Below are 72,089 nucleotides of genomic sequence, written 5' to 3' on the forward strand. Positions count from 1 at the left end.
TAAATTTTATATTCAATTTATTAAATTATCTTTAATTTTATTATTTTTTCAAAATTATTGATTTATATTTTTATTATATTCCTTCACTGTATCAAACACTATTATTTTCTCTTATTATTATTTTCTATACACATATCTGTCATTGTCTCATCACCGCAATTGTCATATTGCCATGTTCTCCTTTCTCATTTTTTTCTTCTCACCTTCTCTTTACCCGATCGTAATTAATTATCATTAAGTACTATTATCACAAATTTTAATCTTGTCTATCACTTTGATCTATAATCATCCATTATGTTCGTTTTTATGAGTTGTTAAAGTGTTATTAAAAGAATTCATTTTTGTCTTTTGAATATCTAAATGTATACAAATACATATTAAAATACAAATACACATTGAAAATAAATTAAACCACATAATATGTTGGTAGCTGATTTTAGTGTACAAATAGCATTTTTGATAAGAATAATAATTTTTTCATGTACCTGTTAAGTAATTTTATTGTTCTATTAAAAAAATTAATACATAAAATATTAAAAAATTTTGTTCAAATTATCAAAATTTAATTTTAGTAATCTTAAAAAATAATATCAAAATATATTATTTTTAACTAATATAATAAAAATAGTATATTATTATAAGTTTTTAATTAATAATTATAAATTTAAGTTACAATTTAATATAATATCTTAGAACAGAAAGTTATCATTGTTTTTTATAGGGATAAGTATTGTTTTGGTCCCTAACGTTGAGAACTTGAGGGTCAGAATTGAAACCGTCTCTAACGTAATTTTTTATTTAGAATCATCCTTAACGTTTTTTTTCGAATTAAAATCGTCCTTTTAATTTTTTCCAGACAAAAATATCCTCCACCACTATCGGCACATTTACCTCCACCACCAGCACTAGCACCAGCACCAACACCAACACCAACACCAACACCAGCACCAGCACCTCCACTACAAAAAATAACAACATCAATGAAATCAACACAAATTCACAAACAGAAGCAAAAAGCAGAAAAAATCAACACAAGCAAAAGCAAAAAGCAGAAACCAAAGCAGAAATAGATACATAAGCTCAAGCACAAAGCCAAATCAACACAAGCAGAAGCACAAATTCAACAAAAAACAGAAGCAGAAACTCGAACAGAAACTCATGCAAAAGTAGAAAGGAAAGGCCAAAACAAGGAGTAGAAGCCGAATCAAAAAGAAAAAGCATATGTAGAAGAAGAAGCAGATGTAGAAGTCGAAGCAGAACCAGGACCACCGGTAGCTCGTGGGCGATGGAGCGACGGCGGCTGGGTAGATTGGCGGTGGCAGGAGCATGCATGAACGGCGGCGACATACTCCACGGCTGGATAGATCAGCAGCTCGGACTTCCCTTTCCGGCGATGCACTCCACGGCGGCGGCAGAAGCATGCATGAACGGCGGCGACGTCTTCCTATGTTCGTGGTTTTGGCGGCGGCTCGTGGGCAGACCGACGACGATTCAGGTGTCGGATGGTGGCGGCGGCTATGACAGCGGCCTTCTCCCCTCCACCGGTGCTCCCTCTCTCTTTCTCAGATCTCCTCTCTCGCTGCTCGTGTTCGGTGGCGGCAATGGCAAGAAGCGACGGTGGAGACCCACGATGAAGGCAATGACCTCCTTCCCTCCCTCCTTCGCGTTTCCTCCCCACCCCCCAAAATAAAAACGCGTTTCCTTTCCCCCTTCCCACAAAATGCGTTCTTTTTTTATTTTTTTAAATTTTATATTTTTTATTAAAATAGGCGTAGTTTAGGAATAAAATTAAAAATTTTATTAAAAAGGGCGATTTTAATACGAAAAAAAAAATGTTAAGGATGATTCTAAATCAAAAATTACATTGGGGATGATTTCGATTCTGACCCTCAACGTTAGTGACCAAAACAATACTTATCTCTTTTTTATATTTGACTGTTATTATATAAGTTTCACGTTTGCTTTATGATGCATAATAATTGAACTACACTTTATTATTTCATTTTGTATGTTTTGAAATAATGCAATCGTACGGTAAGGATAACATTAGTTTTTATAACTAACGTGAATTTTCTTACTATTTTATTTGTCATTTAAATACTATCCATAAAAAATAATTACTTAAAGTAAAATATTATATAAATAGAGATAGAAAACTTTTGAATTTATCATTTTGATTTGTTTCTTAATTTTCACTTAATATTACTCAAATTTAATAAGTTGATGGTAGTAATTTTTTTTATTAGTTACAAAATTTCAACTCTATCTCTTTCTCTATCTTAATTTTATTAAATAGTTTTTTTATGTCAAAATATTTTTAACTTTTTCTATAATAAATATTTTTTAAATAATCTAAAACATAAAATGTCACATCTTTTCATTTTATCTTAAAAGTTTCATGCTTTTTTTTTATATCAAAATATTATAATTTATTATATTATTATATATTATTTTTATACCACAAAACAAAAAGTGAAATTTTATATTTTTTTGTTACTTATTTTATTTTGACTATCTAAATTAGCATATATATAATCAATATATTTTTTACTATTTATACAATATTTTTATAATATTTTTTCTAGTTCCAAATAATATTCATTTAAAAAATAATCTTTAAATCTTAAACCATGTAATTTAAAAGTCATTGCATCCAAATTTTCTAAAATTTCAGCAAAATAAAAACTTTTCGTATTATTATAATTAGTTGAATGAACAAATAATAACGATCATCATTTTAATTAATAAAATAAAATAATTTATTAATTTATATTAAATTATTAATTTCAATTACATTTGAAAGTGAATAAGATTTTAAAAATAACTAAAAGAAATTTAAAAGTCTTATGTGAATTAACATGTATATAAAATATTATGTGAATAGAAATATAAATATTAGGATAGTCAATAAGTAATTACAAAAAAATAAAAAAAATAAAAAATAATTATGAATTTTAAAAGTTGAAATAGTAAAAAGAAGGAGGAAAAAAAATTAGATATCCTCTTGAATAGTATAGAATTGAGCAAAAATATAGGAATTGTAATTTAAAAACATATGTAAAGACATTTTTATAACATAATTTGAATACTAAATTGATAGTTTTTGAAGAATCTTCGAATAAATAAATAAATAATATTAAAGATAATTAAATAAAAATTAAAAAGATGAAATGTAAAGTAAATAATCAAAAATCACTCTTTAAAATTGAAGTTATTTATTCATAAGTACGTTATCTTACCGAGAAGAAATGAATTATTATTCTCAAACATATGCTAAATTATAGACATAATAATAAAGTTATAATTTGAATATATAAAGAACCTAAAATAAAAATAATTTTACACATGAATAATGAAGTAATCTGATTTGTTATTTTAAATTTAAAAAATAACAAATTAAGTATTGATAGAAAAACTTTAAAACAATTCTAGTAAAATAATCAAATGTTACAATGTCTTGATTTACAACCTACATAAAACCAATCAATAATAATTTTTTAAAAATAAATATAAATATATCTGCACAGTTTTACTTTATAAATTTTGTGATTTGGTTGTATTTAAAAAAGTGCAAAAGTAGGTTAAAAAACATATGAGTAAAAGCAAATTCTCAGTTGAAATATTAGACTTAGTTACTTATTTAAAAGTTTAAATTAAATTTTTACCGTTTTTAACTGTTATTTATGCAAGAAAAAAGAGACATATTAAAAAAAAGCAAAACTTTAGTTGTAATTACAACTTGATCCTTAATATTGAATTTTTTTACTACAACTCTTTTTCTCTTTCTCTTCGCTACAATTTTATTTTTAAACATTAGTGTTATAATTTCACCACAAAAATTAACTACATATAAGAATTTTTCAAAATATAATAACAATACTTTAGAATAAATAAATAAATCAAATTCGATTAAAAATAAACTAAACAAAAATTATAAATTAAAACAAAATTAAGATTCCTAAACTAACAGTTAAAACAAAATTTAAAAATAATTAATTTATTTGTGTTCAAATAGTAGAATCAAGAATAATATAAAATACAATGTAACCTAATAAAATAAGAGATGTTATGAATAAAAAATTAGTTCATTAATAAAAGGCCGTTATAGTATAATTAGTATTAATGTTAACCAATTAATATTGTATGGGATAATTTTAATTTATCTTTAAATATATGATATATGAAAATTAGCCGTAAAATTAATATATTTATCTAAAAAAATTGCAAAACAAATGATTAATGGTATATACCAATTAAATAATATTATAAATCAGAAATTTAATTTATTATTTTATAATATTATTTTTTAAAAATATATATGTATACAATGAATTCTCTATTTATATTTGTTAAAAGTTAAGGTCAAAGTGCAAATCAGAGTAAAATATATCATAGAATAGATAGTGAATACTAAATCATATAAATTAAGACTTTTTTTGTCTTGTATTCATCCCTTTTAAATCCCACAAGTAATAAAATAATTTACTTTCAGTCAAAGATTCACTAAAATATATTTTCTTCTTTAAAAATTGCTTCATTCTTAATTATTTATGTAAATAATATTATTGTAAAAAATATATATTTTTTGTTGATTAATAATTATTTTTTTGACTTTTTTTTAATGAAAAATATATTAATTACTCTTTATTAATAGAATTAAAATTGGACACTAAATTTCTAATATCCGCTTTATATATTGTTAATGAAAATCACCCATAAATTATTAAACGGTTATAACAACTTTTTTTTATAATTATCATAAAAATGAAATTTTTAATGATAACTTGTAATGGAATTTTTGATATGTTTAATTATGAGTCATTTTTTTGTATTTTTTGGAGAAAAAAATAAAAATATTTTAATATATAATTAATTTAATAAATGAAGAAAAAAGATATAGAGGGATAAAAAAAATTAATAAAAGTAGATGAAGATCTGAAAGAAAAAAATAGAATAAGAAAGAGAACGATGTGAATGAAAGTTATGCGTGGAATGAAAAAATTACTACAATATGAATAAAGAAAAATTAATTAATAATTACTTTTTTTTAAATAAAAATTATATCAATTACTCTTTATTAATAGGATTAAAATAAAAAAATTAAAATTGGACACTAAACTTCTGATATCCGTTTTATATATTTGCATTTCACAAGGTTTTTTTTTTCATTTTGGGCCTCTGATAAATGCATAATACTTGCATCATTTTATTGAGTTTTTTTTTAAGGTGAACCACTCCCTTTTTTGTATTTATGTTGGTCATACCACATACACAATTGGACATTTTTGTATCTTATGTGCTTCCTAGCATTTTCATGAAAAGGCTAACCGCTGAAGGTCCAATTATATTAAATATTGGTTCAACCAAAAGATTTTAATTTTTGGCCTCATAAGGATACCTTTTGATATATTTTAATCCATATAAATAAGTCACATTAAAATTCTAAACGCATTACCTTGATCCAAGAAGAGACTTCCGCAAAATTCATTTAATAACAAAAATAGGACTACAGAAGTGAGCCTATCAAGTCTTTTAAATCTTCTCATGCCTAGAAGGTAATTTAAATGAATTTGATTAAGACCAAAAAAACAAATAAATTTGATTATTCTATTAATAAACCAGTTTAAGCTAGTTTAATGAATACTTTGTATATGAAAATGTAATAATTTGTTAGTAAGCGATAAATTCTTAAATAGAGTTTAAACAATAAATTAATCTTTGATTTACTAAGTTATAAGATATTATAAAAAAATTCTATTAATTTATGTAATTTTATCAAATTTTTAATTATATTTTTACATTTTAAAAATTTATAATTAAATTTTGATATTATATAAAAATTTATAATTAGATCCTTATTAATTATTATCTTTTAGCAAAAAAAATGCAATAACACTAAAATATTTATTTTTAGAATATCTCATAATTTATTTCACATTAAATACAAAATTCTAGTATAGAAGGAGTACATACTCCGTACTCAAAAGAACGAGATAAGAAGAAGAGAGCTAGAGTGAGCGTTTGAGGATGAAACATGGTGAGAAAGATGCCATGTCGGGAGAAGAGACAAGAAGGAGAGCATGGAAAAGTTTGCATCAAGTGTGAAGGAGAGAATCAGGTAAGCACGGTATTAATTTTAGGGTGGCATCTATGATTTTTTGTGTGATAAGGTGATTGATTTTTCGATAACCTAAGGAATAGACCGGGTTGAGACTCTAAATGAGAATTCCAATGACAGTGGTCATCGAAAAACAAAGAGATCATATACCTCAAAGAGTTTACTTCTCCGAAGAGGCTATAAACGTCATTTCTAAACCATACAAGGAGGCAACTATGAGTAATGTTTTTGGAAAAAACCCTAATTACACGGTTCACAAACTGAAAGGGGTATCGAGGATCACCGGCGGATATGAGGTTTTGGACGCCGCTTTTGGGTACTTCCTCGTCAAATTTGATTGCATGGATAATTGAGAGAAGATTTTACTAGGAGGCCATAGATAATCTTCGGTCACTATATTGCGGTTAAGCCGTGGTCACCGGATTTTAAACCTTGTGAAGACACTTTTAGGGAGACTATGGTTTGAATTTGAATTTGAACATATGGTACTACTAGGATAAATCCATGATGAGAATTGCTTCTGTTGGGAAGACCAATTGGATCTGGCTACTAAATTAGCAGGAAAAATTTGCTCGAGCTTGCGTGCAAATTAATCTTAGTTTGCCGATGGTTCGAAGTGTGATTATCAATGAGTTTGAATATAAGGTGGAGTATGAATATTTACACCTTATTTGTGACAAGTACAATTGTTTTGGACATCCAACGACTCCGATATTGTCAAGAGAGGTGGATGGAAAGGGAACCTCAGTGACCGAGATGGCAGTGCGGGTGGTGCAGCCACATGAAGCTTTGAAAGAGAAAATTTTTGAATTTAGATACAATCCCGAAGATTCAGTGATAATTGCGGATATTAGAGAGGAATTGGCTGGTACGTTGCATGGGAAGGAAGTAGGGTCCCAGCATTTGGGAGATGAGGCTGGCTAGACCAAAGTCAGCAGAGGAAAATTGGGTCAATCAAACAAATCCCAACAAATCTCTAAAGTCAAAGTGTCGTTACACTTAAATCAAGCATTGGCCCAGAACCGTGACTTTGCGCCGCGTATGAGAGGAGTCAGATCAGGGGTGAAGACCAGGTCGGTTGGCGGATCTCTTTTTTTTCTCTCAAGCTCACACAGCATCTTCCAAACAGCAAGGGGTGAAGGGCAAAGTTGTCTCCGTTCCGGTGCCAACTTTTACTGGCCTCATCAAAAATGGGCACAAGAGGTTGCGCCCTTCTTCTTTACAAAATTTGCCGTCGACTTTAGACTGCCTTGGTGACGTGAGTAAGCAGCAAATCAGCGAATTGGAAGGGTTGCCTGTGGAGGGATACAGACAAACCGAGCAGCAACTGGGTAAGGACAAACAAGTCTCAGGGGGATATGATGGTGGATTTTCATCATCTCCTTATGGTACTTCGGCTGAGGTTGGTCCTTTTAACAGTACAATTGTTTTATGAATTTTTCATATTTAAGCTGTTTATTCTGGAATATTAGAGAAACTTCTAATAAATTGGCCCAGGTTCATAGTACAGAATTAGTGAATAAATTTCACCATATTTTTTTTATTTTGTTTGAAACCCAAATTCTTTTCAAGAGGATGACATCTTTTTGGAATAATCTAAGTTACCAGAGTGTTAGTGTTGTTGAGGCTAATGGTCATAGTGGGGGTATTTGGATTTTATGTTATAATTCAAATATTTCTGTGAGAGTGTTAGATGTAGTTGATCAATGTACCAGTTTTGAAATCACTATGGACAATACTTCTAGTTACTGCAGTGCGGTGTATGCTAACCGCATATACATCAGTGTAAAGATATGTGGGGTGACTTGACAAAGATTGCTAATATGATCCACAAACTTTGGACCATGTTAGGGGACTTTAATGATGTTCTGTTGTAGAGTGAAGTTAGAGGGGGCAGTTCAGTCTTGCCAGAGCTAAACAATATTAAAAAATATTAGAGGATTGTGGGTTGTTTGATATGGGTTCTATTTGGAGAAGAGTCACTTGGTACAGGAATGTGAGAGGTAAGGTTCAGGTGACTAAGAAGTTTGATAGAGTAATCATCAACGAGAACTAGCAACTAATATTTCTGGAGGCTTATACTAAGGTGCTGGTGTGCATTCACTCTGATCATTGTCCGTTGTTCACTAGGTGTAAGATGGCAGCGAGGGCTACCAAGGGCCATCGTCCGTTCAGATTCCAGGTTGCATAGATGACTCATCCTCTTTTTAGGAATGTTATTCATACAACTTGGAATAAAGGAGCTCTGGATGTGGTCAAATGTTTGTTGGAGGTTTAGAAAGATGCAATTAGCTTCAATAAAAAGATTTTTGGTAACATTTTTGTTAAGAAAAGGGAGCCGAAGAGGCTTTTGAATGACGTTTAGATTACTTTGAAGAGTCGGAAGGATCAACAACTTAGGATCAAAGAGAAAATTTTGCATTAGAAACAGAATTATGTTCGTATTCAAGAAGAGCTCTTATGGTACCAAGAATTTAGAGAACAGTGGGTGAGATATGGAGACAGAAATACAAATTTTTTTCATCTGCAGACAGTTATCAGGCGAAAGAGGAACAAGACTTATGGGTTATTTTTGGAGGATGGGTCTTAGGCCACGGAGACTTCGACTCTAGAAACGTCAGCATATTCTTTCTTTCAAAAACTCTTTTCTATAAGGGTGGATATTGACCTGGATGTCATGGGGCCTTTTTCCTGCATGTCTCTTAGTATTGTGGTTTGTCAAAAGCTAGTGTAATCAATGACGTCTAAATAGGTTATACGAGCTGTGATGACCATGAGTTTGTCCAAAGACCAAATAGATTTCAAGCTATTTTCTACAAAAATTTTGGGACTCTCTTAGCAATGATGTGTGTGAACTGGTCAAACGAGCCTTTGAGAGTGAGCCAATGAATGATACTATTTTTTATACTCTCATTGTTCTAATTCCTAAAGTGGAAGTTCCTTCTTTTTTACGAGAGTTTTGGCCTATTAGCTTATGTAATGTAATTTATAAAATTGTTACAAAGGTTCTAGTTAACAGGTTCAGACCTTTTCTGTCGGAGATCATTGGTCTTTAGCAAGGCGGGTTCATTCCAAAGAGAGGAACCATAGAGAATATTATCATTGCTCAAGAGATTATACACTTCATGAAGAACACAAAGTCTCGAAAAGAGACCATGGCATTTAAGATTGACTTGGAAAAAGATTATGGCAGGGTAGATTGGCATTTTTTGGAGGCTATTTTGGATCGATTTGAATTTTCAAAGGCTACCATTAATCTTATATTAAATTGTGTGACTTTCTCTTCGCTGATAGTTTTGTGAAATGGGAACAGGCTCTAAAACTTCAATCCAAAGAGAAGGTTGGGGCCAGAAGATCCCATGTCTCTATATCTATTTGTACTCTGTATGGAAAAGCTTGCTTGCTTTATCTCTCATAGAGTTTTCCAAGGTTCGTCGAACCCGGTAGCGGTTTCTAGAAATGGACCTCGACTCTTTCATTTGATGTTTACAGATGACCTCTTACTTTTCTGTAGGATATCGAAAGTTCAAGTAATAGAGGTTATGCATTGCCTGGACTTGTTTTCTAGAGAGTTAGGTCTAAAGGTAAATCTTCATAAGTCGAAGGCCAATGTTCCAAGAGGGTGTCGGAGAGGAGGAAAGAGGTTCTCTATGGAGTCTTTAACATCCAATTCTGCAATGATTTGGGTAAATACCTAGAAATTAACATCGGCCATGCCAAAGCTTCCAGGAGGACGACTCAGGAAGTTATTGAAAAAATTTCGAGGAAGCTCTCCAGTTGGCAAAGATGCCTGCTGAATAAGGTAGGGAGGTTTTGTCTTGTTAAATCAGTTATGGCCTTTATCTCAGTTTATAACATGCAAATTTCTCTTCTTCCGAAATATGCATGTAATAAAATTGATTCCTTGATGAGACAGTTCTTGTGGAAAGGCTAAGCGACCAGAAAAGGGTTGCATTTGGTCAAGTGGGAGGTCGCCATAACTCCTAAAAGGGCAGGAGAATTGGGTATTAGGGATACTTCCTGTGCTAACATGGCGCTTCTTGGAAAGTTGGTATGGAATTATCTAAATAATAGCAAAAAGTTGTGGATGCAAGTTTTGAAGCATAAATAACTAAGAAATCAGTCTGATATGAGCAAAAACAGTAAAAACTCTTCATCAGCTACTTGGAAGAACATTGTTAGTGTTTATGAGCATCTCAAGAAAGGGCTTCGTTAGAATGTTGGGGATGTCCACAAATTAGTTTGGTATGATGAGTGGACTCATTTTGGTAAGCTTTGCAACCTTGTTCATTGTATGCATGTTTCTGAATCAGATTTTATAGTGGCTGACTTGTGGACAGGGGTATCTTGGGAGGTTGATAGTCTTACCATGCCTATTCTGCATGAGACTAAGTAGTTTATTCATGGTCTGAGATATCCTAGTTCGAATGAGTTGGAGCCACAGTGGGAGTGGTGGCCTGCAGCAACAAAAAAGTATAGTGCAAGGGAGGGTTATAGATGGTTATTAGAGAAAACCTTGAAATAGAATGCTAACATTTCGGAGAAGATCAAATTCACTATATGGCTTGGGTTACATAATGCTCTACTGACTGAGACTTTTCGATTCAAGCGACATTTAGCTTCTTCAAATATGTGTAAGAGGTGTAACAAGGGCAGAAACCAATGAAGCATTGCCTTAGAGACTGTGAACGATCAAAGGAAATTTGGCATATCTTGGACTCGACGACTGGTACTACTCTTGAAGAGTGGTTTTGAGAGGCCTTGGCTAACAATGAAGTGTCTTTTAGTGCAGGACTTTGGTGGGTATGGAGACATAGGTGCAATGACATATTCAATGCTAACGACCATTGGACAGACCACAAGGTTGTTGCCTTAACCAGAATTACCGTCAAGGTCTTACAGGTTTACAGGAATCAAAACAATGCCTTTAGGTCTCTCCAAAATTACCTGTGTTGGGAACCACTGGCAAGCAACAGTTTTAAAGTTAATTGTGATGCAAGCTTGTATCTGGATTCAAATTTAACAAGGTTCAAGTGTATTATTAGAGATTCTAAGGGAGGTTTGATTTTGGACTGCTCTGGAAGCATTCCCACTAGTTTATTATAAGATGTGAATTATTTGCTGCTTGGAGGGGTTGGTTTTAGCTTGAAATTGCGGTTTGAGAGATATTATATGTGAAACGAATTGCCTTGACATTCTGCTCATTATGCATGATCTTATAAATAGGTATTCATCTGAAGTAACAAATTTAGTTCACAATATTCAAGAGCTTTTATCTTGTCCTTGACTTGTTCACGTTGAATGAGTGTTTCGAGAAACAAATATAGCTATAGATTGGATGGCTAAATATGGTGACAAGAGTAACTCTAATAATGTTATTTGATCTGAACCTTGTCTTGATCTTTAGCAAATTATCCACTCGGATAAAATAGTGTTTGCTTTATTTCTTTGTATGTTTAGACAAAAAAAAATAATTAATCAATAAAAAATTAAATTAATTTGATTGGTTCACTAAATTGTTCAATGTTAACCTATTTGGCTGTAATTAATTTTGTTCGGAACCAAATTGGTGCGATAGTCAATTTCTGTTTGACCTAATTGAACTAACCAATTCAATCTAGTTATCAAAACCATGGAAAAAACAATAGAGCTTAACCAATGTAGTCACTTGTTTGGGCAATAGTATCTCCTACATGCATGTCTGGCTGTATGGTCTATTTTGTTGTGCATTGTTGTAATGTGGTGTTTATTGGCTCTTGTACTCCAAATTATGTTTCAAATATTTGTTCGTATTTAATATATTTTATAAGTATGAAATAATATTTAAATTTCAATATGTTGTTCCTTTAAATATTTTATTAATAAAAATGAATTATTTTATAAGAGAATATTAATTTGTGTTTTGTTTTTGTTTTAAAAATGGGTAAGCTATACAATTTCAGCATGCTGAGGGTATATAAACCCTAGCAGAAGAAGGTAGCCAACCCCAATCTCTGTAAAAATGACACGTGTCAGAAGCCAGAACCTAGCCACTGATTTTCCAATTCCTTTTCTTTTTTTTTAATTCTTATTATCAGAGACAAATAAAATCGAAGCAACAGAGCAACGCAGCACACTCTCTTCTTTTCTCTTTTCTCTCTCTAATCCTCTCTATCTTCCTCCTCAATCCATTCCCATACCTCACTCCTTTGCCGCTACGCTCATAAAAAATCTTTTCTTTTCTAAAACCCCAATGCAAATTTTCACTTACGTCCCCAAACCACGAAACTGAAACAGAGAAAGAAGATAGAGATGGAACAGAGCAATGGTGAAAACGGTTCAGGTGGTCGTGTGAGGTCAACGCAGTTGACCGAAGATGAGAGAGAGGTTTTTGATATCCTTGTGAGATTGCATGACATGGTGTTGGAATTTGAATCAGAGGTACGAATACCGTTCCAATGGGGACGAAAGAAGAAGAGATCTGCAATTCAACCTAGCTTTTTCCGCCGTTTCTCCTCTTCTCCGCCGCCGGTGAGTAACGGTGGTGGTGACGGAGGTGTTGTGGCGGCGGCGGTGGTGAAAGGAGAAGCTCCAAGCCCAGCAACTCCTTTGTCCTTATCGCTAACTGAATCTGACGAAAAGCCCAATAACATATTAAGAGCCAAAGCCTCTCTCAAAAGGGTATATGTTTATCTTCTTCTCTTCTCATTTTTCTTTTCTAATCTTTTTTAATAGTGTTTTTTGACCCCTTTGATGAAGAGCTCTTGTTGGAGTTAAATTGAAATAATAAAAAAATAATTGTTTTAATTTAATATTAGTTATTTCATTTTTCTTCATTCATCAAATTTTGTTAGTTCTTGTTTGATCCATAATGTGTTCTTCTGATCGATTCTGTTAATGTTATATTACTGTTGTAATTTTTACTGGGTCTAAGTTATCTTCCATTTTTTGGCTAATAATGAATTCTTGGTCTGGAATTTTTTTTTAACAAAATTACTGTAGACAAATTTTTAAAAAATACACGTGGTTTATTTATTTATTTTTTTTTCTGGTTTATCTTCCCATCTTCTGATTTCCGGGTTTTGCTGGGTTATTCTATCAAAACTTGTAGAAGAGAGAACATTATCTAAAACTTATAGAAGATTTGACTAAGAGCCAAGCTTCGCTGAATAAGGTAAGATTCTCTATTTACCCTTTTTTTTCGCTCCTCATTAAATGGTTCGTTTTTGGGCATTTGTTGATTTTATATTTCCTTTTTTGTTTTAAAAATCTCTCTCTTCTCACTCATTTTTGGAATTCAAACAGGAGATAGAAAATGTGAAGAATTTCCGTGACCGATTGAGGGCCTTCAATTCGAAGTTGAAAGAAAGAAAACTAGAGGTACTTTTATATTAATCTCGCTTCATCCTTTTTTTTCCCCTCTAAAAAAATTATGTCTATCTATTAAAGAGTTAGAATCCAATGAGTTATACCAGTTGGTTCATACTTCATACTACCATTATTGGGTTTTATAGTAATAGTACCAAGAAAAAAAAAGAGGATTGTAGAATAGTATTAGCATTTAGTTATGACTCTATCTCTTGTCTAATGGTGGGTCCAATCCTTTATTTAGCTTTTGATTGATGGAATTTCTATTTTTTTCCCAATTTACAGCTAAATAATGGCCCCAAAAGTGAATGCAAAAATAGCAGCATGGAAATTGTGTGTGAAATGCAACAAAAATTGGGCCATGATGCACCAAGGAACTCATCAAATTCCATGGGCGAATATCAAGAAAACAATAAGCCTCATGAATTGCATAATCTACAAGCGCCAAACGCACCACATCACATAAGACTGAGGGTCAATAACCATTCTGAGGCACCCCAATTGTGTAGCAGGGAGGGAATTAATCAATTACCAAAAAAATTGATGCCAATGGAAGCACCTTCTTCATCTTCACCAAATTCATCATTGGCTATTGTCAACAATAATGGTAATAGTAACATAGTGCAACCAGTGATTCCTGATCTCAACGCCTTTCCTGAAGATTTCGTTCAGGTGGACTCTTACCAGCCTTTGGATACGACTGCTGCAAACAAGGATTTGAGCAGAGTCATGGCAGCTCAAGCTAGGCAGATGAGGCTTCAGAAAAACAGGCTCAAGAATTCTACAGCCACTAAGTCACGATATTCTTGTAGATGATACTAGTATGCTTCTTTTCTTCTTTATTTCTCTCATCTAAAATCTTATTTTCTTTATAAGTTGAAAGTAATTTTGGTTCGAAAATTATAATAATCAGATAAGCTCATTTTTGAATTGCAATTTCACTATAGCCCCCCTTTTTTTTGACAGATACTATAGAATCTTAAATATGGTAATAGGTTTGTTTCCTTTTTTTGTTAATGTAGCGTTTGCTGGAATGTATATAAGGAACCCTTTGAGTTTTTGGTCGGATTATGGTGAATGGCATAAATTTGGAAACAACATGTGATAATAACGTTGTAGATTCCTAGTTTTTATGGAGATTTCGTATCAGATTTGGAAGCAATCGTTTATGACTTATGATCCCAACATGGTGGGATTATGATCACTTTCCACAAATAAATACGTTTCATTCTTTCTTCATTGGTCAGTTGGGAAATCTCACACTTACATCGCCCCTCCTAAAACTAGCCATTATAGAGGGGAAAAAAAAAAGTGTCCCCGTCCAGAATAAAAAGTAAAGAACTAAAGAGGAACAAAAAAAGGAAACATTTCGAATTTCAAATGTCACGCCACATGCTGCATCCAATTTAAAATAAGTTTGCAAATTCCGTTTAATTTTTTTTCAAATAACATTTCATACATTTATTCAATTTGAAATTTCGAATTAGTTTCTTTTGACATTGTTTCTGGTCAGATTTAGAAATAATTAGTTTTTTTTTAATAGAATTAGTTTTTATTGTCATCTATTTTTTATTTTTAACATATTTTTGGTTTATCAACAGGGCTGAGGCCCAAAGAAAAGGCTACAACTCAATTATTGACTTGGGCTTTTTTACCTGAGAGATTTATTGTCAAATATTTTATTTCAGTTAGCATCCATGCCAATGGGTGGATTGTTAGCTGAAAAAATGGTCTCAGGCACTGGATCCATTGCTCAAGAAGACGGCCCAATATTGAACCCTGTGATTTTTGAACTTTTTGTTCATCTTCCTCATCAAGGAAAGGTCTATCTCCAGTTGACCCAAAGCCGAAATAAAATAAAATGAAAAAGAAACAAACAGCCTCCTTTGTCATTCGTACATTTATAATAGAACACAATATGCAGCAATCAACAAAAATGTTGTCTCAAGGGTAACAATACAAAATTACCAATATCAAGGGCATGGCATACGCTGAAAATAAAGCAGATAGCAAGAAGGAAAAAGTACACATATTGGTCACAAATTACACACATGGCAAATCTGGTAAAACAAACACAAGCAAGTTGCTTACCATTACCAAAGTTGGTTTTTTGGTTTTGGTTCAGCTACTACTGCTCCTCATAAACCTGTTCTTCACCCTCTTCACCATACTCCTCCTCATCCTCCTCCACAGTTGCATCCTGGTATTGCTGGTACTCTGCCACTAAATCGTTCATGTTGCTCTCTGCCTCTGTGAACTCCATCTCGTCCATTCCCTCACCTGTGTACCAGTGCAAGAAAGCTTTTCGGCGGAACATTGCAGTGAACTGCTCGCTCACTCTCCTGAACATCTCTTGAATCGATGTCGAGTTACCGATGAAAGTGCATGCCATCTTCAGATTCTTGGGTGGGATGTCACACACACTGGACTTCACGTTGTTGGGGATCCACTCAACGAAGTATGAGGAGTTCTTATTCTGCACATTGATCATTTGTTCATCCACCTCTTTTGTACTCATCTTTCCCCTGAACATGGCTGATGCGGTGAGGTACCGACCGTGGCGGGGATCAGCGGCGCACATCATATTCTTGGCGTCCCACATTTGCTGTGTGAGTTCTGGGACGGTGAGGGAGACGTACTGCTGAGAGCCGCGAGAGGTGAGAGGTGCAAACCCCACCATGAAGAAGTGGAGACGAGGGAATGGGATAAGGTTCACGGCCAGCTTCCTCAGGTCAGAATTCAGTTGTCCAGGGAACCTCAAGCAACAGGTCACACCGCTCATAGTTGCAGAAATCAGATGGTTCAGATCGCCAACTGAAATTAAACAATTAAGAGTAAATAGACCAGTTAATACTATTGGTTATATTACATGGTGTTATTCTTAGATAGCTATTCTTTTAGTACCATGCAAATTATTGGTGTTTGCCAATTCAGTGCAGCAATAATAGTGTTAAGCAATTAAATTAGCGCCTAAAAAAGTAATACTTAGAGTCTAGATAAAGGGTCGGCTATGGTCTTATACTCACAACTAGGAGTGGTGAGTTTGAGAGTCCTGAAGCAGATGTCATAAAGTGCTTCATTGTCAAGAACCATGCATTCATCTGCGTTCTCCACGAGTTGGTGAACGGATAATGTAGCATTGTATGGCTCTACAACGGTGTCAGATACCTTTGGTGAAGGGAAAACGGAGAACGTGAGCATCATTCTGTCTGGATACTCTTCTCTGATCTTGGATATTAAGAGTGTTCCCATGCCAGAACCCGTGCCTCCTCCAAGTGAGTGACAAACTTGGAAACCTGGCAAAAGATTCACATATAAAATCAGAATAGAGGATGAGTGTAAGATAACTTTTTCATGATCAAGTATCTTTTGAGGAACTCAACAGTTGAAGCAGTTAATATAGTTAGCGAGTCATCAAAATTTTGAAATCATGTATATAAATCACGGCTAAAGTTCTTCACCATTAATAATTCAATTTCTCTCATTCCAGATTCCAAAAATTCTCTCTTCCGTCCGCATCTAACACTATACAGAAAGACATGTTTCCTTCAGCAACTTCAACTTAATTTCATGTAGTTATTACAATTTTGCAACTGCCTTATGGTATATCTACAAATTTGGGAGTGAATAGACACTGTAATTTATTCTATAGTAAATTGCTAAATGTAAAACCACATCGTCGGTGCCTACTTATGAGACACTGTTTCCGCAATCACAATCACAATCTCAATAAGAAACAAAGAAAGATACGATATAGACTTATAGATATTCAATTTAGCCCTGCATTAAAAAGCAAGCCCCGTGTGGGCCCTGCCTGTCTTTGCAGTACGCAACAGGAGACCTGCTACCACAACTCAACATTTGTAATTACTCCAAAATAAGCAATCTGGTAGCCTTGGCTCACACTATAAAATACAAATAAGCAATAATAATTAACAATGATGATAATGAAGCATCAATTATTGCAATGGAAAGTTAACAGGAACGGGTTCCTGAAAACTTGGTTCCAAAATCCAGATCTACTATTGCGATTTCCTTTTCCTAATAGATCTATGAATAAAGACAATAGTAACAAAGAATAGTAAATAAAAAGAACTCCGAAAAGTAGTCAGAACTCAGAACGAAGATACAATCGCAAAATAAAGTTCTTAAAAGTTCCATTAAACAATTGTCAGAAAACCAGTTCATCAGTCAACACTGTAGTAACTCAGCAATTTTCCTTATGAAAGTTCATTTGATATTTCTTTTGTCTGTATCACGATATAAAACTTTTTCAGCACTTTGTTTTCTCAGTCACAGAATTTCAACTTAGAATTTCTAATCATTAGTTGCACTGGTTTTACAATATGGTTCAATTGAACTTAAGGCACAAAATCCCTTGATATGGAAAACATGATTTGATTCATTATTCATATCCATCTTTCCATTATCCAAAACCACTTCCTTCTAATGAATATACTCATGAACGCACAATTCATCGTCCAATTCATTCATCACTAAGCTGTAACAATCACTGGAAATCAAGCAACCAAAACGATGGTATGGCATTCCATCCAAAACTGCTGCTCAAAGAAGTTAATCAAATTGTTTTAGTACAGTTAAGATCAGTTCAGTGTTACAAGTTCGCATGTTAGAACTCACGCAAACACAGAAGCACTACACTACTATCAATCTCAATGTTCTCAACGGAAACTAGATCTCACATTTTTATTCATTTCTCTGAACTTGTTAATACATTCAAATTCAAAGTCGCAATTAAACTAAATCAGAGTTAGTTACACAGCCAGTTTCAGTTCTACATTTCGCATGTGACGATTGTATATCAGTTAAAGAAGCACTGCGATCCCGTCAATGCAATCTACCTTAAACAGATTACAGATCTCACTTTTACTCATTTCTCAAAAGTTGTTATAGTCACATGAAAACCGCAATTCAAAGAATCGAAAGTCAAATTAGAGTAAACGCAATTCAATTGTTGTATATATATACCTTGCAAGCAGTCGCAGTTCTCGGCTTCTTTGCGAACAACATCAAGAACGGAATCGATTAACTCAGCGCCTTCAGTGTAATGACCTTTCGCCCAGTTGTTACCGGCGCCGGACTGTCCGAAAACGAAGTTATCGGGACGGAAGACCTTACCGAATGGACCGGATCTGATGCTGTCCATGGTTCCGGGCTCGAGATCCATGAGAACAGCCCTGGGACAAACCTGCCTCCTGAAGCCTCATTGTAGTAGACGTTGATGCGCTCAAGCTGGAGGTCGGAGATGGCGGCGTCGTTGGCGTCGGCCGGGGCCTGGTGCTTGCCGGTGGGATCGATGCCGTGCTCGTCGCAGATGACTTCCCAGAACTTGGAACCGATCTGGTTCCCGCATTGACCTCCTTGAACGTGAAGAATCTCTCTCATTCTGTTTTTCTCGATAAAGCCAAGGCAAGAAGTAGAAGAAGAGTGTGATGACTGATGAGCGATGAGAGTGTGTGTGGGGCGTAGTGTGATTTATGGAGTGCGGTTTCAGAGGGTAGGATGGTAAATGTAACGTTAATGGCGGGATTTTTCTTAACTGTATCACCCAATAACTGCCCCAAGCCCCCAACTCCCCACTACTACCACCTTTTTTTTTTGTAGTCATTTACTAATATTATGTAATTTTTTAAACTTATTAAAAATATCTTTTGTTTCAATTTACCAAATATAATTATTATGAAATTTGAAAAATTATCTTTAAAAGACTAATTTTACCGAATCACATTCACACCTAAGCTTAACTTTGAGATAGTTGATGAAGAATTAAAGATTCTTTCATTCATGTGTTTCATGATACTAATGCTAATACTAACAATTTGTAAAATTTAGTTGATTTATTGAAACTTGGAATCCAATCTCACGTGGCCACCGATGTTTATCTTAATTTGATGGATTTGGCCCCTGAAGGTATACAGCTTGTACTGTATTTAATTATTTATATTTTTTTGGTGACAATTAATTATATAAACGTGAAAGTATACTACTGCGTAGTAATAATAATAATTTTATCTATGTCCAATGAGCCGCCAATTTAACCTTTTGCTCCTTTAATCATTCTTCTCCCATCTCTTCACCAAACACATTGAAATGATAGTTCAACACAGGAAATTGACCTCCTATCTATTGTTGTGTTAACCTTGATGCGAATAGCATAACACTAAATTAAAAAAAAAAAAAAACCTTCAAAAGTAATTAATACTAGTGGCATAAAAAAGAGAGTACATGGATGGATGGTGCTAATAAAAACCGCGGTTGTCACTCTGTGATTGCCAGGTCTCCATCTATTTAATGTCTATATAAATCCATACCATCATGCCAAGCATAAAGAAGCCAAACGTTACTACTAGAGTACTAGTAGAGTGAAATTAAAGTTAGATTAAAAAAAAAACTATGTCCATTAGTAAATTGATAAATCATAAAATATAATAAATAATAGGCCCCTTTTTGTGAAGAAATACCTTGTCGCCATCAAAAAAGATTTTTTTGGGCCTTATCATATCATGACTTTTATGGTATTGTTTTTACTGAATCTTTACTAAAAATGAAAATGGGAGTAAAAAGCAAGCGTTACATGTGTAAGGTCCCATCTGTTTAGTGTATTGGGTTTAGACTAAACAAATTCATCCATGACAAGAAAAAGACTAATCAAATTCATGGCCTAGCCCAATTGGCGTCTAGTTCTTGATTCGTTGACCACTACCAAGTACTGAGGCCTTATTGACCAAAAACTGAGAGAGAGAGAGAGAGAAAAAAATAGTAATGTGTTGTAAAATAAAAGATATATAAAATAAAAATGTATAAATAGAAGACTCTAGTATTAAAATAATTAGCTCAATAATAATTTATATATATATAATAATATTATATGTTATAATGTATATATATATATACAAAGATAGAAAGGAGTATAAAAAGTAAAAAGAGAGAGAATTGCATAAATATATATATATAAAGATAGAAAGGAGTATAAAAAGTAAAGAGAGAGAATAGCATTTGCTTTTATTATTGCTATGTGTATAAATGGAGAAAGAATAATATACAGTTGTTGTTGTTGTGTAAAATTGACGGAGGCTTAACCTCTTTTTATAGATACATAAGGTCAAATATTCAAAGCTCCATTTATTATCATTTTGGCTTGGGAGCTTCATTTCTCATAGGAAAAATGGGCATCCACGTCCTTTTGGACTTATCACAACACTCCCCCTTGGATGACCATTTTAGGATTATGCCTCATTAAAACCTTACTAAAGAAAACCCAGTGAGAGAAATTTTAGTGAAGGAAAAAGAGTACAAAATCCTTTAGTGATGGGGACTGCTCATTAAAAACCTTGTCAAGAAAAACCCAATGGGAAAAAAACTTGACCAAGGAAAAAAGAGTACAGTCTCCCCCTCTTGCCGACATCATTTAATGTCTCGAAATCGGCGCATCCCAATCTCATGTACCAATCTTTCAAAGGAGGATTTTGGGAGTGACTTTGTAAATAAATCTGTCAGATTGTCACTTGAATAGATCTGTTGGACATCAATTGTCCCTTGATTTTGAAGATCATGAGTGAAGAAGAATTTGGGAGAAATATGCTTTGTTCTATCACCTTTGATGTATCCACCCTTAAGTTGAGCAATGCATGCTGTATTATCTTCAAGCAGGATAGTTGGAGCTATCTTATAATCAATCAGTCCGCATGATGACAGAATATATTGAATCAGACTCCTCAGCCAAAAACACTCGCGACTAGCTTCATGAATTGCCAAGATTTCAGCATGATTAGAGGAGGTTGCTGCTATCGTCTGTTTCGTGGACCTCCATGATATAGCTGTACCACCATATATGAACAGATATCCTGTTTGAGATCTCCCTTTATGTGGATTAGACAAGTATTCGGCATCTGCATAGCCAACTAGGTTTGACTTGGATCCATAGGGATAAAACAATCTCATATCAACCGTTCCATGAAGATATCGAAAAATTTGTTTGATTCCACTCCAATGTCTTCTGGTTGGAGAGGAACTATACCTTGCTAGTAAATTCACCACGAATGATATGTCAGGTCGCGTATTATTAGCAAGATACATTAGCGCTCCAATGGCACTAAGATATGGTACTTCAGGACCAAGGATATCTTCATTTTCTTCTTTAGGACGGAATTGATCCTTTTTCACATCCAAAGATCTTACGATCATTGGAGTACTTAATGGATGTGACTTGTCCATATAAAATCTCTTCAAGATCTTCTCTGTGTATGTTGTTTGATGAATAAAGATCCCATTTTTTATATGCTCGATCTGCAGGCCGAGGCAAAATTTAGTTCTTCCAAGATCTTTCATCTCAAACTCTTCTTTTAGAGTTTTTATAATTGTTGGAATCTCTTCAGGAGTCCCAATGATATTTAAATCATCAACGTACACAATAATTATAACGAACCCAGATGTAGTTTTCTTTATGAAAACACATGGGCAGATATCATCATTCTTAAATCCATTTTTTGGCCAGATACTCAGTAAGACGATTATACCACATTCGTCCAGATTGCTTTAGACCATATAAAGATCTTTGCAATTTGACTGAGTATAACCCTTGCGAATATTCATTGGATGGTTTAGATATCTTCAGTCCTTCAGAAACTTTCATATAGATATCCCGATCTAATGAGCCGTATAAATAGGCTGTTACCACATCCATTAAATGCATATGCAGTTTATGATATGCAGATAAACTGACCAAATAACGCAATGTTATCGCATCCACTACAGGGGAATACGTTTCTTCGTAATCTATACCGGGTCTTTGTGAAAAACCTTGTGCTACAAGTCGAGCTTTGTAGCGCACAACTTCATTTTTCTCATTTCGTTTTCTCACAAATACCCATCGGTATCCAACAGGTTTTACATCTTCTGGTGTACGGACTACAGGTCCAAAGACTTCACGTTTTGCAAGTGAGTCTAACTCAGCCTTCATGGATTCTTTCCATTTTGGCCAATCATTCCTTAGTCGACATTCTTCGACTGATCTTGGCTCAAGATCCTTACTTTCATGCATGATATTTAATGCCACATTATATGCAAATATTTCATTGACAATTGTCTTATTTTGGTCCCATTTTTCTCCTGTAAAGACATAATTTATCGAGATCTCGTCATTTTCACTATTTTCAGGTACTTGAACGTCTTCTGGCGTTATATCAGAATTTTGGACAACTGCAGGTGTCTCTACTATGTCTTTTTCAACAGGAATATTATTTACCGCTTTTCTCTTTCGAGGATTTTTGTCTTTGGAACCGACAGGCCTGCCACGCTTCTGGCGTGAATTTCCTCCCTCTCTACTTGTCCTACTGGGACATCAATTCGAATTGGAGTATTTTCCGCTGGTATATAAGATTTGGTTATCCTCTTTGTATCAGAAAATGCATCAGGCAATTCATTTGCTATTCTTTGCAAATGTATAATCTTTTGAACTTCTAGTTCACATTGCCCTGATCGAGGATCTAAATGCATCAACAATGACACATTCCAATTAAGTTCCTTTTCAGGAAGCTTCTTCTCTCCCCCTAATGTTGGAAATTTTGATTCATCAAAATGACAATCCGCAAACGGGGCTTTAAATACATCTTCAGTTTGTATCTCAAGATACCTCACTATAGAGGGAGAATCATATCCAATATATATTCCCAATTTTCTTTGGAGTCCCATTTTGGTGCGATTAGGTGGTGCAACGGGAACATATATTGCACATCCAAATATTTTTAAATGGGAAACATTTGGCTGCTGGCCAAAAGCTAATTGCATAGGAGAGAACTGATGGTAACTCGTTGGCCTCAAACGAATAAGTGCTGCGGCATGTAAAACAGCATGCCCCCAAACCGAGGTTGGGAGATTTGTTCTCATAAGCAAAGGTCTAGCAATTAATTGGAGGCGCTTAATAAGTGATTCTGCTAATCCATTTTGTGTGTGAACATAAGCTACTGGATGTTCAACACTTATTCCATTAGCCATACAATAAGTATCAAAAGCTTGGGAAGTAAATTCACCAGCATTATCAAGACGAATTGCTTTGATTGGATTTTCTGAAAATTGTGCTTTTAATCGAATAATTTGAGCCAATAATCTCGCAAACGCCAGGTTGCGAGAAGATAATAAGCACACATGTGACCATCTCGAAGATGCGTCTATTAGGACCATAAAGTATCTAAAAGATCCACATGGTGGATGAATAGGTCCACATATATCACCTTGAATCCTTTCTAGGAATTCAGGTGACTCAAATCCAATCTTTATTGGTGATGGCCTTAAAATTAACTTTCCCTGAGAACATGCAGCACAACAAAATTCACTAGTTTTAAGAATCTTCTGGTTCTTTAGTGAATGTCCATGAGAGTTTTCAATAATCCTCCTCATCATGGTTGTTCCCGGATGACCCAACCGGTCGTGCCAAGTTATGAACTCATTTGAACTAGTAAACTTCTAGTTTACAATGGCATGTGATTCAATTGCACTAATCTTGATATAATACAACCCAGATGAAAGTGAGGGTAATTTTTCTAATATAACTTTCTTATTTGAATCATGAGTTGTGATACATAAATACTCATGATTTTCCTCATTCATCGTTTCAACATGATATCCATTTCGGCGAATATCTTTGAAACTCAACAAGTTCCTCAGAGACTTGGTAGATAATAGTGCATTATTTATTATAAATTTTGTTCCTTCAGGAAACAAAATTATAGCTCTTCCGGAGCCTTCTATCACATTGCCTGAGCCAATAATAGTATTAACATATTCCTCTTTTGGCACAAGATGGGTAAACTATATATCACTTTTGAGAATAGTGTGCGAACTTGCACTATCCGCAAGGCATACATCTTCATTACATATCCTTGCCATTCTCTTCAAAAACAAATAATAATAAAATGAGTAGTATGCACAGTTAAATTGAATACTTGATCAGAATTATTTTTCTAAGAAACACTGTACATAAAATAATTTCATATACTAAAATTACATTTAATAATTTCAAAATTCATAAACATTAATATTTCATTATTTATGTACATCACATTTGAAACTTAAATACATAGAAAATAAAACTTAACAATAAGTTCTTTACATTATTTATTTACATAGATACTTCACAATCCCACATATTAAACTATTCCATCATTGATCAAATGACCAATATTTCCTTCAGGATCCTCAAAGAAATCAGATACATCATAATGGGTGGTGGAATTTTCAGCATCATTTGAAACGAAATTCGACTCTTTTCCTTTGTCGTCCTTTTTCAAAGATGCCTGGTAAAGATCGACTAGGTGCCTTGGGGTATGATAGGTACGTGACCAATGGCCCTTTCCACCACAACGAAAACACTTATCCTCTGTTGATTTATTCTGCCCGATATTTCTTTCTTTATCCCACTTCTGGTGAGATCCTCTCTTTTGAACATAATTCTTTTTCCTTCCATAATTTTTCTTATTATTAAAACCTTGCCATTTACCTCTTATGGGGTAATTTGTCACATTTACTTTAGGAAATGGGGCAGCGCCAGCTGGGCGCGCTTCATGATTTTTCAATAACAACTCATTGTTGCATTCAGCAACAAGAAGACAAGAAATTAACTCAGAATATTTTTTAAACCCTTTCTCTCGATACTGCTGCTGCAGGAGCACATTCGAGGCATGGAAGGTTGAGAAAGTTTTTTCTAACATATCATGATCAGTTATTTTTTCCCCACACAATTTCATTCGTGAGGTGATTCGAAACATTGTAGAATTATATTCATTTATAGATTTAAAATCTTGTAAACGCAAATGCGTCCATTCATATCGGGCTTGAGGAAGTATCACCGTTTTCTGATGATTATACCTTTCTTCAAGGTCTTTCCAAAGATCTGCAGGATCTTTTAATGTGAGATATTCATTTTTCAACCCTTCGTCAAGATGACGACGAAGGAAAATCATGGCTTTGGCTTTATCCTTCTGGGATGTATTATTTTCAACCTTAATGGTATCTCCAAAATCCATTGAATCAAGATGAATTTCAGCATCTAGTATCCATGATAAATAATTGTTTCCAGATATATCAAGAGTATTGAATTCAAGATGAGAGAGCTTTGACATAATGAAAATTTGTTATCTGAGTCTTTCTAAAAATTTGATCAGAGTCTCGTGCTGATAACGTGTTGTAAAATAAAAGATATATAAAATAAAGATGTATAAATAGAAGACTCTAGTATTAAAATAATTAGCTCAATAATAATTTATATATATAATAATATTATATGTTATAATGTATATATATATATATATATATTATATATATATATATATATATATATATATATAAAGATAGAAAGAAATATAAAAAGTAAAGAGAGAGAGAATTGCATAAATATATATATAAAAATAGAAAGGAGTATAAAAAGTAAAGAGAGAGAATAGCATTTGCTTTTATTATTGCTATGTGTATAAAGAGAGAGAGAATAATATTCAGTTGTTGTTGTTGTGTAAAATTGACGGAGGTTTAACCTCATTTTATAGATACATAATGTCAAATATTCAAAACTCCATTTATTATCATTTTGACTTAAGAGCTTCATTTCTTATAGGAAAAATGGACATCCACGTCCTTTTGGACTTATCACAACATAATGAGGTTAGTCTTCATTGTTGTAGGCATAGTTAATAACTTAATATGTTCTTTAGTTTTTACTTTGGACGTGTTAACGATAAATGTCAAGTCAATGAAGACTAATTAATCACATTTTACAATAGGATTAATTCTTATGGACATCATTAACTGCTTTACTGGAAAGTTAAGCATAATACTAATGTTCCACTTGAGATTGGGCTTGCTGTTAAATGGTTACTAATCTTCTTGGTGAACCTGAAATTAATTATTAAGACATGTTCATTTGATAGAAACGAAAGTTAACCGATACTCCTATAAATTAACATATAGTATAGTTTTTCATTTATTTATTGGTTAGGTTTGGCATGACACAAATTTAGCTTTTTCTTAATGTGGTTTTTCTTCTTTTTCTTTTGATGACGCGTATAATGTTAAATGTTTACTAGACATTCGGTATTACACTACCAGTCAAGTATAGATACCAAGGTAAAGAATTGAATTTCAATGTTCAACTCATTATTTAGGTTGGTCATCACCCCCAACAATGTTTCTTTACCTATTTATAAACTTTGCTGATACGACTTTAGATATTATACTATTTCTGCTGCCATTTGTCACATGCTACCTTTTATATATACAAGAATACTTTGTCACAAATTTGATTGTCTCAGTAGGTATCATCTTTGTAATCTATCATGTAAACGTAGTCGACGTATGATTTATGAGTGATTTAAGTTGTTGCTTGATTCCATTGGCCATTATATACTGTAGATAAGATAGTATAATATATAATAAGATTAATTCGTTTAACATTTTAGTCAACAATTCATGCATCAACATGTTGGTATAGGATCCATTCAGAATTATTCTTCTTCCCGTGATGGGAAATTATTAGTAGCAATATTGTTAGAAGGTGATCCATGTGGTATTTTAAAGGAAGATGACTGTGTACGTTAATTGACAATTTGCATGGCTAATTAGTTCAAACTTCAAACTTTTTAACATGACTTTTCATTGACCTACCTAAGCTTTAAGGAAATTTCTTCAAAATTCTCTTTTATGTGAATTTTCTTCTACTCAGTTTTAAAAACGTACAAAATAATACTACTATTAATAAGCTTTTTCAAAACTTGGTATGCAATTTGAAAAAAATCTTCATATATTTCAATAAAAATTGTACATATGGGCTTTATATATATTTGTTTATCAGAAATCACACATTACGAAATAATATGATAAAATGCATATTAATCAAAATTCTCGAATTCGAATTTGTTTTGGAACATAACATACATATTCAATTGGAGAAATAATAATGGGAGTATTATATAATGAATGTATTATTAATGATACATTAGTCAAAATGACTTATAACTTTGTTCGATTGAGCATTTATTTAAGATAGGTTATAACTTGGTTTGAATGTGTATTTATTTTAAATTTATAACCAACGATTTTAATAGTCATTATTATTGTATCAACTATCAAATATTTATATATCTCATCATTTACTTCTCAACAAATGACATATATTTTAAGATCACTTCTGTTTTGTTTGATTTCAACACAGATGTCGATTAAATTTATATCGATAATCTCAATTTAAAAAGTACATGTGACTCCTCTCAAAATAAGGAGTTCGACTCAAAACTTGTCAATTTTAAAATCAAAATAAACTTTATAAGTAATAAAAAAAAACACTGAAATTCTTAGATTAATGATAATAAAATATATAAACAAATATTTAACATGAACAAAGACTAGAATAAAATCAATGAAGAATAATAAATTAAGAAGCCAAAGAGAAAAAAATTGCTCAAACAAGTAAAATGAATAACAAAGCTAAAAATTGAATCAACATAACTAAACTAAAAAAAGAAATACTTCGACAAATGAAATAAACAAAATAATGAATTGTCTACTCACATTCACATATATTTACACTTCATAATCTTTTGTTGTCTTAATGTGATTGAAAATTTATAGAACTTGAGTGTAATTTTGTGATGTTGAATGAAAGTCTTTTTTTCATTCCTTTGATTCTCATATTTACAAGAAGAGAACTTTAAACTGAGATTTTTTTATGGTTATTTTTACCCATATTTTCTCTATTACTTATTTCTCATAAACAAGCTAAGCACCTACTACGTTTTCGCTGCAGCTTGATGGTCAAGTAATACTCCCACATTCGTGGTAATTAGATAAGATTGTATTTACATAGATGTTTATATCTCACTTAATCGAATGTCTTCAAACTTTATCAACAAAATTAATATCGAAACTCACCATTGAGGTCGACATTTCTGTTTTTAGTCGAGTTCAAAGATTCTAGTTGCTTTTATGCTACTCCATAATTTCTAATACTACTCTCCTATTATTTCATAATGATAAATGGAAGATTTTTCGATAAAAGACTGTCCAATAAAGTTATAGTTCGAAACTACTACTAATTTTTTCGACATTTAAATGATTGGTTTTCAAGTTTTGGATAAAGAATAAATTTTGTATTTAATAAAACTGATGTTGATGAATGACATAATAAATGTTATTTTCAAGAAAGAACATTCAAGGATACGTTACGCAAGAAACACATGAAAGGGTGGCCTAAAACAAATGAAGAAGGACAAGAAAGGGAAGGAGTGGGGACTGTGGGCGGTTCCTTCCATACGTATTAGTCCATGACTTTGACACCCCAATTAATATCAACGATGACTTAGTCCTACCTTCTTTTTTTTATTCAATTTCTTTCCCCCTTCTTTAAACCCTTATTTTATTAGGACCTCTCTTCATAATTTCAGATGTAAGCTAACCCTTTGTTTCTTTGTTGATATATAGACATTAATTATTAAACACGGTGATATGGTGATATATGTCTGTTATTTATTAGCTTACACATAAATTTAGATAGACACCATGATACATAGATATATATAAAATACATGTATTTAATATTTTTTTTAAAAGTTGAGACAAAATATAGGACACAATTTAATTTTTTTTATCTCTAATTATTTTTTAAATTATCAATACATAAAACACAATACATAAGACACAAAAAATAAAATTGACATTTAGTTTATATATATATATATATCTTGTATATTATTACTAAACACATTATATGTAAAATTTATGTATTTTTATATTTATGTATTTTTGTGTATTTATGTATGTGTTTATGTATCTCAAAGATACTAACTAAACCAGCCTAAGTGATATTAATATGTAAATTCATTGTCATAGTTGTATTATCATTTTCTTTTACAAAAGAAATAATAACATGTCATCATGTGAAGATCAAGCTTATGCTCATTTGTACACATATTTTAAAATAAAAAATATTAGAAAAACACTAAATTTTGTGATTTATAGTTATTACTTAGTTATTATTAATATTTTTAATAGTATTAAATTATATCTATGTAAAATTATTCCTTTTTTTACTAATTAAATTTTAAATTTTAATAAAAGTGTCGGCTCTATAAACTTTTTCTTTTAGAATCTAACATCACCTATTCATGCCTCCCTAAAATTCATACAAGATATAACAATGTTATTTATTATTATAGTATATATAGGAGCAAATTAAAGCACATGCATGAGGTAAATAAAGGAGCTTTGTCTGTACATATCTCTCGTCAATTATATCACACTCACACTTGATGCCACGAAATTTCCTAATCCCAATTCTTGCAAGTCCACAAACGCGTCTTTCTTAAAAAAAAAGAAAAAAAAAACTTTTTGGTATATAATTCCTTATATTAAATTCAAACATAAAGATATGAATATGATTAACGTACCCATCATTCCAATTTGATATTTCAGTCAAAGGCACACACAATAGTCGTACTTTCCCAGCTACTTCATTACAAATTCTACTTCTCAGCTTCCATTTTGGAATTGCCTATTCTCTTAATCTCTTGTAGGTATTGGCCTTCCATTCACCACACTTTATGTATTCCACCTACCGTACGGTTTGCTGTCATTATTATTGTATACTAACTTTGTTCTAATTACATTAACTCCTCAACATATATTACACATGCACGTTTACTACAATAATATTTTTTTCATTAAGAGGTAATGATATAATATTAAAAAGAATAGAGAAAGTCAAAGTTTAGAGGAACAAATGGCATTTAAAATAAATCGATATAATATTGTCTAATTTCATGAATTTCTGTGTAGTTTACCCTTCTTTCCTTGTAAACATGTTACAATAAATAAAATCTTGTCAATATGACATTGCTTAGACAAGGACAAATTTCAGTTAGATAGAGAATCTTTTTTTCTTTTATATTTGTGTTTACTTTCCTAAGTCATTGCTCAAATTTGCAGTTGTTGAACGTTTCTTCATATCAGAACTAACAATAATGGGGTCGGTTTGTTCATCGGGCATGGCTGAGGAGAAGAAGAAGAAGAAGAAGAATGCAGAGGTTGTTAATGGAGAGAAGACTATAAGGTGTGCTTGGAAGCTTCGGAATAAAAACAAGATCGTTGCTAACAGGAATAATGTATATTCTCCTTATTCAAATTCAAGGACTATTAATGGTGTTACAAAACAAAAGAACAAAGAGACTCGGTTTTCAACTGAGTTCAAGAAATTGAATAATCCTACTGCATCACGTGCAAAACAGGTATGTTTATTTGCATCAACAATTCGTTGCTTCTTAAGATTTTGAGACATTTAGGAACATAAGATGTTATATCAAATTCAAGTTGAAAACTCAGCAATCACGTATTTTTTTCATTGTTGGTTTTGACTCAAAGTTATGTCACCCAAATTTTTCATGATTTCTTTTCTGCTTAATCATTGATGTTAATAAGTAATAATAACACCATCAATAAGTATCCTTCAATCACCATTTCTTCTTCTTCTTCTTCTAAAAGCTTAATTAAAGTTTTATACCAAACAAATATCCTCACTGCAGAGTTGTTTGTCCAATCCTCCTAACTAGTTTATGGTAGAATGAAAATATGTATGAAGTTGTGTCTGATTTTGGCAGGGCTCTCAACGTGGCTCCTTGCTGGGCCGAGCCGGGGAGAGGGCGGTGGAAGTTCTGGACACACTTGGAAGCAGCATACCAAAGCTGAGCACAAGTGATGGATTTATCTCTGGCATGAATCTTAATAGAGGGCACAAAATATGTATATTGGCCTTTGAAGTAGCCAACACAATAAACAAAGGAGCAATTCTGTTTCATTCACTCTCTGAAGAAAACATTCAGTTCCTTAAAAAAGAGATCTTTCAATCAGAAGGAGTTCAAAAATTGGTTTCTACTGATACAACAGAGTTACTAAGTCTTGTTGAGGCTGACAAAAGGTTCTTGCATTTTGCTTTTTTCCCTCCTCCTAATGTTCTTTGTATCTGAATCCTTTTGTGCCGAATTTGTAGGGAAGAATTCAATGCCTTCTCCAAGGAAGTAGTTAGATTTGGAAATATGTGCAAGGAACATCAGTGGCATAACCTTGATAGATTTTTCTCAAGGTGAGTTTATTTTCTCGCTTTTATGTGTCAAGATTATGCTAACTCAATCTTAGATGACTACAAAGAAATTCAGCTTGAACTTTAGTTACTATTTTCATGTTATGAAATAACTTCAGATTAGGTGTGGATGTCTTGAGCAATAAAGACCTTAAGCTAGAGGCAGAAAAGACAATGCAGGAGTTGATCACACTAGGTCACAATACTGCTGTAAGAAAATTCTAATTTTGTTTTGTTTCAATGAATAAAGCACATGCATCCATTCATTTTATTGTATGTGGTTCTTACTTGAAATAACAATATGTTCTTCTTTCGGTGCAGGAATTGTACCATGAGTTAAGTGCTTATGACCGTTTTAAACAAGATTATCAAGAAAAGGTTAAGGAGATGGAGTCCTTAAATCTTCCTTTAAAAGGTTAGAAACTTTTTGCTGTGATTTTACCTTCAATGATTTTACTTTAGTGTATATTTATCAAGTAGCAATATATATATCTCAGTTGAAATAATCAAATCGTTGTTTGTAGTTTCATAATTAACTATTTTTGGACCACAATTATAGGGGAGAGTCTCACAATTATTCAGAGTGAGCTAAAGCATCAAAGAAAGATTGTGAAGAACTTGCAAAGGAAATCTCTCTGGTCCAGAAATTTGGAGGAGGTAAATTATTATTATTATTATGAATTCAATATTATACAGAATTTGAAGAATGTGTCATTGTGGAGTTCACCATCGTTTCCCTTATGCAAATTCTGTTTGGGCTTGTGCATTTGCAGGTAGTTGAAAAGCTTGTGGATATTATTACCTATATGCATCGATCAATTTCTAAGTTCCTTGGAAATGATGGTATGGGATCTTCACATGAACTCATAAAATACTTTGATACCATATTGAGAATGATGATAGTCAGAAAATAAAATAGTCTTAGAAAGAAGTATAAAATTAAAATCTTACCAAATGATAAAAAACATGTAAATAAATCTGACATAGGCTTACAAAGACAACTAATATGCAATAACCTTTAAACTATCTAATGATAATATCTTTAGAACGGCAACCAAAGAAAATTTAGGTTCTAATTCTAATGCAGTAATACCATGTTAATGATTATAGTATAAACTGAGCTAAGAGAAAAGTTTAAAAACTAATTTTGAATTTATAGCAGGTGCAACTGTTGTCAAGTTTACCAGCAATGGTTCTCAAAGACTAGGTGAAGCTGGTCTTGCATTGCACTATGCTAACATTATCAATCAGATAAATATGATTGTAAGTTTGTATCATATGCTAATTAATATATCTTATTATTAACCACTTTGGCTTATAAAATTACATTTGTGTTAGGCATCTCGCCCATCAGCACTTCCTCCAAATATGAGGGACACATTATATCATGGATTGCCCAATAGTATTAAGAGTATCCTTCAATCTAGGTTGCAAAATATGGATATCACTAAAGAGGTATGATATTCAATGAAGACTGGAATATTATTTTTTCCTAATGGAATATGCTAAGTGAAAATTTTTGTGTAGCTTTCCATGACTCAGGTCAAAGCTGAGATGGACAAGACTCTCCAATGGCTAACCCCAATTGCTACAAATACGACCAAGTAAGACACAGAGAATGCTATGCTTCAAATAACTAATATCCCTGCTTAAAATAATTATGTCATATTCATGTATCTGGCAGAGCACACCAAGGGTTTGGATGGGTTGGTGAATGGGCAAATGGAGGGTTAGTTACAAACATGATGAACCTTCCCTCTTTATATACATTCTATGATAATAAATTAAAATTTTATTTTTATTTATTTATTTAGGAATAATAATGAGTTTGGTGACAGCACAGGCAAGGAGAGTAATCTAATTCGCCTCCAAACACTATATTATGCTGAGAGGAATAAGATAGATTCTTACATAATTGAATTGTTGACATGTCTCAACCATTTGGTTACATTTGCAAGATATAGACATCATAGTGGTAGTAATAATGGCATTAAGGCAAAGCAAGGCAAAAGTAACAGTCCTCAGAAGGGTCTTGACTTTCAGTCAAAGATGTTGCAATTCATAACAACCTTGGAGCGGGATAGGAACAACATATCACAAGAAGATAAGAGTTTGTTGGAAGAGGTAATTGCAAGGACAAGGATCCCTGGAGTTAGCAAGAGTGAGAACCTTGCCTTGACCAACAAGAAGGAATATGCAAACAGTGGTTTCTTGCATTATAGCAAGAGTGTTGGGAGTTCACCTCTTAATAAGGGCTTATTTGGATTTCACCACCACAATTCACATGTTTTGGACCTCATAGATGGTTTAAGACATTGAATTTCTTCTTCTATATAATACTAGGTTTATAGTGATCTTATTAATTAATTTCTTGTATGCTTTCTAAGTTATTTTTTGTAGAGAAATTGAAGCTAGCTAGGTGGAATACATATATACGTTTGATGTTCTTGAAGGAGATTAAATCCTTGACACAAATTTGATCCACATATGTAAAGGTCCTACCAAAAATATGTAAAGTAATTTTTCATTGTGCCTAAGCCTAATTGTCTATACTGAAAATATTGACATCGTTTGGCTAGAAAATCCCATGTATGTGCAGTCTTACATTTGGCATTTGTTAGGTCTTAAATCTTAATTGATGATGGCAGTGTCAAATCTCAAGACTACTTCCATTTCGAGTTTAGCCTGCTAGCTAACTTTGAAATTTCAGTCAAGTGCCCCTCTTTAATTAAACTGTTTAGGCCATGTTTACATTGATGGATGTTTGATGAGATATATATGTACCTGGCTAAGCAAGAATAAAATGATTTGGAATGTAATCTTAGCTTGTTCATTATATATACTATTTTTAGTCGGTGTAGAAAAAACGCTTACCTTATATTATGTGTCATTCCAATCCACTTCATAGTTCGTACTTATTAAAAATTAGTTTCTTATGCTTATTCCAAATATTATTAGAGCAAGTATGAGGAACTAATGGAATATCAGTATAATGTGAACAATAAAGGTTTATGAAATATTAGAAATATAATTATTAGTGTTACTTTTTTCCACTAGCTAAAATTTTTGAGATGAATGATATCATGACATGGTACTAGAGCGCTAAATCCAAAATCAGTTTAATTTTTTGGAAAGATATTTATTATCCCTAGTACTCGAATAGTTATTCTAAATAGTATGAAAGATATTCATTTTATAACTCAATAACTTATTACATTGTCTTTCTAGCAGAATCCTTATTCTACTGATATATACGTCATGGACATGGTTGCATTTTTCATGCCATCTAATTTAGCCGGTTATAATATTGCAAGGGAGGCAGGGAGCAGATAAGGTTTGCAAGATACATGTACTTGAATAGTGGATATGGATCTTAACTAAATTGGGCCTTCTATCTCTTTTTGCAATAAAGTTGATCCGATCCAATCATTTTAGGTCCTTCAAGTAATTAGTTTATTAGTTTAAACGTTAAAAATTTGAATCTCATTTTATATATATAATAATTTATTAGTTAATAATAAATATTTAAATATAATTCTAATTTATTATAAATTAATCATTGACCTATTATTTTTGTAGCATGTACCACCAACCAGAAAAAATTAATGTGATCCAATAAATAAGGGATTTGGAATTCAAATTTCATTGGCAAATCATTACTTTACTCCTTTAGCTAATTCTCTCTTTTTACATTTTTCTGGAATCTGTAAATTACTTTTTTCTAAGACTTTAATTATTTTATTGATCTCTATAATTTTATTAAATTTTTATAAATTTTTATATATTTTTTAATTAGATCTATATACCATATCAGATTTTATAGTTAAATTTTTACTGTAATAAAAAAATATTAAAATATTCTATTAAATTATACAGAATATTTAGTTAAATATTAAGTGTATTCATTTTATTTAATAAAATATTTTGTTAATTTTAATATTTTTGTAACAGCAAAAATTTAATTATAAAATTTGATATAATATAAAAATTTAATTAAAAAATATATATATATAAAGACCTAACTAAAAATTTAATAAAATATAAAAACTAATAAAATAATTAAACTTTCCTTTAATTTGTTAGATACAATGAATCTCGACAACTCTCTCAAATTTACAATAAGATTTTATGTGAACCTTTTTTAAAAAAATTATATATTCTAAATCAATGTATCTGAGTTCAAAATGAATCTAGATATAGACATATATATAGTATTGATTAATAATTAACAAATAATTTACTTTCTAATGTTTTATTGATTAGTATATTGATGGGAATGAACTAATACAATTTTTCTATATCCTTTATTCAGTTTGGGACTATGTCTGACTAAGTGACTATAGCTTCCATCTTGGCCTCACCAAGCGAAGTACATTATGTGTACGATGTGAAGGGAAGGGAAGTATTATTGTACTTCAAACTCATTAAGTAGATAGGTGCATGAACTGAATTAATATTCATTTCTTTTGATAGATCGAAGGGATCGAATTATTAATCATAGCAATAAAATGACGATGCATGCAAGAATTGTTAGAAATATGGATTAATCAATAATCGTGCTTTTAATAAAGGATATCAACTACTGTCAATTACCATATTTAATTGCAACTAATTTGTCTGTGCATTAATCTCTAGGGGAAAAAAACAGAAGAATAATTTGAGCCGAAATGAATAATGTTACATATTCAAATCTTTTTATGAATTAAATTTAACTAAGTTAAATAATAATATAAAATTTAAAATAATATTAATCATAACTAATTTTGTTATCTAAGAACAACTTAATTAACAAAAAAACTTAAATATATAATATTATTTCGCTGGAATATATATATGATTTCAGAGAGTATAATCTTATTAAATATAGTATCTTAGTATTGTCTCTAAAATTCCATCAGGTGATGAAACAAGTCAACTTAATCCTACGAGCCTGTGATTATAGGCTGCAATTTATTTGACAAACAAAATTTGAATACATACATTATATATAATTAAAGCTAAGTATATATATATAATCTTCAATTCTGGTTTGATGAAAACAAATTAAATTTAGAGAGACTAAATTATTTTGTCCAAATTATGTATGTGTGAGAAATGAAAGTTACATTTGATTTGTCAGAAAGTGTGATTTTATATGATTACAAAAAGTATAAATCAAACTTTCCGATAAATTAAATGCTACTGACAGTAATAGCCGTTTGAAATTAAATTAAAAGACAAAAGAAGAAGTCCTATTACTCGTTTGCATGCTAAATACGACATTATCATTTTCCTTATGATGTCAATTCTAGTTTCCTGTGAATAGAGAAATGAAGACAGCTGTTCTCATAACGTCACTTAGCTTGTATGAATTTTCTTTATATGATTTAGTTAAAAATCAAGAGCACTTTAATTATGAAATTTCTATATGACTTCATCCTTGATTAATTATTTAATTTCGTCACTTTTCTTTATATATGATTCCTTTTCCATGTCGTTCATTACCAAAGGTTTAGGCTTATACATATGTAACGTATTGAAAGTTTCTCCATTACCGCTACAGAATTTGTATGGAATTTAAAATGAAACTACTAAAATAAATTAAGTAGAAACTTAGCTTCGAAGCAAAGTCACTATCATCTCTCGTTCAGAGTTCCATGCATGTCCAAACAAATTTAAGGAAAAGATGAAGAACACTTGCACACTATTTTGTATATTGTTGTTATGTATACCTGGGAAATAACAATATTAATAACAATTCAATATACGTGACAAAATTATACTGACAATAACGTTATCGATTTTGTCACTTTTTTTTAATAAATAAAAAATATCATTTACACTAAAATACAAATATTTACTATTTTACGCAGTATTTTTTAATTTTACAAGCATTCAATTTTGAACTGAATGTCGTAAAATAGAAAACTTTTTTTTTTTTATTTTGCAGATATTAATTGCAAAATTGTATGTCTGTGAAATTGTAAAATACTACACAAAACGATTGATTGTATATTAAAAATATAAAATTTTTTTGTACATAATTAATTTTTATAATGACCTACAAACATGGTCAAAAAAGAGTTAAGTTCCTCCTAAAGGTATTGGACTAAAAGGAGGATGGAACCTAAAAGAACACCTTAAGGAGTTGAATTTCTTTTTAGTGAGAACTATATTGGTGGAAGTGGATAGGTTGGATTTGGAGTGTAAAGGTGTCATCTAGTTAAAAGAAAACCAAACTAGATGTCCCTTCACTAATGTCACATGTCAGGAGCTTTAGTTTAACGTGCGGGAATCAACTTCCTACCTTTTCAGTTGACAAGACTTGAGGTGACACGAATACCTAAAGATATCTTGGAAAAAGCAGTAAACCAAATATCAGACTAAAACCATTGGACAATAGATTTCATTTTCATCATGGTTTTACACTATAAGGACCTCAAGCCACCTCTGTAAAGCACTCTCATTTTTCACTTTCACCTGGATCTTCTTCTTCTTCACAGACCTTCAACCAGACTTTCACCTTCACTTTCACTACTTTTCACTTTCACCTTCACCTTCTTCTAGACCTTTCTGACTTCTGAAGTTAAGAAGCTAAAAAATCTATCTTTTCTTCTACCCAAATTTTCTTTCATTGTTCTTCATTTCATTCACCACCTTCACGAGTAAAAATTGGCGTTCTGATGTTCCACCAAAATGCTCAACAACCATTAACTAACCCCTGTCCATTTTAAACAAAGCTCATTCATCCTCTTGTGACATTAGTGGAGGTCTCAACACTTGTTCTTCACCTCTATTTCTCATCATTAGTTCTCGTATTGCTTATTTGTCATTAATAGAAGTGTTTTTTCTCACAAGTTTACTTACCCCAAATCTCTCATCTTAACTATTTTTTCACTTAATCTATTTTTCACGAAATCCACCCAAACCATCTGGAGACTCCACTGGGGAGGAACACTTCGACGTAATGGCTGAGTCTAGCAATACTCATCTAGGACATAATCGACCACCTAGGCGACGTTCAATAACTCCTCGGAACCTCAACCTCAACTTGGGATCACCTCAAGATGAGGGCGAGCACAACCATGAAGAAGAACACATGGAGCAGCAGAATCTGGGTACTGCAGGAGAAGGAGCTCATTTCTTCACACCCCATGCTGGAGGTACCACTGGCATGCACACTCATGTAATCATTCCTGCTCATGTGTACAACTATATGATAGACAACCAAACAAAGATGCAAGCTTTGATCACGAAAATGATGGCTAGAGATCAAATGAGGTATAGAACTCCCTCACCGCCTCCATTCGCGAACCAGGAGAATATAGAGGAAGACGAGAACACCCCAGTCACTCGTAGGGAGTTGGCGCGTATTCTAAAGGGCAAAGGAGAAGCAAGTGAACCCACTTGTGAGATAAGTCCACCATTCGGGCATCACATTTTGGCAAAACCCTATCCTAAGGGGTACCAACCGCCAACCTTTCACAAATTTGATGGTACCGGAAGTGCCAAAGAACATATACTGTCATTCTTGGACGATCTCAGGGTGTTCAGGAACCACCAGGAGCTCAAGATCAAGGATTTCTAAAAATCACTTACAGGAAGGGCGTTCACTTAGTATTGCAAGTTGAAAGCCAATAGCATCAACACCTAGGAGCAATTAGTAACGGAGTTCTGCAATAAGTTCCTAGAAGAGGAATCCTCCATACACATCATGGACTTGGGGAGAGTGAAACAGAGACAAGGAGAAGGATTGGTAGCATTCGCCAAGAGGTACAGAGATCAAGCTTTACTTTGTATAGACACTCTCCCAGAGCCACAATTGGTGTACGTGTGTATTAGAAATGTGGAAGATGGATCCCAAATTTATCTTTCTATGAGCAACATAAATATTTTTTCTAGGCTCTTAAAGAGAGCATCTGACATAACCGAGGCGATGAAGCGCAATGGAAGGATATCTAAAGAAGTTTTCCCTCTGGAGGTGTGTGCCGCTGAGGGCAGAGGCAGAAGGAGTTCCTATTCTAGGGGTGCTAAGAGAAATAGTCCTCCACCCCCGCTACCTCTCTCCAGAGCTCAGGACATGGTTATTGTAAATGGATGGTTTGAGGATGGAACATTAAATCCCAGAACAGATAGAGAGCCACCAACACTTGAAGACCTGAGAGATCCAAGATATTGCATGGTGCACCGAAATAAGATCCATGGGTTGACTAATTGTTATGTGGTGAGGACAATGTTTTGTAAGCAAGTGAAGGAAGGGAAGATACTCCTAAATGGAGAACAAAACCAAGAAGGTGTAAGAAGCACTCCTTTTTCTCAACATGATATTGGAATGATAGGCGTTGAAGGAGAGGTAATGTTGACAGAGATTGTAGGTGAAGCAGAAGAGATAGTCACTATGGAGGAGTCCCTATATGAAGACACATTGACAAGAGGTCTTTTGAAGTCTCGAAGTTGTAGAATCATGTTCAACCAGCTTAGCTTGGAACCCTACATTCAGAAAGAGGTGGCCAGAGCTCTAATAGGAGTCATTCAGAAGCATGCAAAAAGTTTTGGAGGCGTCAACGCTCCGCTCACAAGATTAGCAAAGGCCCATGCAAACGCCCTGGTGTTTCGGGACCCTGACTCATTCAATGGGAAGTTCTACCATAATAAACCATTGTACATGGAAGTAGTGGTAGAAGACATGAAGGTCAGAAGGGCCTTGGGGGTAAATATCATACCCACTCATATATTCCTAGAAATGGGAGGTTCTGCTGATCAGATAAGGCCTACTCAAGTAGGGCTCAATGCTTTTAATGGAGTGGGTGTGAAATCTAGAGGGTGTATTAATGCCGTCTTGGAAGTTGGCCCCATAAAGACCAATAATAAGTTTCATGTGGTAGATGGAAGCTCTAGCTACCATATCCTACTAGGACGTCCATGGATTCATTTACATCGGTGCGTTCCTTCAAGTTAGCATCAATGCATAAAGTTTAGCTGGAGAGGGAAGGATATTAGCATCTCAGCCACTGTAACACCCTTTGATGAGGGAGAAGCATGATGAGTGGATAATTTATACGCTTTTTGACATTATTTTTAGGTAGTTTTTAGTAGGTTCTAGCTACTTTTTAGTATGTTTTTATTAGTTTTCATGCAAAATTCATATTTCTGGACTTTACTATGAGTTTGTGTGTTTTTCTGTGATTTCAGATATTTTTTGGCTGAAAATGAGGGATCTGAGCAAAAATCTGATTCAGGTTGAAAAAGGACTGCTGATGTTGTTGGATTCTGATATCCTTGTACTCGAAATAGATTTTCTGGAGCTATAGGAGTCCAATTGGCGCACTCTCAATTGCGTTGGAAAGTAGACATCCAGGACTTTCCAGAAATATATAATAGTCCATACTTTGTTTGAAGATAAACAATGTAAATTGGTGTTTAACGCCAGTTTCATGTTCCATTCTGGCGTTAAATGCCATAAACAGGTTACAAGTTGGAGTTAAACGCCCAAAACAGGTTACAACCTGGCGTTTAACTCTAGAAATAGCCCAGGCACGTGAAAAGCTCAAGTCTCAGCCCTAACACACACCAAGTGGGCCACGAAAGTGGATTTCTGCACTATCTATCTTAGTTTACTCATTTTCTGTAAACCTAGGTTACTAGTTTAGTATTTAAACAACTTTTAGAGATTTATTCTGTACCTCATGACATTTTTATATCTGAACTTTGTACTCTTTGACGGCATGAGTCTCTAAACTCCATTGTTGGAGGTGAGGAGCTCTGCTGTGTCTCGATGGATTAATGCAATTATTTCTGTTTTCTATTCAAACACGCTTGTTTCTATCTAAGATATTCATTCGCACTTCAATATGATGAATGTGATGATCCGTGACACTCATCACCATTCTCAATCTATGAATGCGTGCCTGAAAATCACCTCCGTTCTACCTTAGATTGAATGAGTATCTCTTGTATTCCTTAATCAGAGTCTTTGTGGTATAAGCTAGAATCCATTGGCATCATTCTTGAGAATCCGGAAAGTCTAAACCTTGTCTGTGGTATTCCGAGTAGGATTCAGGGATTGAATGACTGTGACGAGCTTCAAACTCACAAGGGTTGGGCGTAGTGACAGACGCAAAAGGATCAATAGATCCTATTCCAGCATGAGTGAAAACCGACAGATGATTAGTCGTACGGTGACAGTGTACCTGGACCATTTTCACTGAGAGGACGGATGGTAGCCATTGACAACGGTGATCCACCAACACACAACTTGCCATAGGGGGAACCTTGCGTGCGTGAAGATGAAGACATGGGGAAAGCAGAGATTCAGAAGACAAAGCATCTCCAAAACTCCAACGTATTCTCCATTATTGCATAACAAGTATTATTTAATCCATGATTTTTATTTACTATCAATCGAAACTGAGAATTATTATTATCCTGACTAAGAGTTACAAGATAACCATAGCTTGCTTCAAGCCAACAATCTCCGTGGGATTCGACCTTTACTCACGTAAGGTATTACTTGGACGACCTAGTGCACTTGCTGGTTAGTGGTACGAGTTGTGAAAAGTGTGAGTTACAATTTTGTGCACCATAGCACATTTAGTGGATGCGAGTTTTTATGAAGAGCTTGCTTTACCAGGGGTCAACAAAATAAGCCTTGTGTGGGAATGCGCCATCGGAACACCCAGACAAAAAGCAGCACGAAAGAACACCCTGATGGAGGAAACACCAAAAGAAAACACCAAAAAATAAGCAACAGCAGTCGAAGACCTAGGACTTCGTAGGGAAATTCTCCTAGATAGAGGATATAAGTGGTGTATCTTATAGGAACTCGGGGGTCCAGTGGAGGAAAATTACCAGAACTCCTCTAGCCCCGACATCCTATGTGTACAAGAGGAAGAACATCTGCAAAGCAACATAGGAAATGCCCCTCTCCAACTCCAAGATGAAGCAAAGCAGAAGGAGGAAGAATTGGAAGAGATTTAGGGAATGAAGAACACCCGAGGCCTTTGTTCGTGTGCAAAGCTCTAGGGGAGAAGGAGAAACGAGATTTGATAGCGCTATTAACAGAGTTCAGAGATGTGTTCACTTGGAACTATGATGAAATGCCAAGATTAGACCCAAACCTGGTAACCCACAATTTAGCTATGAGGAAAGGAGCAACTCCTGTCAAGCAAGCTCCTAGAAAATTCTCCAATGAAATAGAAGCTCAAGTAAAGAAAGTAATAAAAAAGTTACTCGCAGCCAAATTCGTCAAACCAATATAACACCCCTCTTGGTTAGTCAAGATAGTACCAGTGAAAAAGAAAAATGGGCAGATCCGATGTTGCGTGGATTTTAGAGATCTTAATAAAGCTTTCCCTAAGGATGATTTTCCTCTGCCAGATGTCGATAGAATGGTGGATGCTACAGCCAGATTTGAAAGGTTCTCCTTCATGGATGGATTTAGCGGGTACAACCAAATCAGAATGGCTCCGGAAGATGAAGAAAAGACAGCATTTTGAACATCCGTAGGTAATTTTTACTATACTGTCATGCCTTTTGGCCTAAAGAATGCTGGAGCAACCTACCAAAGAGCCATGACTGCTATATTCCACGACATAATGCATGACTTTGTGGAAGACTATGTAGACGATTTGATTGTCAAATCAACATTCGAGAAGCAACACACAGAACACCTCAGAGCTGTGTTCACTAGTTGCAGAAAGTATAAACTCAAGATGAACCCCATGAAATGTGCCTTCGGGGTGTCATCTGAAAAGTTCTTGGGATTCAGAGTCCACAAAGGAGGCATTTCAGCTGACGAGAATAAGATCAAAGCTGTCTAAGACATGAAACGCCCGAAAGACATCAATGGACTTCAGAAGTTCATAGGTAAGCTGGGGTACATTCGAAGGTTCATACCAGCATTAGGGGAGCTCTTAGGACCCCTAAGACCTTTGTTGAAAGAGAAGAGCACCTTAAGTGGGAACAACGCCACCAAGCTGTAATGAACAAGATCAAGGACGTTCTCACATCCATTCACACCATGACTTCCCCTCAACCTGGTGCCCATTGAAGGTATACTTAGCGGTAGGAGAAGAAGTAGTTAGTGGGTTAATTGCACAATAGGGTGAAGACAAAGAGAAACACATCGCCTATGTCAGCAGAGCCATGAAAGGGTCAGAACAAAGATATTCCTTACCAGAGAAACATTGTCTTGCTCTGGTGTACATCTCACAAAGATACCAACACTACTTTCAAGCACACCAAGTAGAAATCGTATCAAAAAATGAAGGTCTCAAATTTTTAATCGAAAAGTCAATGTTGACTGGAAGAATGAGTTGTTGGGCACTCCTAATAAGCGAATATGATGTGAAATTGGTGACACCTACCACCACTAAGAGCCAACCTTTGGCTGACCTCTTCTCAATTTGTCCCGAAAAAGTAATGATCGAAGAGTTGTCGGATCAGATTCCAGGAACAATAGAGACTGTTTATGCTTGCAATGAAGAGGAAACATGGACCCTCATGTTTGATGGAACACCCTCGAATCCTCAAGGAGGGGGCAGGAGTCATCCTTACAGATTCCCATAGAAGAAATCTGTCCTTCATATTTCGATTGGATTTCTCTTGCACCAACAATGAAGCGGAGTATGAAGCACTAATGCTCGGTCTAAAGATGGCTCAAGAAGTTGGTATCAAGAAACTCCATGTCAAAGGAGACTCCAACCTAATAATACAACAGATCCAAGGAGGGGACGTCGCGAAGGAAAGAAGTCTGGCCTTATGCAGAGAACAAGTGTGGCGCATGATGAAGGTATTTGATAAGATCTCATTTGAACATGTACCCTGAACAGAAAACAAGCATGCAGATGCTTTAGCAACATTGGGGAGTAGAGTCACTATTCAAAATGGACAACATGCTTTGGAACACTGGGTAGCTGAAGGTTCTGCCAGAGAAGAAAGGATGTCCGTGGAAGAAAAAACTAATGATTGGCGAATGCCTATACATGAACAGCTCAGAACGCTCAACATCACCAAAGAAACAAGAGGATTTTGTCTTTTCAATGGGCAAATGTTCAAAAAGAGCAATGATGGACTCCTCATAAAATGTGTAGGAGAAGAGGAAGGAAAAGAAAAAGCAAAACAATTGCATGAAGCCACTTGCGGAGAAAAGGGCCCTGATTTGTACCGAAGGCTCCAGAGGTGGGGTATTTATTGGCCGAAAATGAAGTCTCATTGTGATGAATTACAAGCTTCCTGCAAGGCTTGTCAAGAAATAAAAGAGAGTACGCAGATATGTGATGTTCACAATTGGTAACAACCCATCGTAGAGTACCTCGATGCTGGAGTTTTGCCTTCAGAAAAAATAGAAGCTAAGAGATTGAAGAAGAGATCAGAACGCTACTTCTTGTAGAAAGGTGAGTTGTTCAAAAAGACTTTTACTGGAGAGATGCTGAAATGCGTTCGAGATGAAGAAAAAGATAAAGTCTTGAAAGAAGTCCATCAAGGAGTATGTGGAAGATACCAAGGAGGAAGGGCCTTGTGGTATGAACTAATCAGGATTGGCTATTACTAGCCAAAAATGAAGGATGATGCAATCAATTGGGCCAGGAGGTGTCCACAGTGCCAAAAACATGCAAATTTGATACATGCGCCAAGCGTGCAGAAGAACAGCCTCAAAACATCATACCCATTCCATACCTAGGCAGTAGATTTTGTGGGACCGATCAACCTCCCATCAATGGGGAAGAAATGGATTCTAGTTGCAACAGAAAGCTTCACCAAGTAGGTGGAGGCTATAGCTATCAGGGAAGCAAATGCTGAAGCAGTAGTAAGATTTATCAAAGAAAATATAATATGCAGGTTCGGGCTGCCAAGTGTTCTAATGTCCGACAATAGAACCCACTTTGTTAACCAAAGAGTGTGGGGGTGTTCTTGAACAGTACCAGATCAAACATCACAAGTCTTCCCCTACTACCCGCAAGGCAATGGCCAGGCAGAGGCTACTAACAAGAGTCTTTTGAAAATACTCGCAAAGATGGTGACCGACGCCCAAAAGGATTGGAGTGAATACCTACCACTTGCTCTTTGGACTTACAGAACAACCAGACATGGAACAACCGGAGTAACACCCTTCTCGTTAGTTTATGGGGTTGAAGCTGTACTGCCAACAGAGATTGAAGTACCCACCGCCAGGATGTTGTTAGGTGAAGCAAAGGATCGTGAAGCTGAGTTGCAAGAGTTGGAAGGAAAAAGAGAAGTTGTGGAAAGCAAGATGGAAGAATATCACCGGAGGCTAGCATTAGCTTATGACAAGCACGTTCGGCCCAGGGTGTTCCTAGAAGGAGATCTGGTACTAAAATCAGTAGACGCAGTAATGAAAAATATGTCTTTGCCAAAATGGGCTCCCAAATAGGAAGGTCCTTACATTGTTTCTGAAGTACACCCCAACAGACACTGCATCCTGCTGGACCTGGATCATGGAATAACCACCGGCCCATCAATTTTAAGTATGTTAAAAAATACTATGCCTAATTTCAGTTTTAGGAGTTAGAATTTCAATTCCAAAAGGCTTCCTTATCAAGAGTCAATGTTTATGTTATATTATTCTGCAAGCATCCTGCAATGCATGAAAAAAAATTGCATTAGCAATCATACACTCAAAAGTTGTGAATGATGCATCTTAAAAAATTTGCAATACAAAATATTTCTAAAAAGTGACGTGTCCACCCTCCAAGCTCCTAAAAAAATAAGAGAGAGCATAAATAAGGTAAGAAAGTTCTGGGTACCTTCATTTTTTGGCCTAAAAAAGGGAGGCAGAAGAAAGATAGCGGTAGTTAATCCTGCTTTTCTTAAAATCACACCCTCCTCTTGCACACACAAAAAAAAAAATAGTAATAATTAAATTAAATTATTTTTATATCTATTTATGGTTACAGATGAACATTACTCATGATGTTTAACTCAATTTCTTTTATTTTGTGATGCCATTGAAAACATATACAAATGAGAACATGTACAAATGAGGATATAACATCCAAGTTGTAAGGTGAAAGATCGTTATAAAAAAATTCCTATAGCTAATTCCAAAATTAGCAACCCAATATATATGGGGGCTGAGAGGGGTTAAGACAAAAACAAGGAAAGAAGAAAAAGGGTCTTACCAAGTAAGAAGATAGAGTAAAAAGAACAGAGCGAAGTTGAATGTGGAAGTGTCCTTTGCCCTAAGAAAAACTCCCAATTGATAAAGAAGACAGAGGATTTGGATGGTGGTGGTGATAGTAGTAATAATATTGCGCGGTGTAAAAAATGCCCTAGTAGAGATGATAAGAAATACTCTCTCCTCTACTCTTCCAGGTGTTCTTCCTTCTTATGTGTCTCTCCAAATCCAAGTATTCATATGTAAAACGCGTCCAATTAAAAGGGTAAGAGTTTCTCCCCTTCTTATTTTCTTATATATTAAATTATTATATTAAATCAAATCATCCCTTATATATATATATATATATATATATATATATATATAATATTATGTACACACATACACTACTTTTAAGAATAAATACATACATATATACAAATAAATTATGAATATATTTATTTATTAATCTTATTTATCTATTTATTTATTTTATTAATATTTAAAATATTTGTACAAAAACATTCTTTTATTATTTTTTATGAGTACATAATTATATTAATATTATATAGAAATATTTATATTTGAATATCATAATATTTACAAATACATATCTCATTATGACAAAAAAATAAATAAAAGAGGGAAGATTTGATTCTTTAGAGTTATGATATGTTAACCAAAAAATAAATAAATAAATTATTCTTGTTCTGTTGAGTACAAAAAAGTTCAATGCAGCTTGAGGGAATACTTTGTACTTTCAAAGACTGCATGGGGACTTATGATTGTGTACTAAAAATATAAACATTTTTTGTGCATAATTAATTTTTATAATGACCTATAAACATGGTCAAAAAAGAGTTAAGTTCCTCCTAAAGGTATTTGGCTAAAAGAATGGAACCCAAAAGAACACCTTCAGGAGTTAAATTTTTTTTCCGTGAGAACTATATTGGTGGAAGTGGATTGGTTGGATTTGGAGTGTAAATGTGTCATCTAATTAAAAGAAAACCAAACTAGATGTCCCCTCACTAATGTCACATGTCAGAGCTTTAGTTTAACACGCGAGAATCAACTTTCTACCTTTTTAGTTGACAAGACTTGAGGTGACACGAATACCTAAAGATATTTTGAAAAAAGCAGTAAATCAAATATCAGACTAAAACCATTGGACAATAGATTTCCTTTTCATCATGGTTTTATACTATAAAAAGGATATCAAGCAACCTCTGTAAAGCATTCTCATTTTTCACTTTCACCTTGATCATTTTCTTCTTCACAGACCTTCAACCAGACTTTCACCTTTACTTTCACTACTTTTCACTTTTACCTTCACCTTCTTCTAGACCTTTCTGACTTCTGAAGCTAAGAAGTTAAAAAATCCATCTTTTCTTCTACCCAAATCTCCTTTCATTGTTCTTCATTTCATTCACCACCTTCACAAGTAAAAACTGCCGTTCTAGTATTCCACCAAAACGCTCAACAACCATTAACCAACTCCTGTCCACTTTAAACAAAGCTCATTCATCCTCTTGTGACATTAGTGGAGGTCTCAACACTTGTTCTCTACCTCTATTTCTCATAATTAATTCTTGTATTACTTATTTGTTATTAATAGAAATATTTTTCCTCACAAATTTATTTATCCCAAATCTCTCATTTTAACTATTATTTTTTATTTAATCTATTTTTTACGAAACACACCCAAATCAACGATAAATATATTTTTCTAATTTGTTAAAAAAAAAGCCGTTTTGTCACTTATGGAGAAGTACGTAGATATTTTCAATTCATAGATTTGCTTAGAAATTTAGAATTCCCACGCACTTTACTTGTTACTAGTTTGTAGATCCAATAATCTAATTTACCTATTGCTAACGTCATTGCTTCTAACATCTATAGCACCGAAAGGGAACAGAATAACAGATACAAACAAGCCTTCACCAAAACATTAAAGATCAGAGATGAACTTACAAATTAAAATAAAAAGCATATAACTTCTAACAAAAATACTATTTGTACACTTAAATTAATTACGAATATATTTATATATAAAAATATATATAATTTAATTTATTTTTAATATGTATTATTAATGACTCACTTTGATAAACATTGAGAATAAACATTTAATCAATTATTAAAAAAATATTGGAAACAAAGGAGTCACTACAACAAAACAATATTTTTGCAACCGTAATAAAATTGTTGCTAATAATTTAAGTGCAGTGACGATTTTAGACAACCCTTGCATAAGGGTCGCAAAATATTATAATATTATTATTCAATAAAGAAGCTTAAAATTCAAGGTTATAAGTGGAGTCTAATTTGAGGTGGTGGATTATTTAAAATTTAAAAACAGTAAAATACTGATTCTTAATATTTTTGTGAAAAATTCAAATTGTCTCCGTTCTTTTTTTACTGTAAAAAATATCCAAAATGTTATAAATTTTGATGATAAAAACGGTACTACTTATCCATTTATAAATGATAACTATACCGATTAATCTTTTACAATTGCAAAAAATGGACATATTAATTTTCTTATTATATATGACGTCAGAAATGACTACTTTTGTCATTGATGTATTAAAACTTGTTTGTGTTCCTAGCATGAATCTCCGTCGCTACCTAAATACATGGGTACGTTTTTCCATTTAAAACAGGGCGAGTGACACTTGCCCAATAGAACTTTATTTGGTAGAACATGTCACAAAATATCTATTTAGTTTAGTTTCTAACTTTCTAATAATCTCAACTCTATATATCAACATGCACACTCTTATTCAATAACATGAACTTACGTCCTTAACTGCCCAAACCCAATACTGTGTAGATAGCTACTTAAATGTGTTAATTAAGAACCTATGAATTTGTCATAGTTCAAATGCCACTGTTATTATTTAATTTCATACTAAATTGAATTGATTTTTCAGCCCCTATATCAGTATCAAAACCCAGATATTTTAATTTAGGGTATGCTTTTTCTGACTTTTGGATATTTTTAAGAGAATTTAATGTGAATTAGATGTTTGAATACGTGACTTGATGAGTGGTTGTTTTCTGGTGAAACTAATATTCAGGACAATTACCTAATAATTAAGCCTAAATACATAATGATTATATAGCCAAGTACTGAAGTAGTTCAACAATGGCAAGAATTTTTACAATGATAGGAAAATTGGAAAGTTGAAGCTTAACTTCAACAAGAAGACTCATCAATTCAACTGATTAATTTAATTGCTAATATATAATCGAAAAAAATTTAGTATTTCAATTAAAATTTGGTCAGTATTTAATTAATAAAAAAATAAATAATTTTATATTTAATATAATTTTACATTATTAAAAATATTAATAATAATTAATTAATTACTACAAATCATAAAATCTGACCATCCATTAAGAATAAAATGGCGCGTGAAATTAAAAGATCAAAATAGGTTAAGAAAATAATTTATTAATTTTTAGATGATGTAAAACGTGTCAAAATTGAAAAGGTTGCCAAATAAGACTAAATAACCTTTTTATCCATTTGGTTAGCAATTAGCAAGGGGCTGCTCACAAGTTAGAATGAAGTCACACTTGACCAAAATTTCAATACAAATTCAAAACCCTTTTCCTATTTTCCTTCGCATATTTACATATGAGTGGTACGGTGGGTTCCTTTGGCTTTCCACCGTAACATCAAACCCAATAGTTGTTTAGCTGCAGTCACACCTTACGTCTCAAAATAAAGTAATCATTAAATCTAAATTTGGATAATGAAACAAAATTTCGTTTATACCTGCTATTGATAGAATTCAAAGACAAAATAAACATATAGAATTAACAACATGTCAATGATATAATTATTATTTGCTGAACAAATTCAAAAAAAAACAATACATTAATTAGCTACTCTAGTAGTATTTATAATTAGTGATACTTTAATAAAAGAATTTTAAGTTACTAATAAATTACGATTATTAAATTAATTTGTTTAGTATAATGAGTTTAGGACCAGGTGTGCATGGGGTAAGATATTGAGATAGCAGGACTTTAAGGAAAACAGCCGTTACGTTAATTTTCATATAACGACAAGAATGTTCAGCTGTAATTTCAGTTGTTGTGTCAATAATCAAATAGATTATTATTGAAAATAAAACAAAAGCAATGACCCACCACGTATTATTAATATCTAGGAACATGCGTGCATGTGATCATAGTAAATCAATTGCAACATATCTTATTATGTTCAATTCAGCTAAGAGACAAGGAAAAAACCCATGAAATTAACATTGAATCTGTTTGGCTACAATGGGTTTTCGTCAGGTAGAAATTACATATCAAATGAGATACACATGTATACTATGATTCATTGAATGCAATGAGATTCTGTTCTTTGAAAATTTCTTTTGCACATATATATATATATATATATATATATATATATATAGGACAATAGAATGCCATATGATGCTTTTAATTGAGAAAGGGAAAAAAGTATAGCCCATTTTGTGTATATGTTAAACTATGATTATTACTTTGAAGCTAACTATAATAAAAGTATATTATATCTGGTTTGTCTTATTTATATCATTGCAACAATAAAAAAGAAAAAGTCAAATGGTATTGAATAAAAGGAAGACATTTTTTCTGAGCATATCAATACAACAAGCCTCCAAAAGTGCCACTCCGTTCCCCCTTTCTTTTTTTTTTCTTCTTTTCCTTTATGTCACAAATTTAATAGGTCAGGCACAAATTCACTAATTAGTTTTATTGGTATGTCAAATTTGTTTGGATATGTTAAAATATAATTAAATATACAAATAATTATTTATTATTAATAAAATTATAAAATATTTTAAATTTATTATATTTTATTATAAATATTTTTATATATTTTAAATATGTTAAAAGTTTAAAATTTTTTCTAAATATTAAATATATAACATATTATATATAGATATTTTTATTAAAAAAATAATTTTTTTAAATAATATTTTTATTTTTATAAAAAAAATTATCAAATTTTTTAACAGATATTTTATGTCAGGTCAGACCAAATAACAGATCAAGTTCAGACCAATTAATTATATGACTGGTCAGTTTTATTAAGAGTAAAATTTAATCGAATCTGTTTTATTTTTACCTTTAATTCTATGAGAACTCTACATAAGTTATATAATAAAATAGGCAAGAACGAAAAAGAATAGAGTAATATAAAAAGTAAAAACTCTTTGTTATTGCTAATACGAAGACAAGTACATAGTGAAAAAAAAAGTTTTATCTAAATTAAGCAGAGTAATTACTAGTTAACTAGTATGTAGCTAGTTCTTAATTATGGAGTGAGATAGAAGAATGTTTTCCGTTTAATGATGAGAAATAAAAAGAAGTGAAGGAAAGAAAGAACGTTACTTTGGTCAGCTGGTGGAGGGACCCACAAAGGGAAAAGGTAAAAATAAAGTAAGATACTAATGAATTACATTGTAATCCCTTTTGAATAAACTAACTCTAACATCTATAAATAAGTAATGTTTGGATATCATACCATTCTTCTCTCATCTCATCAACTTGAAGAAGCAGCAACAACTTGCTTCATCACCTTCTTCTCCCGAAACCCCCACCCACCTGACCCTAGCTTCCTTGTATTATGGATCATCGTCAAGTCTCAGTATTCATTTCCTTGTTATTAACACTTCATCTCTCATTATCAGGTAATTAAATCACACCAACCATGCACATCTCACCTCCATGCTCCCATCCATCCTTTATTAATCATTTCATATATTTATTTTACGACTTTAAGACTAACATGTTAATAATAATAATGAAGTACATGAATGACCATTGAATCCGTAAAATAATTTGACATTACAACTAAAGTTGGTAGGCAATTTCATTAGGATCAAATAATCACTTTTGAATAATCGAATATTGATTATGCAGGGGTAATGGCAACCACATTCACATTGGTTAACAAATGTGACTACACAGTATGGCCGGGAATTCTATCTAACGCCGGAGTCTCCCCTCTCTCCACCACCGGCTTCGTCCTCCAACCCGGCCAGTCCACTCCAGTCACCGCCGCAGCTGGCTGGGGCGGCCGCTTCTGGGGCCGAACCCTCTGCTCCCAAGACTCCACAGGAAAATTCTCCTGCGTCACTGGCGACTGCGGCTCAGGAAAGCTTGAGTGCTCCGGCAACGGCGCCACGCCACCGGCCACGCTGGCCGAGTTCACACTTGACGGCTCTGGCGGCCTCGATTTTTTCGACGTCAGCCTCGTCGACGGCTACAACGTCCCTATGCTGGTGGCACCCAGCGGCGGATCCGGCGCCGGAAACTGCACCGCCACGGGATGCGTCGGAGATTTGAACGGCGCGTGTCCTTCGGAGCTGAGGGTTATGAGTGAGGATGGAAAACAAGGAGTCGCGTGTAAAAGCGCGTGTGAAGCGTTCGGTTCGCCTCAATATTGCTGCAGCGGCGCGTATGGGACGCCGGATACTTGCAAGCCATCGAGTTACTCGCAAATATTCAAGAGCGCCTGCCCACGCGCCTATAGCTACGCGTACGATGACAAGACCAGCACGTTTACTTGCGCCAATGCCGATTACACAATTACCTTTTGCCCTGCCCCTAGTACAAGGTTAGTAATCAGCAAAACTCCTTAAAGCTTAATGGTTTTAAAGGGTAGTTTAGTCCTTTTTATGTTTACATGCAACTTGCAATTTGTGAAGATGAACGTTGGGTTTGGAGTTTGGACACTTGCAATTTGCAAGTACAGTTACCGTTCTGTTGTTTTCTAACGTCTTCGTTTTCACTTGGTTGGTCGAGTAATAACTGACATACGAGTGGGGCTTTTTTGTAAAATCACGCAACTTCACATAAATGAGTTGTATCTGCCGATAGTATATTTTTCAAGTGCACACTTAGCTGTATATAAATATTATTTTAGTGTATTATGATCACATAATAAGGTGTTAACATGCACATAATTTGATTGATTATATGAGTCAAAGTTGTCATCTATCCATTGAAAATTATAGCACACCATACTGGTACTACCGGCATTAAAGTAAGTGCCCAGTTGATAATAGTAGTAATAATTATGGAGCTCATGACAGTTACACGTTACTGCTTCCATTTGAAGAAGTGATAAATTGTTTGTTTTGTTTTCTGATTTGCAGTCAGAAAGCGTCAAATGAAGGTGGTTCTTCTGCATCATCTTTACTGGACAATGGCACAATGGTGTACCAAGGCTTCGGTCAGAGCGAGATCTCATGGGCCACGTGCACCCATGTGTTCCAATCTCGAGCAATCGCCGCCGTTGTTGGTGTCACCATGGCAGTTTGGCGCTTCTCCCAGCTCATCTAACTACTAGTACCGAGGCCCATCACCTTGTAAGATACACACATGCTTCCATGTTCTTTGGCCCAAAATGAATGGTAAGACCAGCATGGGCCATGTGAGCTGGCTAGGGCCCACATTCGTTAGGCCGTGATGACGAGGACATGACTCATTTGGAGAGAAAGGCGAAAGTCTCACCCTATCGGCCTATCCTACCACACTTAATTATTTATTTCCCTCCAAATCCCACTCTAGATTATTATTAATTACTCCATGTGTATTCATATACCAATATAGGTAAAGTAGTTGAGAGAAGTTTGTTGAGGTTTTTTTTTTTGTTACTATTATTATTATTTTCCCTAGGTTAGATCAATTGGTAATTTGGTATACTAATATTGGATTCATTTTATTGTGGGCAATGTCATTCATTTATTGGTTGGGGAACATTAATACACTATGTAATGTGAGAGGCTATGGTATTTGAGAACATATATAAGGAAATTAGATGGATTGATATATTATTACTTTCTTCAATTTGTTGCCGTGTGAGACTTATTCAATATATAATACCAACCTTGTCGTGTCAAAAAAGTGCCAAAATAATAAGAATGGATAACATAAATTATGTTTAAGCTAGGTCTCACAAAGAAATGATGACACCAATGAACAATTATAAGAATGACTAGCGACTGAAAAAGAAATTTTGGGTCTTTTCAATAGCTTGCTCTTTTTGGAGTTTATGCAAAAGAATAACTTATAAGTTTTTCATTCATATAAAATATTCATTTTTAGTTTTAGTTTTTATTAAAAATAGTTTTATTCTTAATAATTGTTGTTAGTTTATTCCAACACATGTTGATATAGAAGGTTAAATGCTAATATATTTTGCATATCTAAATTTATGGCCTTTTTATATGAATAATCAACATCTACTAATGGGACCATTCCAATTGCAATTATTATGAACATACATAAGAGTGGTGTGCCCCTTGCCACAGATGGATTAATTTGTATTATTATAATAAGAGTGAGTGGTGTAATGCAGCAATAATCTCCAACCAAGCGTTTTTTTAGTCCTTTTATTTCCCCTTCACATTATTATATTATCATTCATGTCTATTTATTTAGTTTTCTCAGCAACCATATTTCATGCCTTGTTGGTGGGTCGCGTCTATATCTTATTCTCCATCCACGACAACATCATGTTATAGCTAGCTTGGATTGAAATTCGCTCTTCATTATTATTACTTTCTAATTACGGTTCATTCAATTGAAATATTTTCAATAGGAAAAAGTATATCTTTTAAGTTTCTACAATAACCAATTTAACGTAACGATCTTTTCTTTTTACAAGTTCTCTATCTTTGTTTGGCTTCTTAAAAAAACCTCATAATAATTATTTATTATGCTATGAATAATCCAGTATCGAATACTGGTAATAATATCAGCAAAAGAATGTTCTCCAGTGCTTCTAGACATGTTGAGCTCCACATATTTTTGTACAGTCAAAGGAAAATCGGAATATCACCAAGATTTTCATCTTTTTACCGTTGGGGGTGGAATTATTTTGATGGTTTGTACAAGTATTTTTGTTTCACTAATATATATTTTAATTAAAATTTTTTTTATCTTGTTTTTAGTTGATATGGAGTCATTGATATATATTTAAGTAATCTAATAAGATTAATATGATGCCTCAAGAGAGGTCGGGATAGCTCAGCTTGATATATTATTTCGGTGAAACAACATACATCATCCTATTTTATATATAATATAATCATATTCGAGTTAGCGATAACGTAACATCACACTTAACAAATAATTGAGAGAAAAAAAATTAGAGAATTGATTCACATATAGCAGGCTAGGCAGCATGGTTCTGTAACTATTCAAAAATACACCAATCCTTAACTTGCTGATACGTGGTGTTTGAATTCAACGGAATTGGAAGCACGATTATAATCCAGATTCGGCCGCCGGCACAATTCTAAAAGTCAAACTCACCAGGTTGTTGAGTTAACATTTAATTATGCTTATGCATGAAGAAAACTAAATGATAATTTGACTAATCTTTCTTAATGTTCCAATTTATTTGAGTGAGGCTAATCGTATAGCAAACTTAAGTATGTAGCAGTCCTTGTATTGAGTAGTTCAACTTTTAATTTATGGGCATCATATTTTAGATAACCTACTTTAGTAGTATTATGTGAATGAAGTGATATAAATGTCAAAATGGTAGATGCCTGGCTTTATGGATAACATGATACTTTGACAGTTTGACTTTGTAAACATGAATCACCGATGGAGTGGTTGAAGTTTAGATGAATATTGATGCTACCTAGTCTCACCTCATAATATAACTTAATAAGGTGACAATTATATCTTCAAGAATTTTGGTTTTACTAATTAATTTTTTTTAAAAAAATATTAATTAAATATTTTACAATAATAAATAATAGACATATGTGTTACTTTTTTAATAGATAACGTAAAACAAAATGAAATTATCAATGTGTGTTACGATGTTGTATTGTCACATAAACATAAAAATGATGCTATAATTTTAAATTATAAAATATTTATTATTTTTTGAATTTTTATATAATTTTTAACAACGGTTCTTTATTTACCACGAATCCTACCAAATATAAGTGAAGTTTTACTCAAAAAATTGTTATTTATTATACGACAATTTTTTATAAATAGATATAATGGTTAACCATACATATAAGTATTATTATTAAGTTTTATATAATGAATTGATAAAAGAATATAATGTATCCATCTATTACTATTTTAGAAAATTAAATTAGTATTTTTTTTCAAAGATTAATTAGGGTGAAGTCAAAATTTTCAAATATATAAATATCATTTTACTCGGTTATAATCCATGCTTGATTTATTGCTCATTCATGACACCGGTGTATACAGTGGTGGAGCTTAGTTTAGACAAGGGGGGCTATGGCCCCCCAAACTTTTTATAAAAAAAATTAGTAATACTTTACTATGACTTAAAGTAACCAATAAGTTCAATAAGCAACACTCTCTCTACCTTTAAGTTCAAATATAAAAAATTAGATATTTTTATTTATTAATTTAATATTATTTATATTTTACTATTTATTTAATTTAATTTTTTATATGATAAAAAATAATAGAATATTCAATGAGTATTAATATTATTGTATTTGTATAAATTAATAAAAAAATTCAATAAATATTATAAATTTTAATATTTATTCTTTTAGCTTCTTCTTTACATATTTTATACGATATATATTTTAATTTTTATATAAAATAATAATAAAAAATAAAAGAATTGATGTATTTTTTAAGAGGAAGGCTAATATTTAAGAATGAGAACATATAACTTTTACAATATCAACACCTGTAGATAGTTTTTCTACTTTAATGAATCACGAAAAAAGTAAGATACAACCTTCAAAAGTTTAAAAGTTACATCTGATGAGTTTGACCTTAATTTTTTGAAACGAGACCTTGAAAAACGGTTTTAAATTTGGCAATATCATCCAAATCAGAGAGATGAAATTAGACGAACTTATTTTAAATGGAGTTCATATCAAAAACTTTTTGACAATTATTTTCTATCATAGCCCCCCAAAATTTTGTTTCAAGTTCCGCCACTGGATGTATAGGCCTTTCTTAAGCGTGACCAGGAGCAGGGAACTCTATCATTGTGTGTCGTTATTCATCAAGCAAAACCTAAATAATATCAATTTTCTTGTGTTCTCTCTAAGCTCCAACAAATGAGTAATGTTAGATGCATGATTATGTTTACACTTTGGTGAAAATTTTGGGAAATTCGACTTCACGTGAAGTTGATATTTGAGAGTCGCTAGATAAAAATTTAGTTAAATGAGTCAAATTATCTAACGACTCTCAGATATCAACTTTACATGAAGTCGACTGCACTTGAGTTTTCACCTTATATTTTTCTTATGCATCTTTAATTTTGGGTATTAAGAGTAATTGATAAAAAATGAGAAAAAATAAAATATTTTTTATGTAATAAAAAATTATACACAAAAGAGATGTATAGAAAAAAAATAAAACAAACATCATTATTTTTTAACAATAATTTTATATAAATTTTATCTATGTGTTTATTATTTGTTCTTTCTAACAAAATTCATATTTACTTTAGGTTACATCCACTCAATTTTAATATGATATTAGAATATATCTATTTATATCGAGGCCTAAAAAGATAATAGTTAAACCCAAAAAAAATAAAAGTTCACCCAATAAAAGTGGTCTCATCCACTTCTACCTGATTTTATAGAGGTCGGGCGCGACAACGGCAGTTCAATTTTACTTATTTGAATAAGTAACTAACTCTTAACATATCTCTCACTTAAAAGGAAACGGTCATCCACTATTAGAGGTGAAAATATTCTAAAATTTTATCATCTTTTATTCTACTATAAATATACCAACACCCTTAGGTATATTCAAAATTCAATTTATTTAAAAATTTGCTTAAAACCCTTATTAATTTAAACATCTCTACTCCCACTTTCTCAAAAAAAAATTCAGACGGTCACATTTTGGTATCAATATAAGTCGAACATTGTCTCAAAAAAAATCTAGATTGTACGTCTAGACCCAAATACCACTTAGTCTTAAGTAACCTGAAAAACAATATAATATCTATGCAATGATTTATTAAACTATTTTTCTTTCATTTTTTAATCTAATATCTTTTTGTTGTGCATTACTTTCCTTTTTCCTCCACACGTTGATCAAGAGTATGAGATTAAGTATAAAAGCTACGCAGATCAGTAGCTAGTAATAAACATTAACATTATTGTTGGGAAATGTTTCATGTAAAAATTGTTTCTGTCTATTCATGGGTTACTCACTTAATAATGAGTCAATGAATAGTTGAATACAAACAAATTAATTAGCGTCACATTTCAGGCTTGATTCCTACGCATCCATACACAAAATAAAAGAAGCTATATAAGATATGTTAATGTAATGATGGGATGTGTGAATAGCGTATTCTGACCCGCTGCTTCATTCCGATCCCCTCTTGTGTTCCTACGTGAATCTCAATCTCAAATGTTTATTTGTGCTTCACGAAATCCATTTATTATATTGATTATGTTCATTTTGTCAAACCAATGAACCAAATTTGTAAGTGGTTTCACATTCAATTCCCACATAAAACACAAATTAAAGCACTCATCACGTTCATAATAGTTGCACACTTGCACTAATATACAGTATATTGATTAAAAATTTATAATTGAGGATTCCATATATACGTTTCTATCCACAAGGTTAAGATGAGTTGCTTTAATTAGAAGTGAAAAAGCATTGTAAGTGTGTACGTCCCTCTTTTATTTTTTATTTTTTTTTTCTTTTATTCGAATCAATTAGAGAACATCCGACCGGTTATGGCACCGGTTCACCGGTTTTCCGGTCCGACCGGCCGGGTCGGTCCGGTTCTGACAATACTGGCATAGACACATCAAATTTTTTTTTTTTGCACAACAGACATGTGCTAGCCAGTAGTGGACCACAGCTGAGAATATCATCTGTGAAAGAGGCCCTTAATCGTTGTTGGGCCTAAACAACCTTAGTAGATTTTTAAGAAAGGCAGCCCATTTTTTGGAATAAACTAGAACTTCTATTCTAGCGGAAAAAAATATTATTTTAAGAAAGGCCCTATCAATAGTGTGAGCAAAATCCAAAAAATGTTGAGCAACGCACAAAGACAGATTACGTTGCTGTAACTCTTGCAAAAGAACATCTATTAGTGGCGATGGTGATGGTCAATGCATAGCAACAAATGTAATTTGATTCAAACTTCAAATCACTATAAGCATTTATGTATATCCATGTAGCATTCAATATCTGAAAAGAACTACTCAAATCTCCAATAATTTTAGGTAGGTACACGACATATAAACTAATTAAACTGGAAAGCTAGCTACTTTACTTAAGCTGCATGTGTGCTTAAAACTTAAAAAGAGTCTACTAAGGTTGGCTTGAATGGTCAACCTCACTTTGTTCTATTTTGAGTATTTTGCCTTGTTGGAACCAACGTCATCAAAGAGATTAACATGTATTAAGAAATAGACTTTAGTAACCCTCTTTAATAGCCTTTGATAAAATAATATAAGACAGTCACATATTAGTCATAGCAAACTACAGATCATATAAGTCACCAAAAAAAACTACAGATCATATAATATAGCAGTAACCGAAAACTTTTGTAATAAGAACAGAGGCGACAAAATGTCAGAAGTGGGATTTGAACCCACGCCCTCGTTAGAGGACCAGAACTTGAGTCTGGCGCCTTAGACCACTCGGCCATCCTGACTTCTTGTAAGAATTGTTTCACACAGGGAGTTATGATTCTAATTTATATATATATATAAATACGCACATGTAGATGACCGAGAAATTTGATTGACACTAGAAAGAACATATATATATCATATATGCTGTAGAATTTTATAAGGGAGAGATTGTTAATTAAAAATGTCGTTCCGAGCATATTAGGCAAAATTGAGAGCTAAGTACAACCGCCGTAAGATGATTTGTATTGGTTTTTGAAATTCCAAAGGTGGAAAATTTAACTGAAGATTATTTATTTCATGTACTTTATTCTCTCATATCTCATATTCTTTTAAATTTTCCACTGAAGATAAAGAATAATGGTTTGAAACATTTCATTGTAGACAACACTGTTTATCAAAATTCGAATATATAGTATCATTTGTGATCTTTGCATGGAGCAAAATTTAATCGCTTAAACCCTTTCAATTGGTAGAAAACACATGGGACTGTCAAATGTCAATAATTCATTTCGTTTATTAAGAGTTTCAAAAGTGTTTTTTACATAGCACAGGTTTCAAAAGAAAACTTGTATACTCTGAATTTCTTGCAATAAAAACAAAGGAAGAGAGAGAAAGAATCGAATATAATCGATTACTACTACAAAAAGTTGGGCCTCCAAAATCTGCAATCACTTTTCCAAGATGAAGAATAATGTTGGTGAATGGTGAGGAGATATGTGATTTTCCCCTAGCGTTACAGGTTTTGGTTGTTGAAGAATGTAGAATGAGGCAGCAAAGTTATAGTGGGTCTTACTCAAAGTAATATTCCGATCCATTTGTAAATATGTATCTATTCACACTTTGTAATCTTAGTTCCCAACTTTCTTCCTCTCATTTGCACTCCATCTATCACACTCTCGACAAGTTCAAATAACATCAAATCTAAAACTTTATATCCACAAGTTAGTTGTTACATTTTATGCATGGGCAGTGGAGCCCAAACAGTGTCACAAGTCACAAGTCACAACCTCCATTCTTCTCTTACCAATGGGTTCCTTATTGTTTTCCTATTACTGTTTCTCTACACAGATTGCATTCATCTTGTTTCTATTTTGCTTGGGTAGGTTCTCTGTTTCCTTTCTTTTCTACTTGATCTTATATATTCATCAAATAAAATGGTCAATATTTATTTATTTGGGATATAGATAAAGGAGCATTAGGGGCCAAGTTTACAATAATTAACAAGTGTGATTACACGGTGTGGCCTGGGATTCTTGCCAATGCTGGCAGCTCCGCATTGGATACCACCGGCTTCCACCTCCCATCCGGCGGATCGAGGAGCTTTCAAGCCCCACCCAATTGGTCAGGCAGGTTTTGGGGCCGGACCGGCTGCAATTTTGACCCCAATACCCAACAGGGCACCTGCACCACAGGGGATTGTGGCTCCAACCAACTTGAATGCAATGGTGCCGGGGCAGACCCACCCGTAACACTAGCCGAGTTCACAATCGGGTCGGGTTCCCAAGCCCAGGTATGTGTCTTTAGAATTTCCTATGATGTAAATTGATATTCTATGACTAACCTTTAATTGATTAGGATTATTACGACGTCAGCCTGGTTGACGGATACAATCTACCTATGATGGTGGATGCGGGTGGCGGATCGGGTGAATGTGGGTCAACGGGTTGCGCAGCTGACCTGAACCGGCAATGCCCGAATGAGTTGAGGGTTAGTAACCGAGTGGCATGCAAGAGCGCGTGTGAAGCGTTTCAGAGGGCGGAATACTGCTGCAGCGGCACCTACGCTTCACCTGCCACATGCAAGCCTTCGGTTTACTCCACGATGTTCAAGAGCGCGTGCCCCAAATCGTATAGCTACGCATACGACGACCCTACGAGTACGTTTACGTGTACGGGAGCTGATTATACCATCACATTCTGCCCTTCAACCACAAGGTAACTAACAACAATAAAGTAGATTCTCATTATTATTTAATTTCTTTGCCACTTTGTCACTTATCCTATCTGTACTACATGCATGCATGTTATTATTTAGTTTACTTTGATTAGCACTTTCGGTTATAAATGGAATTAGAATATCCACAAGTTGTAAATTAAATTTATTGCAGCCAAAAATCAGCAAGAGTGTCACCACCAGCGCCACCTGAAACAGGAACAGGGGAGATGCCTATGATAGTGAACAGTTCATGGTTCTCTGATATTTTTTATGGACTCTCGCCCAAGTCCTACTCTTGCCCAACCTTACTCATTGCCACTCTCACTATCCTAATTTTCCTCAATTTGCAATCCTCATAGTGCATGCATTTTAAGGTTACTTTTTTTTTTCCATGAATGTATTATATTTAAGAATAACAGATAATTATTGTCTTTCATATATTAATTTGGAGGACAATTATTGCATTGAAAATCTCATGCACCACTCAGAAAAAAAGAAACTGTTTTTAGTGAGGGATTATAATTATTGAATTGGAGAGAGGGGTTTGATCTAGGAGCACTATATATAAAAAGAAGTGATTATGCGTGGCTTGGCTTAGAATTGGAGCAATATGGTTGGTAATTGTGGTGGCCACTACTGTCTCTAGCTATGTTAACTAGGCAGCCAAAGTAACACAACTTTGCGGGAATTTGAAGTTTGGTACCAACTCATTTTGGGTTATGTCTAATTTTGATCTGCGACACCGTTAATCTAGCATTGCCTATGATTTTGATAACCATAGATTATGTGAATATCTTTTGAAATAAACTCAGAATAAGTATGCATGGTAGCATACTAGTTTTATTTAATATATTTTTGCAACATTGTTAAAAAAGAACACTGAAAAATGATTTGTGTTTTCCATATAATCCAACCTTGTCTAGGTTTAAGAGATAGATAAGTTACTATAATTGTTCCTGCCTGTGGTTGCATCGATACCATGCCTTCTATTAATGATAACCGTTTCCTCCATTAACATGAATTGTTGTCTCCCACGATCTACTGAGCCTTCGCTCCTGCTCCATAGTTGCTACAATGTGCACCAATCTATTGCCTTCTTCCAATCAAGCACGTCACTTAAGATGGGCTCAACCTCTCCAATCAAACGAGCTTGAACTATCAGTAAATTATCAGATTCAATTACAATTTTTTCAAAACCCAACTTTCTCTAAGATAACAGCATTACAATCTTATCTGCTGCACCAATTAACAACTTTCCTCTATTGTCCCTTACTATAACTGCAATTGCACCTTCCTCTAAGTCCTTCCCGTGGTGGCTTCCAGGTAATAGCTCTGACTATTCTTCTTCAGTTGCTGTTGATTTTTCTCTGCTCATTCTCTAATGATAGTGAATTTGAGGTTGATTTTTCTAGATTTCCAAATTTTCTAGTATAAGAAAGCAATTCCACTTATCAATTCATCTTGATCAGCTCAGGCACTTATTCTGATCTTCCACACATTGCTTAGGAACCAATCTCCAAAAGTAGATGTTGTTTATGCAGTTGGACACAACTGACTTTACGCCCCAAGTAAGATATTATGTTAGTGAACAATACATATATTAATTATAATCACAAATTATGTTATTTTAAATTAAATGACTTATATAGATCTCATTTATTGTTATAAATGTTAAATTGGATAATCATAATTATTTTTTATTTAGAATTAAATGAGAATAAAATTAGATATTATCTTTTGGACTTTAAATATATTATCTTTTGGACTTTAGATACTGTTCTTGTGTGAGTAGCCGACTCTCAGGCATAGTTTGTCCTGCTCAATGTTTGAACTCGCCTCTCCTTAGATTGGGTGAGAGTTGGCTCTTCTAAGAACGGTTGCGGTGGACACCTGCAAAAGCACTTTAACACTCAAGTTAGTAAAAGTAGAAGATACATGAAGTTATTTAGAATGAATAATGTACCTCTCTCGTGTCAAGAGTGGATGCATTTATAGAGTTGTTGTGCTACAGGAGGTTACTTAGCGGGTCTAATATTGTGGAGCTGCTGAGAATGTAAGCCTAATTATGTGATAACTGCTTTTTACTGATGTTTGACTTCTTAAGATAAGCACGTACGTACTCCACGTATTCCTAAGGTAGCACGTGTTTATTTATTTAGTTTTAAGAAGATTCTGATTTATATAGTTTTACCCGAGTCAGGTTATAGCCAACGGAACCGATACTATTTTTATTTGGGTTTTATGGTTTAATAGGTTTCATGCTCAAATATAAATAGTGTCTTTTGAGTAGAGATAGGAATGGGATCTGAATAGGAACCTTGCGGGAACTGTCCCGAATAGGATCTGACTGTGGGAAAATTTTCTCACAGGGATAGGAATAGGGGACAAAATTTTCCGAGGCAGGCGCAGGGATCCGAGTGGAGATCCCTGCACTATCTCCGCTAATCTCTGAAATTCATAAATTTACTTAATTGTCCTTAATAGTTTATTTCTCATATATATTTTTTAATCATTTCACACACAGAAGCCCAAGACTCCTAATCCTCATTTGTATAACCCTTCTTCAATTTAGAAATTCCTAACGCTGTCCATATACTCCATATAACCTCTCTACAGCCACCCCCTCTCTACTCTCCATTTTCACCGCATCGTCATACCTCACCGTGCCATCATCCTCACTGCGTCATGTTCTCTATTTGCGGCGTTCCTTTCTGTAACTCTATCGTCGTATCCATTCTCCTCTCTGTTGCAGGCTTGCAGCATCTCCCACCTCGTCCATTGCTCTATCCTCACTGCTCTATCCTCTGACTCGCCGATGCGTCTTCTCACTGTGTCATTTCGAAAGAAGTCACCATCTTATTGTTTAGACTTTTTGTATGAAATCTTGTTATTTTTATATAGAATGGATACTTACAGCTCTATTCATATGGAAATTAATAATTAGTTAGAACTATTAGATAGATGGAAAATGGAGTCCTCACAGGGAATGGGACCCTGTGAAAAATGGGAATGGGGAGCAATATTCTCCCACAGTAGAAAACGGAAACGAGGACAAAGAACAAATCTGGGGCGGGGATGGGGAGCAGGGAGGCATCCCCCGCTCCCGCTCTGTCCCGTTGACATCTTCCACTCCCGCTTTACTCTGTTGATGTCCCTATTTCAGGGTTTCAATTTTTAATATACTAAAGCCGTCTCAGTAACTCTTTTCCCATTAGAAAAATTACAATTCAACCGCTTAAGAATATAAAAGATTTTAGTTGAAGAAGATCGAAAAAATTATAAGATTCAAACTCTTCTAATCATAATTCATGTTTATGAATTCGGATACACTAACACATTCAAGTATTTTATTTTTTAATAATTTAATATAAATAATCTTTGAATTAAAAAATTTTGAAAAAATTCCAACAGTTGATGTATAGAGTGATAATGTTTAGTAATCTCTCTTTTTAAATTGCATATTTGTCAAGTAGGATAGTAGCCATTTTTCTCTTGTAGAGATTATTCACACGCAAACCTTGTGTGCAACTAGATCTTCTTTTTTTTTTTGTTCAGGGCCGAACGGGTCAGGATGCAACTAGATCTATATCCAGAATCACAAATCGCAGTGTTTTGTTTTGGATCAACAAGCACAAAACCGTACAAAGAGGTTGGGTTTATTTGGACTTTTAACTCTTATTTGGACTTTTAACTCTTAATAGGAAGAAACAAAACAAAAGAAAAACTTATAGCGTACCTCAAATCTATTCTGTTATATAAAAATCGAATTTCTACACTTAATGATAAAGCTGACGTGGCATATTTAGGAGAGTATTTTTCGATTTAATTATTTTAATTCATTCAATACAATTTATTACCATGATTTAATTATAGACAATACATATATTAATTATAATCGCAAATTATGATCAATTAGATCAATTAGCATTATTTAACATATCTGAATATTTATTATAGAATATTACGTCTTTATTATTTCGATTCTCTTAGTACCTATAAATACCCTTCTTTATTGTATCATTTTACACAACTTGAATACATACAAACTTTTTTTCTACTGCTCTCTCTTATCCTTTTTAATAATAATAAATATAATTTAATTTAGTTAGAAGTTTATTATTTTATAGTCTTCTATAAAATACTTTTTATCACTTTGGATATTTTAACTCTTTTATCTTTTTTTTTTCTCTTTACATGTAATTTTGTTGTGCGTTAACTTTGTTTATTTAATGATGAAATATACTCATGTTAATTCTATCATATAATAGTTTATTTTTTTCCTATGTATTTTGATTTGTATAGTTACTATTGATCTTACTGTTTTTATTTTCTTAAATTATTTTTTATTTTTTTAAGTGACTTGATAATTTTAAAAAAAAAGCAAAAAAAAAAAAGAAAAAGAGATGACCAAAGACGAATGTTAGAAGTCTAAAACAACATCATTCCTCAACATTATTATTATTATTATTATTAATATGAATTTTTTTTCTAACATTCATTAATACAAGCTTCGTTTCTTTTTCTTAACTATTATTAATACTTTTATTCTTTTCTTCTCTAATTATAAATCTCCTTATAATAATTTTTTGATAGGATATTTTTTTGGTCTAATAAATTTTTTCTCTATTTTTTATACAAAATAATTTATATTAAAAAAACAAAAAGATACAAATTAAATTTTAAAATTCAAATTTTAATAAGATGTGCAAAGGATAACTATTGAATTCATTTGGTCGATTTAAATACTTTGTATTGTCATCATTGAAAATTTCAAATACTATTATAAAATTCTAGATATTTTTATTTTATTGTTCTTAAACTATATATTATACCGTGTATTTGAAGAGTTTCATCTTTTTTAAAATAAGTGTGACATTATATATCTTTTTAGATACAATAAATGAATAATAAAGTTAAAATGAGTAACAAAATTGATTATATAATAAGATACAAATTTTTAGAATTTCTAGCACAATTAACAAATTTTTAGTTTCAAAATAAATGTTTATTCTATTTTTTATCTTTTATTTGATTTTTTATAATCTTTTCCTAATTTTTTTAATTAATTATGATTGTAATAATTCATCATAAATTTGTATTTTCTAGAAAAAATTTATCAATCATAAAATACAGAAGACTTAACCAAAAACTTTAAAAAATGTTGATTAATCACAAAATAAAAAATTATGAATTGTGCTTTAATTATGTTGTAAAATACAAGTTGGGACTATTTAAAATTAATTTTTTATCATTAATGTTAACTTCAATCATAATAAGGTAAAAAGTAAAAATTATATATAATAATTTAATTTTATTATTTATACTACCAAAATTATTCTTTAATGTATTATATCCTATTTATTTTTATTCATTGATGATCTTTAATTGTCTATTTTCAATAAAAATTTGAATTGATTAAATTAATTTTTTTTTCAATTAATAATATAATTATTGTGACATTTATTTTGTTCAGTAATATTTTTTAATTTATTTAACCTGATTAATCATCTCTTTCTTATTTTATGCTAATTTAACTAATTAAAGTTAATAAATTTCAGTTATTTTAATTCTTGAAACTTTTTATTATAATAATGTATTTCTATTAATGTATTAATATAATTTTAATATCTATATGTCATTAATAATAATAACTCATTTTAAAGTGATATTTTATTTCCTATATATATAAAATATGTCTAATTGTAGAAAATCTACTATTTTTTTATACGATAAAATTAGACATATTTATATTCAATTTATTTGATTATTTAATTAAAATTAATTATATTAAAAGATTAGATTAAGATTATAATAGACTAATTATATTGTTATTAATTAATTATGTAAAAAGATTAAGATTATGATAGATCATCATTATTTTATTATTTTTTATTTTTCGATATTAATTCAGATGTTTAGCTTCTTTTTATTATTATTTTTTATTCTCTTATTCTATATATTTATTCCCATAAATCTTGCTAAATTAAAGAAAGTACTGTATATTTTCTTTTTATTCTTCTTTTATATACACATAAAATTTATTAAATTATTTCTCTTCTGTCTAATAATTTTGTTTCTCTTCTATTTATATTTCTTTCCTTCAATATTTTATTGGTTCTTATTTTTCTAAATTTTACTTTAATTTATGTATTTATTCTTACTATACCTAATTTTTTTTATTTATGTATAATATACATTCTTATATATGTTATAGAAATATTATTTGATTCCATTAACTTGCCAAATTTTTTAAAAAAATCTAAAGCTAAAGCACAAAAATATATTTATGGATATTTTACTTTAATTTTTTAACTAAAAAATATAATATTTTTTGTCATATTTGTTGAAATTCTAAGTTAAATATGAATATTAATTTTTGAAATAAAATAAATATATTTTAAATTTTTTGTATCTAAAAATAATATTCTATCAAGGTTAGAATTATTTAGATGGATAAGTAATAGTGAATATAGAATTATTTAGGATGGATAGAATTAAGTATATCTTTTTATTGAAAATACGAATATAAAAATATTATATTCAATTCTCAATAGTCAACCTCTCATTAAAACATTGTATTTTCAAAAGATTTTTGAAAAAATAAAATAGTTTTAGATGTATAATTTTTGTAAAAATTTAACTAATTTAAGATATTTATTATCGTTGATTAAAAAAATAAATTGAAATGACAATTTAATAATTTTATACTCTTAAAATATTATTTATTTATTTTTTAGCATTCTTTATCATCCAATAATCACATTAATATAATTTAATTCAATAAAATTATTTATTATCATTTGATTGAATAAAACTTCTATTTTAGCTGAAAATTTTAGAATTTCTCAACCTCAAGATCATCCATGTTAAATCATTAAAAAATATAACTACGAGCACGAAAGTGTCTCTTCATTCGAGAGTATGATTGAGATCAGAGAGCTTGGCTCTTGTGGTTCTTTGATCTTCGTCAACCAAAACTTTCTATATTTCTGATAGGCTGAATCACAATTTTACTGTGGAAAAAGAGCTATGAAGGCGAGTTTGATGTGTTGGAGACCAAAATCCTGAAGTCATTATTTATATTTGAGCGTGACACTCATTAAACCCTAAAACTCAAATAAAATAGTATTTATAATTTTAATCTCATTTATCCAAATCAAAAGTAATAATGACTTATTTAATTCAACATTTATGACAATAAATGAGATCACCGTTATATAAGTCATTTAATGTGACATTACTTAATTTGCGATTATAATTAATATATGTATTGTCCATAAACATATTAAGAAATAATAATTTCCTAACAATCTTCTACTTGGGTTATAAATATATATTTTCCTGAGATAATCACCTCTTATAAATTTTACGTGCAAATCTGAATGTTATTTCTCTTATTACTTTAATAATCTGGTCTATCTCATATATTTGTTATGAAATTATCGAAACTTTTATCACATTAGTGTTGCAACAAAATCACGATGATCCCATACTAAAATACTCAACCACATAGATCAAATTTGGATGAGAAAATTCAGAAATTACATGCAAAACTGATCTCATGCATGTCTATTTTTAACTTGAATAAAAATTTTATTTTATTCGATGACAGACTCAGATGAAACTACAACGGCAACGTCCGGGCTCATAGCAACGGCGACTAAGTGATTGAGTCTGTGGAAGAAGAAGAGAAGAACTTAACAGACTCACAGAGAGAGAGAGAGAGAGATAGAGAGAGAGAGAGAGAGAGAGAGAGAGACTCGACAGGAGAAAGGTGGCGACGGGCTCAGCAGCGACGGTAACGGGATGAGTAGCGATGATGACATGAGCTGTGATTTTGTGAAAGAAGATGGGAGTTATGAAGGGGTAGGCGGTGATGGACTCAACAACAACGATGACGGGAGCTATGCAGTTTTTTGTGAAGAAGCCGAGAAGAAGAAAATTCTGGGCTCAGCAGCGACGGTAACGGGATGAGCAGCGATGATGAGCTGTGATTTTGTGAAAGAAGATGGGAGTTGTGAAGGGGTAGGCGGTGATGGACTCAGCAACAACGATGACGGGAGCTATGCAGTTTTTTGTGAAGAAGCCGAGAAGAAGAAGATTTTGGGTGAGAATGACTGAGTTTATTTTGCATGGCTATAGAATATAGACTGAAGCTATGAATTACTGAATCTTTGATGTGAGGCAAATTCTAATTCCTAAAAAGTGTTTATATGTATATATCCGGGGCAGATACACCATAAACCCGACCATGTCCTGTCCTGAGCAAATCTGCCCCCGACTCGGGTCAAGTTATTACCCTCTCCATCTGGGTATAGACGGGTCGGGTACCCGCGTATTCAGAAACTCCTACCAAGTCTAACCACATATTGATACTCTATTTATTAAGGGTTTATCGCTAGCCAATTGATTGCTATATACACAAGGCGAGATTCTAATTCCTAATAATTGTTTAAGGGGACGAGTGAGATGATCACTTAACAAACTCAAATTGATTAAGACAAATACTAATTATTTTTAATATTTTAATATTAAAAATTTTAAAAATTTGATTTTAATTATAATTTTATAAAATATTTATAATAATAATTACTATATATATTATTTAATTTTTTAATAAATTTTTTATATAATTTTATGTATTATTCCGTAAAAAGTACGAAAACATACACTAGTTCAGTAATTAAAAGTGGAAATGGATCTCTCAATTTTTTAATAATTAAAAAAATAAAGTATAATCTTTTATTATTAATTTTATAAGTAGATCAAAAATAAATATAAAAAAGAAAATAATAAAAGATTAGAGATCACACTTTATACTTTTAATTTTTTTTTTAAAAATTGAGAGGATCCATTCCAATTAAAGTCACTAACTGTTAATAAAACAACTAACTGCATTGACAATAGGACCGATAATAGGCAAGGTAAGATAGAATTCTACTCTAACTTTATTCACAAATTGACAATATTTTTAAAATTGTACTTGCACTTTAAAATTTTAAATCCTACGCTACTCTACTCTATCCGTAAAAATATCAAATTTCATTTATTATTAAGGTTTTTAAATGATCAATGATATATGATTTTTACTTTTGTTTTATTTTTATTTTATGTTAACATTATAAATATACAAATAATCTAAATTGTTAAATTAATTAATTAGTTTAATGGTTGTTTATTTATTACAAGTTATTACATGAGAAAGGTTGTGAATTCATTTCTCACCTCCTTCATTATATAACTAATTTTTAGAAAATATTTGTGTTATATATAAGATGTGCGGACATATATAAGACACGGAGACATAGCATATGTATAAAATATAAAATATTTTTTTAGATAAATTACAATAAATTTTTAATATTTTATTGGTATTAAAATATAAAATAATTTATAATTATTTTTAATATATTTTTTTAACTATATAAAAATATTTAAAATATTTTTTATTTTAATAAAAATAATATATATTATTTCTAAACTCATTTCAATAATACATGTTAAGAATAAGTTCGGACACACTGACACGTGATAGTATTTAGGTGTGTCCATGGACGGATACAAGGGGCGAGTGGAGGCCTCGGCCCCCAACTTTTTAAAAAAAATTAATAGTAATAAGTTATTATGTATAATTTAATTTAAAAAAATTATTTAGTATTTAGTCTAATATAAATAAAAGTTCAGTCTAATTTAAATATTAATGACTTCTAATATCTTAAAAGTAAGTAACAATATTAAAAAAATTAAAAAAAGATATTATTATTAATATTTTTTAATTAAATAAAAGTTTTCAAATCTCATAAA

At 32.5% G+C, this 72,089-nt stretch overlaps 4 protein-coding genes, 1 non-coding gene and 1 pseudogene across 8 annotated transcripts; 4 read left to right on the forward strand and 2 right to left on the reverse strand.

Moving 5' to 3' along the window:
* Positions 1–12,232: 12,232 nt before the first annotated feature.
* Positions 12,233–14,401, forward strand: LOC130933344 (uncharacterized). Its single transcript, XM_057862932.1, has 4 exons — positions 12,233–12,778; positions 13,209–13,271; positions 13,403–13,477; positions 13,751–14,401. Exons 1-4 carry the CDS (start codon positions 12,410–12,412, stop codon positions 14,279–14,281), a joined length of 1,038 nt encoding a protein of 345 aa, XP_057718915.1. The 5' UTR covers positions 12,233–12,409; the 3' UTR covers positions 14,282–14,401.
* Positions 14,402–15,326: 925 nt separating this feature from the next.
* Positions 15,327–18,945, reverse strand: LOC130933208 (tubulin beta chain-like; annotated as a pseudogene).
* An 11,076-nt stretch (positions 18,946–30,021) lies between these two features.
* LOC130935074 (protein PSK SIMULATOR 2-like) lies at positions 30,022–34,281 on the forward strand. 4 transcript variants are annotated; one of them, XM_057864636.1, is made up of 13 exons: positions 30,022–30,039; positions 30,452–30,750; positions 31,120–31,436; positions 31,509–31,601; positions 31,718–31,808; positions 31,920–32,013; positions 32,158–32,255; positions 32,372–32,441; positions 32,758–32,861; positions 32,937–33,053; positions 33,126–33,202; positions 33,283–33,327; positions 33,413–34,281. In XM_057864636.1, exons 2-13 carry the CDS (start codon positions 30,487–30,489, stop codon positions 33,915–33,917), a joined length of 1,875 nt encoding a protein of 624 aa, XP_057720619.1. In that variant the 5' UTR covers positions 30,022–30,039; positions 30,452–30,486; the 3' UTR covers positions 33,918–34,281. The 4 variants fall into 4 exon arrangements, with proteins under 4 accessions (XP_057720619.1, XP_057720616.1, XP_057720617.1 ...); XM_057864633.1 differs by having other exon boundaries at positions 30,027–30,082; XM_057864634.1 differs by having other exon boundaries at positions 30,027–30,082; positions 32,761–32,861.
* A 17,915-nt stretch (positions 34,282–52,196) lies between these two features.
* On the forward strand, positions 52,197–54,552 carry LOC130935289 (pathogenesis-related thaumatin-like protein 3.5). Its single transcript, XM_057864980.1, has 3 exons — positions 52,197–52,388; positions 52,621–53,317; positions 53,859–54,552. The coding sequence occupies exons 1-3, from the start codon at positions 52,325–52,327 to the stop codon at positions 54,043–54,045; spliced, it is 948 nt and encodes a 315-aa protein (XP_057720963.1). The 5' UTR covers positions 52,197–52,324; the 3' UTR covers positions 54,046–54,552.
* Positions 54,553–60,286: 5,734 nt separating this feature from the next.
* On the reverse strand, positions 60,287–60,370 carry TRNAL-CAA (transfer RNA leucine (anticodon CAA)). The gene has a single exon. It is a non-coding gene; the product is annotated as a tRNA-Leu (tRNA).
* A 955-nt stretch (positions 60,371–61,325) lies between these two features.
* LOC130936354 (thaumatin-like protein 1) lies at positions 61,326–65,994 on the forward strand. The gene is made up of 4 exons (XM_057866417.1): positions 61,326–61,449; positions 61,535–61,860; positions 61,926–62,284; positions 65,841–65,994. The coding sequence occupies exons 1-4, from the start codon at positions 61,377–61,379 to the stop codon at positions 65,974–65,976; spliced, it is 894 nt and encodes a 297-aa protein (XP_057722400.1). The 5' UTR covers positions 61,326–61,376; the 3' UTR covers positions 65,977–65,994.
* The last annotated feature ends 6,095 nt before the right edge of the window (positions 65,995–72,089 follow it).

Source organism: Arachis stenosperma, chromosome 6 (genome assembly GCF_014773155.1).
Source record: "Arachis stenosperma cultivar V10309 chromosome 6, arast.V10309.gnm1.PFL2, whole genome shotgun sequence".
Lineage (NCBI taxonomy): Eukaryota > Viridiplantae > Streptophyta > Magnoliopsida > Fabales > Fabaceae > Arachis > Arachis stenosperma.

Excerpts from the sequence above, each read along its gene's own strand:
- LOC130935074 (XM_057864633.1), top strand. Across the intron at positions 31,809-31,919 it reads CACTAGGTCACAATACTGCT|GAATTGTACCATGAGTTAAG; the intron begins GTAAGAAAATTC and ends CTTTCGGTGCAG. Across the intron at positions 32,862-32,936 it reads TCAATCAGATAAATATGATT|GCATCTCGCCCATCAGCACT; the intron begins GTAAGTTTGTAT and ends CATTTGTGTTAG.
- LOC130935289 (XM_057864980.1), top strand. The coding sequence starts at position 52,325 with ATGGATCATCGTCAAGTCTCAGTATTCATTTCCTTGTTATTAACACTT. Across the intron at positions 52,389-52,620 it reads ACTTCATCTCTCATTATCAG|GGGTAATGGCAACCACATTC; the intron begins GTAATTAAATCA and ends TTGATTATGCAG. Across the intron at positions 53,318-53,858 it reads TGCCCTGCCCCTAGTACAAG|TCAGAAAGCGTCAAATGAAG; the intron begins GTTAGTAATCAG and ends TCTGATTTGCAG.
- LOC130933344 (XM_057862932.1), top strand. The coding sequence starts at position 12,410 with ATGGAACAGAGCAATGGTGAAAACGGTTCAGGTGGTCGTGTGAGGTCA. Across the intron at positions 12,779-13,208 it reads CCAAAGCCTCTCTCAAAAGG|AAGAGAGAACATTATCTAAA; the intron begins GTATATGTTTAT and ends CAAAACTTGTAG. Across the intron at positions 13,272-13,402 it reads GCCAAGCTTCGCTGAATAAG|GAGATAGAAAATGTGAAGAA; the intron begins GTAAGATTCTCT and ends GAATTCAAACAG.
- LOC130936354 (XM_057866417.1), top strand. The coding sequence starts at position 61,377 with ATGGGTTCCTTATTGTTTTCCTATTACTGTTTCTCTACACAGATTGCA. Across the intron at positions 61,450-61,534 it reads CTTGTTTCTATTTTGCTTGG|ATAAAGGAGCATTAGGGGCC; the intron begins GTAGGTTCTCTG and ends TTTGGGATATAG. Across the intron at positions 62,285-65,840 it reads TTCTGCCCTTCAACCACAAG|GGCCGAACGGGTCAGGATGC; the intron begins GTAACTAACAAC and ends TTTTTTGTTCAG.